The sequence below is a fragment of the Hyla sarda genome, chromosome 9, assembly GCF_029499605.1.
Source record: "Hyla sarda isolate aHylSar1 chromosome 9, aHylSar1.hap1, whole genome shotgun sequence".
NCBI classification, from domain to species: Eukaryota; Metazoa; Chordata; class Amphibia; order Anura; family Hylidae; genus Hyla; species Hyla sarda.
This window is the reverse complement of record NC_079197.1, coordinates 8,266,459-8,328,671: the sequence shown is the minus strand read 5'-3', so window position 1 is coordinate 8,328,671 and position 62,213 is coordinate 8,266,459. Positions and strand designations below refer to the sequence as shown.

The 62,213-nt window shown below is 44.2% G+C and overlaps 3 protein-coding genes across 9 annotated transcripts; 2 read left to right on the top strand and 1 right to left on the bottom strand.

The window, feature by feature from the left end:
* Positions 1 to 1,547: 1,547 nt before the first annotated feature.
* Positions 1,548 to 23,038, top strand: ALAD (aminolevulinate dehydratase). Of its 3 annotated transcripts, XM_056540462.1 has the most exons (13): positions 1,548 to 1,568; positions 3,414 to 3,508; positions 10,734 to 10,862; positions 10,943 to 10,993; positions 12,456 to 12,552; positions 12,637 to 12,772; positions 14,797 to 14,880; positions 15,016 to 15,104; positions 15,366 to 15,421; positions 16,773 to 16,860; positions 19,632 to 19,718; positions 19,969 to 20,098; positions 21,790 to 23,038. In XM_056540462.1, the coding sequence occupies exons 1-13, from the start codon at positions 1,563 to 1,565 to the stop codon at positions 21,849 to 21,851; spliced, it is 1,110 nt and encodes a 369-aa protein (XP_056396437.1). In that variant the 5' UTR covers positions 1,548 to 1,562; the 3' UTR covers positions 21,852 to 23,038. The 3 variants fall into 3 exon arrangements, with proteins under 3 accessions (XP_056396437.1, XP_056396440.1, XP_056396438.1); XM_056540465.1 differs by lacking the exons at positions 1,548 to 1,568; positions 3,414 to 3,508 and adding an exon at positions 4,791 to 4,839; XM_056540463.1 differs by lacking the exons at positions 1,548 to 1,568; positions 3,414 to 3,508 and adding an exon at positions 10,368 to 10,422.
* A 4,764-nt stretch (positions 23,039 to 27,802) lies between these two features.
* On the top strand, positions 27,803 to 34,597 carry HDHD3 (haloacid dehalogenase like hydrolase domain containing 3). 5 transcript variants are annotated; one of them, XM_056540470.1, is made up of 2 exons: positions 27,803 to 27,918; positions 33,433 to 34,597. In XM_056540470.1, the coding sequence occupies exon 2, from the start codon at positions 33,485 to 33,487 to the stop codon at positions 34,193 to 34,195; it is 711 nt and encodes a 236-aa protein (XP_056396445.1). In that variant the 5' UTR covers positions 27,803 to 27,918; positions 33,433 to 33,484; the 3' UTR covers positions 34,196 to 34,597. The 5 variants fall into 5 exon arrangements, with proteins under 5 accessions (XP_056396445.1, XP_056396444.1, XP_056396448.1 ...); XM_056540469.1 differs by lacking the exon at positions 27,803 to 27,918 and adding an exon at positions 27,941 to 27,976; XM_056540473.1 differs by lacking the exon at positions 27,803 to 27,918 and adding an exon at positions 27,963 to 28,006.
* A 4,708-nt stretch (positions 34,598 to 39,305) lies between these two features.
* On the bottom strand, positions 39,306 to 55,504 carry BSPRY (B-box and SPRY domain containing). Its single transcript, XM_056539784.1, has 6 exons — positions 54,657 to 55,504; positions 48,576 to 48,674; positions 44,105 to 44,335; positions 43,632 to 43,657; positions 42,568 to 42,692; positions 39,306 to 40,330 (listed from the first exon to the last, which is right to left on the bottom strand). The coding sequence occupies exons 1-6, from the start codon at positions 55,233 to 55,235 to the stop codon at positions 39,807 to 39,809; spliced, it is 1,584 nt and encodes a 527-aa protein (XP_056395759.1). The 5' UTR covers positions 55,236 to 55,504; the 3' UTR covers positions 39,306 to 39,806.
* Between the last annotated feature and the right edge of the window lie 6,709 nt (positions 55,505 to 62,213).

Sequence of the window (62,213 nt, the reverse complement as noted above, 5' to 3'; positions counted from 1 at the left end):
GGTATTTCATGTTCTGTACTCTTTACCTGTATTACTGAAGTGTATGCACTGACTGGTGTCTGGTAGCGCCCCCTACAGTACAGGGAGGTATTACATGTTCTATACTCTTTACCTGTATTACTGAAGTGTATGCACTGACTGGTGTCTGGTAGAGCCCCCTACAGTACAGGGAGGTATTACATGTTCTGTACTCTTTACCTGTATTACTGAAGTGTATGCACTGACTGGTGTCTGGTAGAGCCCCCTACAGTACAGGGATGTATTACATGTTCTGTACTCTTTACCTGTATTACTGAAGTGTATGCACTGACTGGTGTCTGGTAGAGCCCCCTACAGTACAGGGAGGTATTACATGTTCTATACTCTTTACCTGTATTACTGAAGTGTATGCACTGACTGGTGTCTGGTATCGCCCCCTACAGTACAGGGAGGTATTACATGTTCTGTACTCTTTACCTGTATTACTGAAGTGTATGCACTGACTGGTGTCTGGTAGCGCCTCCTACAGTACAGGGAGGTATTACATGTTCTGTACTCTTTACCTGTATTACTGAAGTGTATGCACTGACTGGTGTCTGGTAGCGCCCCCTACAGTACAGGGAGGTATTACATGTTCTATACTCTTTACCTGTATTACTGAAGTGTATGCACTGACTGGTGTCTGGTAGAGCCCCCTACAGTACAGGGAGGTATTACATGTTCTGTACTCTTTACCAGTGCCAGGATTAGCTGCTCCTTTGGACACCAGGTGAGGGCGGCTCCATGTTACTTTTTTTAGGACACTGTGTACTGTACAGGACGCTGAAGAAGCTCCTGTCCTCTACATAGACCTGTGTTTCCCAAAGAGGGTGCCTCCAGCTGTTGCAAAACTATAACTAGTTGTAGTTTTGCAACAGCCGGAGGCACCCTGGTTGGGAAACACTGACCTAGACAGTGATTTACAGCTCCCAGCAGATCTTTCTTACTTTTATATATAAGGATTTGCTTTATCTATATTAGTTTTCTACTTATTTTTTGTTAATTCTCACTTTTTCCTATTTTTGGATGACATTTTGGGGCTTCAGAACCAATTACCAGGTTTCCATAGAGTTCTGGTCTCAACATACAATGGTTTCAACATACAATGGTCATCCTGGAACCAATTAATATTGTAACTTGAGGGACCACTGTACGTACCTGGCAGACAGTAATGGACATGATTTGGAAGGATCTGCGCTTGTCTTGGGGCTAAATGGCTGTGTTGTGAGATTACCATAACACTGTGACTAGCTTTTTGTGACTTGGTATTTCCTGTTTGAGTTTTCTTCTTTTGCCTACAAATCCCATAATTCCATTTTCCTCCCTCCCACACATCAGCCACCCCACCCATTGAAACATAAATGAGCTACATCCATTCAAAAGACCTGTGGTTTTCAATCAGGGTGCCTACAGCTGTTGTATTAGTTGCAGATTGATCCCTCCACCCATTGAAGCAGACAAGCTCCTGGTCATCAGCTGACTAGTGATGTCGGGTCTCCGCCACATTGCAAGCTGGGAATAATCTGAGACAACAGTCATTTAGTATGCTGGTAAATATAAATATTGGGTTGAAAATCACAGAAGAAAACTGTGAGAAAACTGTCACACAGAGGTACAGACACTATATTATGGACTACACTAACTTTACAGCCCCTGTAGCATAGTCAAATAAAAAAATTCCTTGAATACCGCTTTAAATACAAGAGGACACTTCCCCTGTAAATAATGTTTGAGATCAAGATCCCCGACCCCTGACTACTTCCAGACCCAGACTCTGAGATCCCCGACCTCTGACTACTCCCATACTCTGAGACCCCCGACCCCTGACTACTTCCATACTCTGAGATCCCGGACCCCTGACTACTTCCATACTCTGAGATCCCCGACCCCTGACTACTTCCAGACTCTGAGATCCCTGACCCCTGACTACTTCCATACTCTGAGATCCCTGACCCCTGACTACTTCCATACTCTGAGATCCCCGACCCATGACTACTTCCAGACCCAGACTCTGAGATCCCCGACCTCTGACTACTCCCATACTCTGAGACCCCCGACCCCTGACTACTTCCATACTCTGAGATCCCGGACCCCTGACTACTTCCATACTCTGAGATCCCCGACCCCTGACTACTTCCAGACTCTGAGATCCCTGACCCCTGACTACTTCCAGACTCTGAGATCCCCGACCCCTGACTACTTCCAGACTCTGAGATCCCCGACCCCTGACTACTTCCAGACCCAGACTCTGAGATCCCCGACCTCTGACTACTTCCATACTCTGAGATCCCTGACCCCTGACTACTTCCATACTCTGAGATCCCCGACCCCTGACTACTTCTATACTCTGAGATCCCCGACCCCTGACTACTTCCATACTCTGAGATCCCTGACCCCTGACTACTTCTATACTCTGAGATCCCCGACCCCTGACTACTTCCAGACCCAGACTCTGAGATCCCCGACCTCTGACTACTCCCATACTCTGAGACCCCCGACCCGTGACTACTTCCATACTCTGAGATCCCGGACTCCTGACTACTTCCATACTCTGAGATCCCGGACCCCTGACTACTTCCAGACTCTGAGATCCCTGACCCCTGACTACTTCCAGACTCTGAGATCCCCGACCCCTGACTACTTCCATACTCTGAGATCCCGGACTCCTGACTACTTCCATACTCTGAGATCCCGGACCCCTGACTACTTCCAGACTCTGAGATCCCTGACCCCTGACTACTTCCATACTCTGAGATCCCCGACCCCTGACTACTTCCATACTCTGAGATCCCGACCCCTGACTACTTCCATACTCTGAGATCCCTGACCCCTGACTACTTCCATACTCTGATCCCGGACTCCTGACTACTTCCATACTCTGAGATCCCGGACCCCTGACTACTTCCAGACTCTGAGATCCCTGACCCCTGACTACTTCCATACTCTGAGATCCCGACCCCTGACTACTTCCATACTCTGATCCCCGACCCCTGACTACTTCCATACTCTGAGATCCCGACCCCTGACTACTTCCATACTCTGAGATCCCTGACCCCTGACTACTTCTATACTCTGAGATCCCGACCCCTGACTACTTCCATACTCTGATCCCCGACCCCTGACTACTTCCATACTCTGAGATCCCGACCCCTGACTACTTCCATACTCTGAGATCCCTGACCCCTGACTACTTCCAGACTCTGAGATCCCCGACCCCTGACTACTTCCATACTCTGAGATCCCTGACCCCTGACTACTTCCAGACTCTGAGATCCCTGACCCCTGACTACTTCCATACTCTGAGATCCCCGACCCCTGACTACTTCCATACTCTGAGATCCCCGACCCCTGACTACTTCCATACTCTGAGATCCCCGACCCCTGACTACTTCCAGACTCTGAGATCCATAGGCTTTGTGGAGATCATTGGAGAGATGTGCGGTTCTGAGTTGGAAAACACCGCACGGCTGCTGCTTCCTGATCATGCGGGGTGAGTACAGCCTCGGGTGAGTGAACCGTCACCAGACCACATGTGGCGGTATATCAGTATTATACGGATATTATTAGGTTATTTTAGAATGGTTGGATCTATTTTATGTATTTTTATTGCTGTCATGAGGTATAATTATATATATCTGTACACTGTAATAATTAGGTACAATGATTGATGATGGGATGAATTGGGATCTCTCTCTATATATATTTATATTCTCTATATATATATTTATCTTCTCTATATTTATATTTATCTTCTCTCTCTCTCTATATATATATATTCTCTATATCAGTGGTCTTCAACCTGCGGACCTCCAGCTGTTGCAAAACTACAACTCCCAGCATGTTGGACTATATAGTAGTATATAGTATAGGTCAGTGTTTCCCAACCAGGGGTGCCTCCAGCTGTTGCAAAACTACAACTCCCAGCATGTTGGACTATATAGTAGTATATAGTGTAGGTCAGTGTTTCCCAACCAGGGTGCCTCCAGCTGTTGCAAACCTACAACTCCCAGCATGTTGGACTATATAGTAGTATATAGTATAGGTCAGTGCTTTCCAACCAGGGCGTCTCCAGCTGTTGCAAAACTACAACTCCCAGCATGTTGGACTATATAGTAGTATATAGTATAGGTCAGTGCTTTCCAACCAGGGCGCCTCCAGCTGTTGCAAAACTACAACTCCCAGCATGTTGGACTATGTAGTAGTATATAGTATAGGTCAGTGTTTCCCGACCAGGGGTGCCTCCAGCTGTTGCAAAACTACAACTCCCAGCATGCACGGACAGCCGTTGGCTGTCCGGGCATGCTGGGAGTTGTAGTTTTGCAACAGCTGGAGGCACCCTGGTTGGGAAGCACTGCTCTACCATCTCAATCCTGGAGGGTAAACTGGAAATATTGAGTCTTTCTATAAACTTCACGTATTTGTCAATAAAAGTGTAGAAACTTATAAAATGCTTCTAATTGCCCTTCAGTAACCATAGAAACATCAGACGAAAAGATCTAAAAACACAGAAGTAATAAAAAACAACAATTGTGTGAGTCTTGAAACTTTTGGCCAGGACTGTAGAATGTCTTCACCTTGTGGATCTCCAGCTGTTGCACAACTACAACTCCCAGCATGCACTTGGACTTGTAGTTGAGCAATAGATGGAGGAGCAATGACTTGCAGTACCTAAATGTAGCCACTGGGTGTCATCAGCGAGGAAACAGTACAGGGCTGGGGGTGTGGTGTATGGTAATGAGGGGGCGAAGTGCCGGTAGTTTCCGGGTCACATGTGGGTGAGTGACATGTGGTGACGATTATAAGACACAGCGGGGAGAGAGGGTGAGTGTATACTACAGAGGGGAGAGAGGGTGAGTGTATACTACAGCGGGGGAGAGGGTGAGTGTATACTACAGCGGGGGAGAGAGGGTGAGTGTATACTACAGCGGGGGAGAGGGTGAGTGTATACTACAGCGGGGGAGAGGGTGAGTGTATACTACAGCGGGGGAGAGGGTGAGTGTATACTACAGAGGGGGAGAGAGGGGGAGTGTATACTACAGCGGGGGAGAGAGGGTGAGTGTATACTACAGCGGGGGAGAGAAGGTGAGTGTATACTACAGCGGGGAGAGGGTGAGTGTATACTACAGAGGGGAGAGAGGGTGAGTGTATACTACAGCGGGGAGAGAGGGTGAGTGTATACTACAGCGGGGGAGAGGGTGAGTGTATACTACAGCGGGGGAGAGAGGGTGAGTGTATACTACAGAGGGGAGAGAGGGTGAGTGTATACTACAGCGGGGAGAGAGGGTGAGTGTATACTACAGCGGGGGAGAGGGTGAGTGTATACTACAGCGGGGGAGAGAGGGTGAGTGTATACTACAGAGGGGAGAGAGGGTGAGTGTATACTACAGCGGGGAGAGAGGGTGAGTGTATACTACAGCGGGGAGAGAGGGTGAGTGTATACTACAGCGGGGAGAGAGGGTGAGTGTATACTACAGAGGGGAGAGAGGGTGAGTGTATACTACAGCGGGGAGAGAGGGTGAGTGTATACTACAGCGGGGAGAGAGGGTGAGTGTATACTACAGCGGGGGAGAGAGGGTGAGTGTATACTACAGCGGGGGAGAGAGGGTGAGTGTATACTACAGCGGGGGAGAGAGGGTGAGTGTATACTACAGCGGGGGAGAGAGGGTGAGCGTATACTACAGCGGGGAGAGAGGGTGAGTGTATACTACAGCGGGGGAGAGAGGGTGAGTGTATACTACAGCGGGGAGAGAGGGTGAGTGTATACTACAGAGGGGAGAGAGGGTGAGTGTATACTACAGAGGGGAGAGGGGGAGTGTATACTACAGAGGGGAGAGGGGGAGTGTATACTACAGAGGGAGAGAGGGGGAGTGTATACTACAGAGGGGAGAGAGGGGGAGTGTATACTACAGCGGGGAGAGGGGGAGTGTATACTACAGCGGGGGGAGAGGGTGAGTGTATACTACAGCGGGGGGAGAGGGTGAGTGTATACTACAGCGGGGGGAGAGGGTGAGTGTATACTACAGCGGGGAGAGAGGGTGAGTGTATACTACAGCGGGGGAGAGGGTGAGTGTATACTACAGCGGGGGAGAGGGTGAGTGTATACTACAGCGGGGGAGAGGGTGAGTGTATACTACAGAGGGGAGAGAGGGTGAGTGTATACTACAGCGGGGACAGAGGGTGAGTGTATACTACAGCGGGGACAGAGGGTGAGTGTATACTACAGCGGGGACAGAGGGTGAGTGTATACTACAGCGGGGACAGAGGGTGAGTGTATACTACAGCGGGGACAGAGGGTGAGTGTATACTACAGCGGGGAGAGAGGGTGAGTGTATAGTACAGGGGGGAGAGAGGGTGAGTGTATAGTACAGCGGGGAGAGAGGGTGAGTGTATACTACAGCGGGAGAGAGGGTGAGTGTATACTACAGCGGGGAGAGAGGGTGAGTGTATACTACAGCGGGGAGAGAGGGTGAGTGTATACTACAGCGGGGAGAGAGGGTGAGTGTATACTACAGAGGGGAGAGAGGGTGAGTGTATACTACAGAGGGGAGAGAGGGGGAGTGTATACTACAGAGGGGAGAGAGGGGGAGTGTATACTACAGAGGGGAGAGGGGGAGTGTATACTACAGAGGGAGAGAGGGGGAGTGTATACTACAGAGGGAGAGAGGGGGAGTGTATACTACAGAGGGGAGAGAGGGGGAGTGTATACTACAGAGGGGAGAGAGGGTGAGTGTATACTACAGCGGGGAGAGGGTGAGTGTATACTACAGCGGGGGGAGAGGGTGAGTGTATACTACAGCGGGGAGAGGGTGAGTGTATACTACAGCGGGGAGAGGGTGAGTGTATACTACAGCGGGGGGAGAGGGGGAGCGTATACTACAGCGGGGAGAGAGAGGGGGAGCGTATACTACAGCGGGGAGAGAGAGGGGGAGCGTATACTACAGCGGGGAGAGAGAGGGGGAGCGTATACTACAGCGGGGAGAGAGAGGGGGAGCGTATACTACAGCGGGGAGAGAGAGGGGGAGCGTATACTACAGCGGGGGGAGAGGGGGAGCGTATACTACAGCGGGGGGAGAGGGGGAGCGTATACTACAGCGGGGGGAGAGGGGGGGAGCGTATACTACAGCGGGGAGAGAGAGGGGGAGCATATACTACAGCGGGGAGAGAGGGGGGAGCGTATACTACAGCGGGGACAGGGGGTGTGAGCTGCTTAAGACTGTATAATGTATCAGGACTGCATAACAACCTTGGCGTTGGTGTGCGGGCTCTGGTGTCCTTAATATAAGGATACACTGGCGAATGTCTCAATTTTAACATCAGTGTTGAGGGATTAGCCAATGTATTGTTTACATCTACCACAGTAGTGCACCTACATTTCTGTGCTGCATAACAATGTGCCTGCTGCGTTACAGTGTGTCAGGGGATGCGTTATACTGTATCAGGCCTCTATCACAGTGTTATAATGTGTCAGGGCTGCGTTTCAATGTGTCAGCGGCTGCCTGTATGCAGTGTGTCAGCGGCTGCCTGTATGCAGTGTGTCAGCGGCTGCCTGTATGCAGTGTGTCAGCGGCTGCCTGTATGCAGTGTGTCAGCGGCTGCCTGTATGCAGTGTGTCAGCGGCTGCCTGTATGCAGTGTGTCAGCGGCTGCCTGTATGCAGTGTGTCAGCGGCTGCCTGTATGCAGTGTGTCAGCGGCTGCCTGTATGCAGTGTGTCAGCGGCTGCCTGTATGCAGTGTGTCAGCGGCTGCCTGTATGCAGTGTGTCAGCGGCTGCCTGTATGCAGTGTGTCAGCGGCTGCCTGTATGCAGTGTGTCAGCGGCTGCCTGTATGCAGTGTGTCAGCGGCTGCCTGTATGCAGTGTGTCAGCGGCTGCCTGTATGCAGTGTGTCAGGGGCTGCGTTGCAGGGTGTCAGGGGCTGCGTTGCAGGGTGTCAGGGGCTGCGTCAGTGTTACAATGACTTTGCAGATGACATAATCATTTGTAGACAGTAATAAATGTACTGCTGTCCTCCATAGATCTCCTGTACAATGTATTTGTGTCCTTGCAGAAGACCTGGTGCTGCCCGCGCTGATCTTTGCCCTGATCACACGGCCGTCAGATGTCAGATTTTACGGAGATTTCGGCACAGATTCTCTGCCAGGATCTATGGTGCACGCGCCTCAGGCGTCTCAAACCCTGTTCACATTTTTTATTTTGGCAAATTCTGCATTAAAAATCCAAAAACTGTCATCACTGACGCTAAGGTTTAATGCCTTATCTAGAATTAGCCAAACAGAGCTGCATTCTTTGAGAAACCCCTGTCCTCAGGTCGTGTGTGGTATTGCAGCTCGGTTCAATTGAAGTGAATTGAACCAGATTGTAATACCACATATAACCTGAGGACAGAGGTGGCGCTGTTTAATCAAGTATTACCTAAAAAAAAAAAAAAAAATCTGTATTATTAGATGGTTCAAGAATTGTCTAGACCGATGGACTAGAACCCGTCGTTGCAAAATTACAACTCCCATCATGCCCGGACAGCCTTTGGCTGTCCGGGCATGATGGGAGTTGTAGTTTTGCAACGACAAGAGAGCAGCTGTGCATTAGACTTTCTGGGTTATCATGGCGCCATATACACCGCGTTCATTCTTACAATTCTCCGCTCTCAGCGTTTCCCTTATCTGAGCCTCCCAGATTGTAAGCTCTGTTGGCAAAAATGATTGGCGAGCCACCCCGCCCGCCGCGCCTTTCATCATCGCTTGTCATCTGTCCAAATGCCACCGGTTCTTTGAAGTGGCCTCTGTCCAGAATAAATGGAAAAAGGGGGGGGACCTTTTATGCAAAATATTGCCAAATTTGTTAGTTAGATAGGGGGCATAAAGATTAACCCCCGTATGACCACATTTGCAAAAAATATCCTCCTGTCAGTATATGGAAGCGGCGGCCATGTTCCCTTAAATGCAGGTGACGAAGATAAACGGAAGGTGTCCTGATGTCCTTAGGGACAGACCCAAATATGTTAAAAAGGAGGGAAAAAAAGTATAGAGTACCCCTTAATAACGCGGTCAGTCAATTTTAGTTTCTTTGTTGTTTTGTTATTTTTTTTCCTTTTTGCCTTCTAAGAGCCGTAATTCTTAATTTTTTTTTTTTTTGTCAGTTCACCCAACGTAAAACTTACCCATAAAAATGAAGACTCAATGAGTTTTTCTGATTATGGCCGAAAATGTGCATATAAAATACAAAAAAAAGTAATAATAAAAATAATATAATATCATTAAGAAAATAATAATAATAAAAAAATAATTAAATAAATAATTACATAATAAACTATAATATAATACATTTTAACGTTGTTTAACTTTGTGCAAATTTTGGTGTTTTTTTATTTTTAATTTTTTGTTTCTATACCATTCGCCATCCAAATTTATTTATTTTTATTTTTTTTTTTCTTCCCCAGTCCTTGCCAAAAAGCAGAAATTTTGGTTGATTCCTAGTATAATCCGGCTGCAGCAGATTTCCATTAAAGGGGTATTCCAGGCCAAAACTTTTTATATATATATATATATATATATATATATATATATATATATATATATATATATATATATATATATATATAATATATTGGCTCCGGAAAGTTAAACAGATTTGTAAATTACTTCTATTAAAAAATCTTAATCCTTCCAATAGTTATTAGCTTCTGAAGTTGAGTTGTTGTTTTCTGTCTAACTGCTCTCTGATGACTCGCGTCCCGGGAGCTGTGCAGTTCCTATGGGGATATTCTCCCATCATGCACAGGGACGTGTCATCATCATTGAGCAGTTAGACAGAAAACTTCAGAAGCTAATAACTATTGGAAGGATTAAGATTTTTTTAATCAAAGTAATTTACAAATCTGTTTAACTTTCCGGAGCCAGTTGATATATTAAAAAAAAAAAAAAAAGGTTTTGCCTGGATAATCCCTTTAAGCTTTCGATGCAGATCTTGATTCCACTCGCAAAAGAAAAAACTGTTAGCTAATGGGACTTTGAATTGCAGGGGTTAATTCCCACTGCAAATTCTGCGCAGAATGAACCCCGATTTTGGGTGGCGCGGATCCGCTGATGTCATTCAGTGAGGAGATTCCGCGCTGACTTTCCATAGTGTGCATGGGCCCTAAGAAAGAGTTCACACAATGGAAACTCCAGTCGGAGATGACCACAGCATCTAGGCGGTTAAATGGCCATGATCACGTAGATCAGTGTTTCCCAAACCAGGGTTCCTCCAGCTGTTGCAAAACTAAAACTCCCAGCATGCCCGGACAGCCAAAGGCTGTCCGGGCATGCTGGGAGTTGTAGTTTTGCAAGTAGTAATCCTGACCAGGTATTGCAGTTGTCGTCTGCTGATATTGACCACATCCGCCATGTATGGACCGGCTTGGCTCTTGGTGTGCATGGGGTTAAATCCCCATATTTTTCATCATTTACATTAGATAAATGCTTCCTCCTTCGCTCTCACGTTCAGGGTCACATTCTTGTCTTTACGTGAATATTGTCCATCGCAGGACGATATAAATAAAGTTTATTGAAGAAGGGACAGGCTGTGTTTACACTGTATCGATACTAGGCCTCAGGAAGAGAGAAACAGGAATGGTTGCCCCTAGCAACCAATGTGCTTTCATTTTATGAATTGCAGGGAGAACAACTTTATTTATACAGCCGTAGTGAACAATGGGTTTTTCTCTCCTGTGGTTTACAGCTCCATAACAAACAGAATGCAAATGGACTCCATACTGCACAGCGGGTACTTCCACCCCGTCCTCCGGGCCTGGCAGACCACGGCGACCAGCCTCAACGCCTCCAATCTCATGTACCCGATCTTCATCACGTGAGTGACGCCCGCTGATCGGACTCGTGTGGTTATTATTATTTTATACTTTATTTCTTATGATATATTTTATTTTACAGGGATAGTGCTGATGCAGTAGAACCGATCAACAGCCTGCCGGGGCAAGCCAGGTGAGTGGTCGCTGACTAGTGCCTAACATAGCAATAAGTGATGTGAGTGCAGCTCTGAGGTTATAATACAGGACATGTAATGTAATGTACACAGTGACCTCACCAGCAGAATAGTGAGTACAGCTCTGGAGTATAATACCGGATATAACTCAGGATCAGTACAGGATAAGTAATGTAATGTATGTACACAGTGACCTCACCAGCAGAATAGTGAGTACAGCTCTGGAGTATAATACAGGATATAACTCAGGATCAGTACAGGATAAGTAATGTAATGTATGTACACAGTGACCTCACCAGCAGAATAGTGAGTACAGCTCTGGAGTATAATACCGGATATAACTCAGGATCAGTACAGGATAAGTAATGTAATGTATGTACACAGTGACCTTACCAGCAGAATAGTGAGTACAGCTCTGGAGTATAATACAGGATATAACTCAGGATCAGTACAGGATAAGTAATGTAATGTATGTACACAGTGACCTCACCAGCAGAATAGTGAGTACAGCTCTGGAGGATAATACCGGATATAACTCAGGATCAGTACAGGATAAGTAATGTAATGTCTGTACACAGTGACCTCACCAGCAGAATAGTGAGTACAGCTCTGGAGTATAATACAGGATATAACTCAGGATCAGTACAGGATAAGTAATGTAATGTATATACACAGTGACCTCACCAGCAGAATAGTGAGTGCAGCTCTGGAGTATAATACAGGATATAACTCAGGATCAGTACAGGATAAGTAATGTAATATATGTACACAGTGACCTCACCAGCAGAATAGTGAGTACAGCTCTGGAGTATAATACAGGATATAACTCAGGATCAGTACAGGATAAGTAATGTAATGTATGTACACAGTGACCCCACCAGCAGAATAGTGAGTACAGCTCTGGAGTATAATACAGGATATAACTCAGGATCAGTACAGGATAAGTAATGTAATGTATGTACACAGTGACTCCACTGTTAATGTAAATTTATAACTATATATAAGGTGTGGTGATATTGAAGTCAATGGTCCTTTTGTAATGCTGTTCTAGAAATTCCTTGTCATAGAAAGGTGCCTAGAGGGGTCAGTTATTTTATCAGAAGGGATGGCCCCTCTTCTTTTGGGATTGGTGGGGTTTGCCTTCTATAATTGTATTGTATTGATGTGTAAGTTTAGTGGGTCAGTAACATAGGCCTGGTCAATCCTCTTACTACATTGTCTGTTCTGTAGTGTTGATTTATGTAACACCCTGCTATCTGCCTAGTGTGCGCGCTGCCCTCCTCCCTCCATCTCCCGCTTCTAGATAAGACTTCTGGAGCCAGGAGCTGGACTGTTCTCCTCTGATATACGAGCACTGCCCAATTCCATGCAGTAATGTCCTCATTCATCTAGAGGGGGGACGTGTACTGGTATATATGTAGGTAAGCAATTTAAAAAATATATATATATATATCTTTGCAGATATGGAGTTAACAAGCTGGAGGAGATGTTGCGCCCCCTGGTGGAGAATGGACTGAAGTGTGTTCTTATCTTTGGTGTCCCGAGCAAAGTCATAAAGGTAAGAGAGATCATAGCCCACGGAGTACCAAGGCTTCCTGTGGTCAGGCCGCCACCAATCGTATTAATTCTTTCCCGTACCCAGGATGATCGCGGATCGGCGGCTGACGCAGACGACACACCAGCAATCCTGGCTATCCGGAAGATCCGCAGCCTATTTCCTCAGCTGCTCATAGCTTGTGATGTTTGCTTATGTCCCTACACCTCACATGGACACTGCGGTGAGTCTGGGCCTCTTGTCTCTTACAGGGATTGTACAGGATGACAAAAACATGGCGGCAGTCATCCAAAAAAAAGCATCATGGCTGTCCACAGGTTATGTCTGGAATCACAGATCAGTCCCATTAAAGGTGGCTATGCAGAATTAGAGATACAGATCTGATTTTGTAAAAAAAAAAAAAAAAAAAAAAAAAACGCACCACACCTGTCCTCAGGTTGTGTGTGGTATTACAGCCCAGTTCCACTGAAGTGAATAGAGCCATGTTTTTATACCACACACAACCTGAGGACTAGGGTGGTGCTGTTTTTGGAAGAAATTAGCTCCTTTTCATTTATTTATTTTTTATTATTACTGAATAACCCCTTTTAGGGTAGGGTCACAATGTGTCATATTTTGCTGCATATTTTCCTACCCATTGAAGTCAGTGGGTAGCAAAATCGGCTTCAGGCAATATGCAGAAAAATATCCTTCACTTAGGGTGTATTCACATTATATGGGTACTCCGGTGGAAAACTTAATTTATTTAATTATTTTTTTTTAAATCAACTGGTGCCAGAAAGTTTAAACATAATTATACATTACTTCTATTAAAAATCGTAATCCTTCCAGTACTTATTAGCTGTTGAATACTACAGAGGAAATTATTTTCTCTTTGGAACACGGTGCTCTCTGCTGACATCTCTGTCCATTTTAGGAACTGTCCAGAGCAGCATATGTTTGTTATAGGGATTTTATCCTATTCTGGACAGTTCTTAAAATGGACAGAGGTGTCAGCAGAGAGCACTCTGTTCCAAAAAAAAAAAAAAGAGAATTTCCTCTGTAGTATTCAGCAGCTAATAAGTACTGGAAGGATTAAGATTTTTTAATAGAAGTAATTTACAAATCTGTTTAACTTTCCGGAGCCAGTTGATATAAAAAAAAAAGGTTTTGCCTGGAATACCCCTTTTAATGACGGTGTTGAAAATGGAGATCCTGCCTCGTATGTAAGGCATTTCACATTTATGCAATGGAAGCTTCACCCAGTAGTGCACACCATATGTGAACGAGTCCTGATCAATTCTTGGATCCTTCGGTTTAACCCAATAAGCTTTAGTAGATATCCCAGATTTTTCGGTGGGAGTCTCCCACTTGTATGGGTCTTCACAATGGGAACAGAGTACAAACACTACATGTGTACAGCTGATCCTTTACCTGGAGGACTGGAGCATTTACTGATCGTATACAGCTACTTTTTGAGGTAGAAGGACCCCAAAACATGGCTTTCTAACATCAATAAGCGCTCCACTTCTCTAGGGAAGAGGACCATGAAATGTAGGTTTTCCACTTTTTACTGAGCTGTAATACCACACACAACCTGAGGATAGGTGTGGAGCTGTGTAGTCACTTTTTTATTTTAATCCTGTGCAATCCTCGTTAATTATGCACCCAAGAAATTGCCACTTAGGCTGCTTTCTCATGGCCGTTTAGACCCGTCCTGTTCTTCTCCCATCAAAAATAAAAACTGACTTTAAAAAAAAAAAAAAAAAAAAAACGAAAAAAATGACTAATTGTCCGTTTGGATCCATTATTGTTCAGTGAATAAACAAAAAAAATGTTTTGTGTTTTTTTTTTTTGTTTTTTTTTTGTTCTGAGCATGCTCAGAAGTAAAAACGGATTGAAGCAAACTGATGACTTTAAAGGCTTATCCGTTTTCCATAGACTTCAATGTTAAATTTGCTGTATCCGTCTTTTTTCTTCCCCTTTTTTATTTTTAATTTTTTTGACTGAAGAAAAAAATACTGCATGTGCCGTTTTTTCTGCCGTCAAAAAAAAAAAGGAAAGGAGTACAAACGGATTGTAAAAAAAAATCCCATTGACATGAATGGGATTTTTTTTAAAACAGTTTTTAATCCATTTGGAGCCTGCAAGAACGCAACCGAAACGTGGATAAAAAAAACGGGGACCGTGAGAACGCACCCTTAGATAGTACATGGCTGGTATGACGGTCACCGCTTCATTATTGATGTGACCTTTTTGTTCCTGTAGGAATCCTACGAGAAGACGGCACCATCCAGAACGAGACCAGCTGTCAGCGACTAGCAGAGGTGGCCCTGGCGTATGCACGTGCAGGTAGGGTATAGTTTGGGGGGGGGGGTTGTTTTTTGTAGTCATTTTTTTATTTTATTTTTTTTATTTTATTTATTTTTTTTAGTGCCCCCTTCCTTTTTGGTATTTCCAAACTTAACGCACTGTTCTGTACTGCAGGGTGTCACGTGATTGCGCCCTCCGATATGATGGACGGCAGAATCAGGGCCATTAAGAAGGCTTTACTATCCAATGACTTTGGGAATAGGGTGAGTCTTATAAAAGCTGAAATCCTAATTTTATAGCATCCATATTTACAACCTAAATGTGAATACGAAGGAAGACTCTTGTCCGCAGACTTGGGTTGACTTGCAGTACCAGCCACAGCCTGTGGAAAAGAGTGGCACTTGCGTTCTTCTCATCTTGGGCCACCTATATAAGGCTCTTATAGGGCATTTATGTAGAAAAGAACAAAGCTGTATATTAAAAAAATATATATTTAAATTATTTATTTTTTTGTTCTATCCCAGGTTTCCGTTCTAAGTTACAGCGCAAAATTTGCCTCCTGCTTCTATGGCCCATTTAGGTAAGTGTGAGGTTACTGGGATGTTTGGGTGCAGAACAGGTCCCCATACATTATGCATAATGTCCATTTTATTTCTGAAGACCACCTACATCAATTTTCACAACCAGTGTGACTCCAGCTGTTGCAAAACTACAACTCCCAGCATGCCCAGACAGCCGTTGGCTGTCTGGGCATGTTGGGAGTTGTAGTTTTGCAACAGCTAGAGGCACACTGGTGGTGAAGCAGTAGACTAGAGGGTTAATAATAGTTTGGAAGGCGTCCTAGCTGCGCCCTGGTGGACTTTATACCGGAGTACATGACCTGTAGGAGAAACTTTATTGCTAGTTTTAAAGGGGGTTGTCTCACCACAGAGATCCCGAGAAATAGCTGATTTTACCAGGGGAAGATTATTTTGGATGCACAGGGGGAATATATATATATAGTATTTAGGGGCCATTCACATGTATTACACTCCACTCCATAGAGGAAAGGTCCTGTTATGTCCATAGGGCATATGCACATGGGTGATACTGATGGGACATTGCTTTTAAAGGGGAGCTCCTTTTATTAAAGGGGTACTCTGGTGCAGAGTATTCCTGCTCCGTCCTGCAAAATAAATGAAAATAAACCATCTCTCACCTCCCTGGGTTCCCGTGGAGCGCCACTACAGCTGATCCTCCGGTCCATCTCCTTCATACTTCCGGGTGTAACAAAGCGTCACATGGCGCTCAGCCTATTATGGTCCGAGGCAGAACATCGCGGCGGCCGGCGATAGGCTGAGCGCCATGTGACGCTTCGTTATACCCGGAAGTATGAAGGAGGTGGACCGGAGGACCGATCAGCTGTAGTGGCGCTCCGCGGGAACCCAGGGAGGTGAGAGATGGTTTATTTTCATTTATTTTGCAGGACGGAGCAGGAATACTCTGCACCAGAGTACCCCTTTAATATCTCATCAGTGGTTACCCCTCTATGGAGACTAATCCCCAGGGATTGGGGTGGGGTATACTTTTTCCTAAAAGATCAGGGCTGGAAGAGTAACATTCAGGCCTTATTGTGACTGTTCTCACATACTAGGACTATTATAGCAGTCGTCATGGCGGCACATCATGCCAATGCTTTACATGACACCACTTTATATTACCCATAAAGCAAAGCAGTGCACTGCCTATAGACCAGTGGTTTCCAAACTGTGGACCAACAGCTGTTGCAAAACTACAACTCCCAGCATTCTACAGTTTGTAGACCACTGCTATAGACTCTGCTTGGGCCCTCTCCTCTGTCTGTCTGGGCAGGGACATCATGTGCTGTTTATGGGGTCAGATATTGGTAATCACAAATTATTATTATTTTTTTTTTTTTTCTTCAATTGCAGAGACGCGGCTCAGTCCAAACCTGCGTTCGGTGACCGAAAATGTTACCAGCTACCTCCTGGAGCAAGAGGTCTGGCCAGCAGGGCAGTGGTAAGGGGGCGACCATTTTCACTTATACTCAAGTGTTTTTTTTTTTTTTTTTTTTTTTTAAACCTAGTCATGTCTGAATTTATATATGATGATTATTTTTAATTATATATTATTTTAATTATTATATATTTTTAATATTATTAATTATATATTATAATTTATTTTATTTAACGTAACATGCTGGTGAATAAGTTGCAGGATTCTTTTCACCTGTTTGGTTTGTCTTAGTGCATAAACCTGGTGCCGTGTTACAACCAGGCAGACAATATGGAACCTATAGTCCACTGTGTCTCCAGCTGCTGCCCAGACATGCTGGGAGTTGTAGTTTTGCTACAGCTAGAGGCACACTGGGACACGCTAGACCAGCGCTTGAAGCCAGGTTTGCATGGTGATTAGAGCACGTCATCTTGCCGATTACAGACTAAAATGCACGTGAAATAAAATACCTCAGGGAATGTTACGTTGTGTAAACTAAATTTTTAAGGGAGTAGTGCAGTGAAAAATAACTTATCCCCCATCCAAAGAATAGGGGATAAGTTATAGATCGTGGGGAGGAGGGTCCGAACGGTGGGACCCCCATGATCTCCTGAACAGGGCCCACAGCCGTTCCGACCTCTGCAGGAAGCTGCGGGTGACACGCCACCTCCATGTGCTGCTCAGTACGGTTCGTGTGTGTGTATATGTAGATACAGGGATGTGGAATTTCTATCGCCCGACGCCCGGGACTAGCAGTTTTGGGCGCCGGGCAGGTGAATTTGTCCGGCCCTTAGCTCGGCTTCGGGCAAGCAGGGCCGGACCTGACAAGTGCGGCGGATCTGCAGTCTGTATGGAGCGGGCTCCCGACTCCTGCCCGCTCCATACAGACTGCAGCCTGTGTCCTCGGAAGCAGAGCAGGGGAGATGAGAAGCTGTGTATGTCTTCTCTCCCCTGCTCTGCAGACGTGGGGGGGGGGGGGGATGAGGGGGCGTGGCTTCTTGCTCCCCGTGCAGACCTGTGTCCTCTGCCTTCGCTCCCCGCACGTCTGCACGGGGAGATGCTTGCGTCGCTCACAGGGGAGTATGGAGCGGGCTCGGGATTCCTGCCCGCTCCATACTCTGCAGCCCCCGGCTGTTCTCAGTAGCCAGGGGCCACCGATAATAGCCAGCATGCGGCGATCGCCGCAGCTGGCTATTAACCCTTTAGATCGCCGCTGTCAAAGCTGACAGCGGCGTCTAAAGGGAGATGTGAACGCTCCCTGGTGGGCTGGTGGGGTGGATCGCCCCCCTGCAGCGTGATCGCAGGGGGGCGATCCATTATGGAGGTAGCCGGAGGACTTACCTCTGCTTCCTCCTGTCCCAGCTCTGTCATTGATAGATCCTGGCTGGACTAGGCTCTATCAATGAATCACAGAGCACACAGATTAATAGAGTTCAATAGAATCTATTCATCTGTCTGAGGAATCAAATGATTCCTCATAAGTCTAATAAAGTGTAAAAAAAAAAAAAAATATTATAATAATAAATAAAAGTTTGAAAGACACATATTAACCCAGTGGTCTTCAAACTGTGCCCCTCCAGATGTTACAAAACTACAATTCCCAGCATGCCAGGACAGCCGTTGGCTGTCCGGGCATGCTGGAAGTTGTAGTTTTGCAACATCTGGAGGGCCACAGTTTGAAGACCGCTGCATTAACCCCTTCCATGTTAAAAGTTCAAATCACCCCCTTTCCCTATATAAAAACATGCAAACATAATAAAAATAAACATATTTGTTATCGCTTCGTGCGTAATTGTACAACCTATGAAAATATAACATTATGTATTCCGTACGGTAAATGTAATAAAAATACCAAACCACAGATTTGAAATTTTTATAATATCCCAGAAAAAAAAAAAGTTAAAAAGCGATTAAAAAGTCAGATCAATACCAAAATGGTACCGATACAAAAAACAGATTATGGCGCAAAAAATGAGCCCTCATACAGCCTGGTATGCGGAAAAAAAAATAAAGCTGCAGGGGTTAAAAAATGGCAATTAAAAAAAATTAGAAAAAGTCCAGAATTAGTAAAACATGACGTAAACGATATAAATCTGGTATTACTGTAATCAGGCGCCTAAAGTATAAAACTAACATGTTACCTCAACCACAAGGTAAATGGCGCAGAAAAGAAAAACCACCAAATCTGCAAAATTATCTTTTTACTATTTCAATTTCACTTCCCTTAATATATATTTATATATTTTTTTGGTTCAGAGAATATGTTATTGAAAAATTTAAAGGTATCATTATAGTAGGTAGTTATGGCTATTATAGGGCGAGGAGGAAAAAACGAGTGCGTAAAAGCGAAAATTGGCCGGGACAAGTGGATCGTCATGAGGGACAAGTAGATTTTGCTCCATTTTAGTCCCGTGGACAAGTAGTTTTTTATAAAATTTCCACACCCCTGAGATATATATATATATATATATAGATATATTTTAATTATCATTAAAAAAAAATTTTTTCCCAGCTCTGGAAACAGGGGAGCTTGACCAGGCGACTCACTGCCTCCATTGCGCGCCGGGGCGTATTAGGAATAAAACTATTTACAAGCATAACGCAGCTCTTAGTTAACGTATTTCAGTGAGTGACTCCTCATTTTACAGCCCTTCAGCCGCACTATAACACCGTATACTGGGATTAGTGCGGGTGAACAAGCTGTCAGATTCTCTTTATTTAAAATCAAATAACCTTTTATTAAAGTGCACACACAAGATTTGTCTTACTATGTTTTTGTTTTTTAATCTGGACAGGACCGTGATGTACGTGAAGGTGCAGACATGCTGATGGTGAAGCCCGGAATGCCATATTTGGACCTTGTTAGAGAAGTGAAGGACAAGGTGAAGTTCTGTTCACATTAGAAGTTTTTCTGATAGAGATCTAGAAGTCCCCTTCATAGACATAGTTACTTGATGATATTCTAGCTGCCCGGTGCTCGGGTGCTGTTACATGTTAAATTCCATAACTCAGTACGCAGTAAGCTCCCCCTAGTGGTGGCTCCAGGCAGACAACATTTTGTCATATAGCTCCTCTATGCCTATGACGGGAATGTGTAACTTATCTGAGGTATGTCCCACCTTCATATTTCAGCACCCTGACCTACCTCTAGCTGTGTACCACGTATCGGGGGAGTATGCCATGCTGTGGCATGGAGCGCAGGCAGGAGCCTTTGACCTCAAGGTAGCGGTATTAGAAGCCATGACTGGATTCAGGAGAGCGGGTGAGTATAATGGGCGCATGATTTGTCACAGCCAATAGAAAACATTACACGTAAGGTCTAGAGTCATCATTTTTATCATCCTAACAGCACCATATGAGATTGCCCCCTATAGGAACAGGAAAGAGGTTAAAAGACCCCTCCCCCAAACAACCCCTCCGTGTTTCCTGTTCCTATAGGAAGCATTGAGGTTTCACCTCCTGGTTCTGGCAATAGGGTCAGGGAATGAGGAGCCCAGTGGTGAAGGTCGGTTCTTCAGGGATCCCCCTCGCTGAGACACCGCACCGGGTCACACGTTTCTATGGCGGGCCTCTCCAGTCCTGAAATCTGTCATCCATGTCACCTGCACTAACCTATCGTAATGTCCAGAGTGCCCGCACAGAGATTGCGGAGTCCCCTTTGGATAGGGGATAAGATGTCTATGGGCGGAGTACCCCTTTAATGTAGCATCGTCTAAAGATATGGCTTCTGGACAGAGTTCTACAAGCTGTAATTCCTCCTCAGACATCATTTATCTGATATGTCTCAGGTGGTGATGAGATGATGAAAAGTTGGGATTATTATTTACTGATCAATTTTTATGAATCACTATAACAGCATCTTTATTGTATATTTATTATGGATGCTTCTTGGGGTATGTTCACACTGAGGAATCTCTCGGCCGTCACCATTGAAGCAGAATTCCGTGCAAAGAATGAACATCCTCTTCTCTTTTTATTTATTTTTTTGCGCGAAACAATTTCAGCGGCGGAATTGTCAGACTCTGAAATTCCGCAGTACGAAAGGGTCTCGCGGAAGACCAGTTCACACGGACGGTGCTGTTCATTGTGGAATATTCCGCAGTGTGAACATACCCTTAGTATTGTAAACCCCGAGGGGTTGTTGGGGGAGGGGACTTTTAACCTCTTTGTGCTTCCTGTTTCTCTATATGATCATTGGGGGAATCTCATGGTCATTCATTAAAACTGAATTATTGATAAGTTACAATTCTAACTTTTTTTGGAAATGCTGGACGGACTCTCCTCTCTTTATGGTGTCATCACCCAGCTTTTATTGCTCAACCCATAGGCAGGCATGACCCCGTTTCTGAAAGAAAGCAGCCATGTTTTCCTATTAAAGCACTGTGGGATTTTTCTTTTTGCTCCTATCATGTACAATCGCCATCCTTAGTCCAACAGCACAATCTGTTTAATTCCCGAACAGCTGCATTTATGCATTTCATTACTGTAACTAGGTCATGTGCTCACCAACGTGATCCACAAAAAAAATCAGTGTCTGAGGAAGTGGTCAGTCCTGGGTTAGCTGACTACCTGTGAACTACAGGATGACATCCTCACCTATCAGATCCCTCCTGACAGCTCCCTGACTCTTCTCCTGCTCTGTCTGTATACTGCTGCTGCTATCTCTATGGGATCAGTATATATAGTAGTCATACATCCCTCCCTGCTCTATCTGTATACTGCTGCTATCTCTATGGGATCAGCATATATAGTAGTTATACACCGTGACTAAACCCATGTCTGGCACATCAGGTAAGCACAAGACTTACACAAGAACCTCTGTTATCCTCTAAGTCTATGCTGCACTATATAAGCAGAAAACAATTCCCAGAGCTTCTTTAATGTACAACCCCCCTCCCCCCCGATTACTTTTATTACCAAATATTTAGTGTGATTGTTAACTCTTTCTTGCAGGCGCTGACATCATCATCACCTATTACACCCCACAACTCCTCAAATGGGTGAAGGAATTGTGAGAGGAGCCTGGAAGGAGACGCAGCGGACGGGGGACCGTGTGCAGAGATAAAATAGTGGATCAGACTCAGCAACAACCTGATATTACTGCATCGTATAATGAGATTTGCACTAGAAGTAGTAATATTCTTATGCTTGATGCAAATTACATAATTATACAATATAAATATATTTGATCAGTTTCAGAACAGACAATTCAGTGATCCATACAACCTGGGAATACACGATTGAGGTCACTATCATGTTTATTTCTGCCACTTGTGGTCTGAGTGATGACCCCAGATCTGTACAGTAGTGTGGGGGATGCAGTGTTGTCACCTATTGCAAAGAAACAGTCAGGATTAGAAAAACAAAGCTGCTTTCATCCAGACACAGCGCCACCCTTGTCCTCAGGTTGTGTGTGGTATTGCGGCTCAGTTTCATCCAAGTGAATGGAGCGAAGTTGTAATATCACACACAACCTAAGGACAGGTGTGGGCGCTGTTTCTAAAACAAAGCAGTTTATTTTATTTTTATTTTTTTAACAAGATTTTTGTATGACTTAAACAATGGGAAACCACTCTAATTTAAATTTTTTTTTTTTTTAGCTTACTTTACATAATTGCATTCTGTTACAAACAGGCCTGTATAATTTTAATATTTTTTTTTTGTCATTTATATTTACAATTCTTGAGAATTTAGACTTTTAAAGTATATGAATCTGTTGCCAATGTTAGTGCTAAAGCAGTGGTCTGCCCAACTAGGGCTCTATGGCAAAACTACAACTCCCAGCATCACCTGACTACCAGCAGAGGGCACACTGGAAGTTGTAGTCCTGCCACAGGTTGAAGACTATTGCACCAAACCCTGATAGTACATGTTGCACTGCATGTGCCGCCTTATGTCTGCCAAAACATAGATTAAAATAAAGGCTAATAGGTATTTTACAGACACACAATAAATCAATGAAAAATAAATTACACGCACAAGTGTTTGCATTTTAGATGTCATTTTGCTTTACACTTTTAATGTAAGGTTTTTCTGAAATCTGCTTTTTAGTGTATTCATGGCTACATATTTTAATGTTATTGCATTGTGTTTTAGCTCAGTCCTGTCTCATGATTATGAAGGAAAAGAACGACCTACATCATATGATGGTCTTTTAACCACAAAGCATTATCCGGTTTATAAAATAAAAAATATCATCGATGTTTTGTGTCTTTTATTATTGCACCAATTATCCTTTAAAGGGGTACTCCGGTGGAAAACTTTTTTTTATTTTTATTTTTTATCAACTGGTGGCAGAAGTTACAGATTTGTAAATTACTTCTATATAAAAGTCTTAATCCTTCCATTACTTATCAGCTGCTGTATGCTCCACAGGAAGTTGTGTAGTTCTTTCCAGTCTGACCACACTGCTCTCTGCTGACACCTCTGTCCATGTCAGGAACTGTCCATCTCCCCATAGAAAACCTCTCCTGCTCTGGAAAATTCCTGACACAGACAATGGTGGCAGCAGAGAGCACTGTGGCCAGACTGGAAAGAACTACACAACTTCCTGTGGAGCATACAGCAGCTGATAAGTATTGGAAGGATTAAGATTTTTATATAGAAGTAATATACAAATCTGTTTAAACTTTCTGGCCCTAGTTGATTTTGAAGAAAAAATTTCCACCGGAGTACCCCTTTTAAATTACTTATTTATTTTTTAATTTTTTTGGTACAGAAATTTCCTGCCAGAGTGAATATTTATTACAAATTAAATACATGGATTTTTTTTTTCAAGCCCAATTCAGATGAATAGGAAGGTTGCAAACAAATCTGTCCTGTGTTAGTCACCTTTTTATTATCAGTGTGACAGCTGCTTATCTGGGTTCAGGCAGCACAATAAGCCCAGAACCCTCTAAGGCAATGGTCTTAAACTGTGGCCCTCCAGATGTTGCAAAAGTTCAACGGACAGCGGCAGGCTTCAGACTAGGAATTTGTAGCGTCTATACATTTTGGTGTATCTTTGTTTCTCAAGTGCGGTCCTCAAGTCCCCCCCCAACAGGTCATGTTTTCAGAATGTCCTTAGCCTTTCACAGGTGATATATATATAAGGCTGTTTTCACACAGGGTTTTTTTTTTTTTCCTGGCGGTTTTCGGAAAACTGCTACTTCTCCTTCCTTCTGGATCCACTTCTTGCTTTGGCTCAAAAACTGCAGTGGCAGATATCCAAAAAAAAACGCCATAGAAAAACGTGTGGAAACCGAGCCTCAGCCTCAGCATCAGTTCCTGTGTCAGGTTTTTGATTTAAAAAAAAAAAAAAAAAAGCGGATTCCTCAAAACCGGACTAAACTGTATGAAAACGTGTACAAATTTTAATCCATATACGGTTTGAAAAAATGATGTCCGTTTGCATCTGTTTTTTTTTAAAAAGAAATAAACATATATGTTAACTTTTCATTCCATTATGAATAAAGTTTCATTTGTTTGATTGAAAAAATGGTGCAAAGTCAAAAAACGGATGGAACCGTACGCATACGGTTCTGTACGGGTCCCATTGACTCCCATGTTAAAAATTTTTTTTTTTTTTTAAAAAGGTATATGTTTTCAATACGGTTTTTCACCCGAAACAAAAACCGTGGTAGGCTAAGGGTTTGGGTACGGGGGGAAAAAAAAATGGTAAAACTGTACAAGACGCAAAACGGACACAACCTGATGCATCTTTTGACATACGGTTTTCAATGGAGAGTCAATGCATACGGTTTTATACGGTTCTGTACGGTTTTCAAATTGAAAGTGTATACGGGAACTTTATTGCAAAAACGTGGTGTGAACCCGGCCTTACGGTGGTGATGCCTGATGCCACCGGACATCATTTTTCAAACCATATACGGATTAAAACTTGTCCACACGTTTTGAGGAATCGTTTTTTTAATCAAAAACCTGATACGGGAAGTGTATTGCAAAGATGTGGTGTGAACTCTGCCTTAGACTACACACTACAGAATTTACCTTCAAACTTCTGCTTAGTAATTTCAGTTGGCAATTCCGGGGCAGCAAAACTCCATTGCCGGCACTGGGAATCTGCTGCACAGCGCACACTACAGAATTTTAGCAGTGGGTATTCTGCCGCCAAAACAATTGTCTCGACAACTCTTTAGGTCAGTGTTTTCCAACCAGGGTGCCTCCAGCTGTTGCAAAACTACAACTCCCAGCATGCCCGGACAGCCAACGGCTGTCCGGGCATGCTGGGAGTTGTAGTTTTGCAACAGCTGGAGGCACCCTGGTTGGAAAACACTGCTTTAGGTGGAATCTGCACCGCAGACATTGTGGTCTATGGGACGGAAATGTCCCGCACGGTTCTAGCCACAACTGATTCAGCTTCTATAGTGAACCTAGCCTAAAGGTTAGAATAAGGCCCCTTTCACACTACAGGTATCATCATCCTGTAAAAAAAATCTCCATTATTACTCCCGGCAAAAAGGCCCTGAAAATGGCCGTCAAAAAAAATCCCATTCATGTCAATGGGATTTTTTGACCATCCTTTTGCATCAGGTTTGTCAGTTTTCACTAATGTCTGTTATTTTTGCCGGTGCAAAAAAAATTGTGAAAAACCGGACATTAAAATTTACCATTGAAGTCAAAAACATCTGTTATCAGTTATTGTCAGGTTTTTTAACAATTTATTTTTTCAGATTTTTAACATCCGTTTTTTTTACTGAGCGTGCTCAGGGTGCTTTACAAAAAAAAAGGGTTAAAAACCTGATTAAAAAAACGGATGTAACTGGTAATAACGGATGAACAACATCAGGTTTTTTTAAAATAAAAAACCCATTAAAAATAACGGATGATGGTCATCAGTTATCATCCGTTATTACCAGCTATTGCATCAGTTTATTTTTTTTCATCGGTTATTGTAAATTAACGGCAGTAAAAAAGCAGAATACCTGTAGTGTGAAAGGGGCCTATACCGTCACTTTCTCATCTGTGAGCTAAATGCAGGGTGCGACCTCTGATATGTTAGAGCATTTACCCAAGGGGTTAATCAAAAATGTTTTATATTCAGTATTGAGACGTCTCAAGGTTAAGAACATTCTGGAGGGGGGTGAGAGAGCGCCGACTGCTGCTACATCCTTGAGTCCTGTGAGAATATATCTAGTCTGTTACTGTTGTGTAGCAGCTAAAATTTACGCTAATGTAACCATACGAAACAACATCATTTTTTTTTAATGCTTTATATTTGTTTAACCAAGATTAGTACATTCACATAATGGATCTGTATTTAAATAACTACTTTATGAAATGCTCATGCACACTATAAGGCCATGTTCACATGTTGGAATTTTGCAGCAGAATTCTGCATGGACATTCCGCTGCAGCAGAGTCCTGCTGTATTCAAAGTGATTCCGCTGCGCTGTGCACACGGTGGAATTTCCTCATCCACAGAAAGAATTAACCTGTCTGTTCTTGCTGCGGCACGGAATGTATAGACATCTATGAGACAGCGCATTCCCGTGTGTTCTTAGCGCCGGCGCCCGCAGTCTGCGGTGTGTCCGCACAGAGATTTTCCATGCGAACATTCCAATGTGTGAACATGGCCTAAATGAAAAGAGTATCTTGCTGACATCAGACGTGTAGGTACTCTATGCACGCAGATGTGACTTCATCCCTGAGGGTACGTTCAGACGAGCGGATCCACAGCGTATTTTATGCTGCGGATCCTCTGCCAAAGGACCGCTACAGGGTGTCTCAGATGGGCCTGCAATACGCCGCTACAAGCAGACACACTGCTGCTATGTGCATGCTGCCGCGCATGCGCGGTGTACTCGCACACATCGTGGCCCCTCCCCCTGCTCCTTGAGCTGGTATACTGCGCACGTGCGTGGCAACTGGCACATCGCAGTGTTTCTGCTCATAGCGGCACATCTGAGGCACCCTGTAGCGGTCCTTCGTAAAATACGCTGTGAATCCGCTCATCTGAATGTACCTTTAGGCTTCCTCTGGTGAATGGCGCTGTTATTTATCACCACAATACATAACGCTAAGCGGTACACCCTCTTCCCTGAACAGCACTTCTTCCACAGAAGACTATGGCACTTGAGCAGATCGGCTCCACCTCCTTGACACATTGCTGAGAAATAAAAAGGTGATATTATAAGTTTGGCAACCACCGTCATCTCCAGGAAAGTTTGCTTTTATACTCGAATAGCTACCCAATGGTGTCTGCAGCTCTTACAGCCCATGTAGATGACAGCTTCCCTATAAAGGGGGTTGTCCAAAACGCTAATCTGTTTTGCCGTTCTTCGCTCCCCAGCCCTTCACTTCCCGGTCTGTGCCAACACAACGCAGCACGATTTTACACTCACATGCGGCAGCACATACGTCAGCAACACGGCGCTCATCGATAAAGAGTCTGGAAGGAAACAGAACCATGTTGGCATGGACACGAAAAGGGCACATCTGGGCATGCTGGGAGTTGTAGTTATGCTGCAGGTTGGAGATCACTGCTCTAGGGCTACGGGACAACTATGGCTGCTTTGCTTTACCTGCCTTATGGCTAATAATCGTGAGTGTGATCACCTTGCAGCCTAACAGTCCCCAGCTGTAACAAAACTACAACTCCCAGCATGCCCTTGCTATAATCTGACTTTATAAACTAGCATATTACATTTGGACATGTATATATGGGATTATATATGGATTTGTGACAGAACAAGGTCAATCATGTCAATAAGAGGAGTAATGCTAGATAATAGTAGCTTAGTGTTTCCCAACATGTGTGCCTCTAACTTTAGCAAAACTTTCTGGGAATTGTAGCTTTGAAACAGCTGGAGGCACACTGGTTGGGAATTGTAGTTTTGCAACAGCTGGAGGCACACTGGTTGGGAATTGTAGTTTTGCAACAGCTGGAGGCACACTGGTCGGGAATTGTAGTTTTGCAACAGCTGGAGGCACACAGGTTGGGAAATACTGTAAGTAACTAGATCACATCCCTCCCTCCATTCCTAGAACAGGCGGAACCATAGTTGACTGCTCTTGTTTGTCAGGGACAGATTATATTACCGGACCGCAGTCTTCTCAGCACGGCTCCTGGAGCTGCTTCCGGTAAGTAAAGAGCAGAGGTCATGTGACAGGGCTCGGGCTGATACACGGGGCTCCTGGGGTGAGGAGTTGTTGCCTAGCAACTAATCAGGTTGTAGCTTCTATAGTGTCTAATAGTGTCCGGGTAATAGGAGATGTGACCTGTTGGTTGCTATGGGCAACAATAATGCTTCCTCTTTTTCCCCATTTTATTATTGAACGATCCCCAGACAGAGCAGTGAATACAGGAGAGTATATATATATATATATATGAGTGTAAACATTGCACCCTCTGGACATTCAGTAGTGAGACTGGCCAATATGGCAGCGAGTGTGTCGGCCTGTCTAAACTAAAGACTCCAGACCACACCTCTAAAATAATACAGACCCCCAGACCAGACCCCTAAACTAATGCAGACCCCTAAACTAATACAACCCCAGACCAGACCCCTAAACTAACACAGACCCCAGACCAGACCCCTAAACTAATACAGATCCCAGACCAGACCCCTAAACTAACACAGACCCCAGACCAGACCCCTAAACTGATACAGACCCCAGACCAGATCCCTAAACTAATACAGATCCCAGACCAGACCCCTAAACTAATACAGATCCCATGCCAGACCCCTAAACTAATACAGATCCCATGCCAGACCCCTAAACTAATACAGACCCCAGGCCAGACCCCTAAACTAATACAGACCCAAGACCAGACCCCTTAACTAATACAGACTCCAGACCAGACCCCTAAACTAATACAGACCCCAGACCAGACCCCTAAACTAATACAGACCCCAGACCAGACCCCTAAACTAATACAGACCCCAGACCAGACCCCTAAACTAATACAGACTCCAGACCAGACCCCTAAACTAATACAGACCCCAGACCAGACACCCTAAACTAACACAGACCCCAGACCAGACCCCTAAACTAATACAGACCCCAGAGCAGACATTAGATACTAACTACAACTCCCAGAATGCCCTGGTACAGCCTGTGTCTTAGCACCTTCCCCAAACGGAAACTACAACTCCCAGCATGTTGGGCTATATAATAGTATAGATCAGTGTTTCCCAACCAGGTGTGCCTCCAGCTGTTGCAAAACTACAACTCCCAGCATGCCCGGACAGCCATTTGCTGTCCGGGCATGCTGGGAGTTGTAGTTTTGCAACAGCTGGAGGTGCTCTGGTTGGGAAACACTGGTATAGCATATGGTGCAACATTCCAGAAGTTGGAGGACTAGTTGGATAAATGCCGGCCATTGCATTGCCGGTGTTTTGTAATATAAAAATACTGGCAGGGGGACCAAAATACCGCTCTAGACGAACCACTCGGTACCGCAGGGAGATCACGGGGGTCCCCAGCGGCGGGACCCTTGCCATCAGACATCTTATCCCCTATCTTTTGGATAAGGGATAAGATGTCCAGGGGTGGAGTCCCCCTTTAATGTTTTATCTTCAGGCTTTTCCTGTCTGTTCTATGTCATCTCAGCAGGTGTCATGTCCGTCCTATGTACCACATGGTTAGGGGGGCGCACAACGCTGCACATAAGGTATTTATAGTAGAGTGGCCACTAGGTGGCAGCATAAAGCTCATTCTTGTCTTGTTATTCTTGTCTTGTCATTCATGTCTTGTCATTCTTGTTTGCTGGGACTTGTAGTCCACAAATCCCAATATTTAGCTATGCCCTTTACATCCTCCGCAGAACACTGTATACTGATGTCTGTCTTTTGTCAGGTGACCCTTTGGCCGTTCATATCCTGTCTGGCAGGGAAGGTGTTGGGGCTTGCACCTGAGCCGAAAATGTTCTCGAACATTTAATCCTCTGTACACGCCTGACAGCGCGCCATAGTGGAGGCGGCGGGCACAGCTAGAATTTCTTGGCATCATCTACACCAGTGTTTCAAAAGCAGGGTGCCTCCCACTATTGCAAAACTACAACTCCCAGCATGCCCGGGGGGAATCTGGATTACAATTTATCTGGCCGCCATTACAGGGGTTGTCACCTAGCTTTCCCAGACTCGTGAAAGGCAAATACGTCTAGTAATACAGTATTACAGGGATGTATCCATGTGCTATTCTGGAGTCTGGGAAAGCTGGGTGACAACCAAATTGTGGTCATGGTGGTCACATAGCTGCCTGTTTGCTCTTGTAATGCTGTATTACTGGGTGTAGTTGCTCTTCAGGAGTCTGGGAAAGCTAGATGCCGACCCCTGTAATGGCGGCTAGATAATGTAGTCACCCTGATCTACTACTTGGCCACCATAACGGGGGCTGTTACTCATCTGAATGTCAGATATGCCTAGTTATATAGTATTAAAGAAGCAGGGGGACGTATTTTTGGCACTCTAGAGCAGTATTTCCCTGTTGCAAAACTGTGCGGGCATGCTGTGAGTTGTAGTTTTGCAACAGCTGGAGACACAATGGTTGGGAAACACTGATCAACACATTAGGTACATATTATATCCATCATGATGTAGGGAGGGGGATGAGACTGGGCAGGGGAGCATAATATGTCTGAACAGAGTCTAACTAAAATATCTATCTATCTCCTATCTATCTATCTATCTCATATCTATCTATCTCATATCTATCTATCTCATATCTATCTATCTCATATCTATCTATCTATCTCATATCTATCTATCTCATATCTATCTATCTCATATCTATCTATCTATCTATCTATCTATCTATCTCATATCTATCTATCTCTTATCTATCTATCTCATATCTATCTCATATCTATCTATATATCTCATATCTATCTATCTCATATCTATCTATCTCATATCTATCTATCTATCTATCTCATATCTATCTATCTCATATCTATCTCATATCTATCTATCTATCTCATATCTATCTATCTATCTCATATCTATCTATCTCATATCTATCTATCTATCTATCTATCGATCTCATATCTATCTGTCTATCTCATATCTATCTATCTGTCTATCTCATATCTATCTATCTATATATCTATCGATCTCATATCTATCTGTCTATCTATCTATCTATATATCTATCTATCTATCTATCTCATATCTATCTCATATCTATCTATATGTCTATCGATCTCATATCTATCTATCTATCTATCTATCTCATATCTATCTATCTCATATCTATCTCATATCTATCTATCTCATATCTATCTATCTCATATTTTATCTATCTATCTATCTCATATCTATCTATCTATCTATCTCATATCTATCTATCTATCTCATATCTATCTATCTATCTCATATCTATCTATCTATCTCATATCTATCTATCTCATATCTATCTATCGTTTTCTATCTAGCATTTGACTCCGGTCGGCTCACTGAAATGAATGGGGTTCCGGCTGGATCCGGCTGGGGTACGGGAGCGGCCATTTTTTGCTCCTCCCAACCGGTTTTGGCACCAATACATTACAAACATAGTGTGAACCGGCCCTAAAATGGAATTTAAGGTGGAGAATTTACACAATCATTTCTGACTATACCTGTAATTTAGGAGAGGTGACGGCTCCACCTTCTCTCATCGCCGAGAGACAGAGACGTCCCCGACCTGGGTGGTTTGAGATGATTTACAGTCCGTACGGTGTTAGTGACACCAAAACCTGTAATCCACCTACGTGTGTGGGAATGTTATACCTAGCGGTTTCTGCTTTATCATATCTGTTTTGCACCCGTTGTTTTGAAAACCTCTTTTTTTCCACCAGAGTACCCCTTTAAAGGAAATCTGACGGCTGCAATTTGCATTACAAATTGTTGTTAGGAGGGGGGGGGGGGGGGGGGGGGGACACACATAGAACCTTTCGTATATCTGTCTGTGTTTCCATAACATAGCAAAATGCTTTTATTTTCCATTTCCAAGCCCCTGAAATGCTATTGGCTGGAATGAGACTTCTCATTTCCGCCTCCCATCCCTGTTCCTTCTTGATTGACAGTCAGCTGGACACCCAGCCCTGTTTCCAAACAGGGCTCGGTTTCCTGTTGTCAGTCAAGCTGGAAAGAAAGGGGGAACAAGAAGTTGTTCCAGCTAACAGTACTTCAGGGGTTTGGGAACGTCTGTCTGACACTTTTTTATGTTATGGAAGCAGATGTTGTCTATTGTTAAGCAGGTCAGGTTAGGGAGAGGTCGGCTGTAGAGTCTTCCAATTAGATAAAAGGGGGATTCCAGGATTTGTTTTTATTTGACTATGCTACAGGGGCTGTAAAGTTAGTTAGGTTCGTAATCTAGTGTCTGTACCTGTGTTTGATGGCTGGTCTTACAATTCTTATGTGTTCTTTCCCCAGGATGTTTATTTTTAGCAGCATAAAAAATGAATGTTGTCTCAGGCCTTTCCCAGGTTGCAGGTCGGCCCGAGACAATGCATCACCAGTCAGGTGATGACAAGGAGCCTGTCTGCTTTAATGGGTGGAGCTGCTTGGGAGGGAGATCATTCCACAGGGCTGCAGGGAATTGTAGTTTCAAGCACAGCATGGAAGGGAGCTCAGGTGTGCTTCAATGGGTGGGGTGACTGATGTGCGGGAGGGAGATAAGTCATTTCCTACCTAGAAACAAGGGATCCTGGGGATTGTTGTTGGAGGGAGGGCACAGAAACAGGAAATAGCCAGTTCAGAAGCCAGCAGCGTGATGGGGGACACAGGACACGACCATTTACCATCAACACAAGCACAGATCCTTGGTACGCATGTCCATTACTGGATGACAGGTAATTAGTGAAGTCACGTTAGGTTAGAGAACCCCTTTAAAATCCAGTCCAGGACAGAACAGTCTACCAACATGTGTATGAGAGATAGAAATTGTGATATAAATGGCTTATATTATATTGTTGATTTTAGGGTTAGTGGCTCTTTAAAGGGGTACTCCGGTGGAAAACATTTTTTTTTTTTTTTTTTTTTTAAATCAACTGGTGCCAGAAAGTTATACAGATTTGTAAATGACTTCTCTTAAAAAAATCTTTACCCTTCCAGTACTTTTTAGCAGCTGTATGCTACAGAGGAAATTCTTTTCTTTTTGAGTTTCTTTTCTGTCTTGTCCACAGTGCTCTCTCTGCTGACACCTCTGTCCGTGTCAGGAACTGTCCAGAGCAGTATAGGTTTTGCTATGGGGATTTTCTCCTGCTCTGAACAGTTCCTGACACGGACAGAGGTGTCAGCAGAGAGCACTGTGGACAAGACAAAAAAAGAAATTCAAAAATAAAAGAATTTCCTCTGTAGCATACAGCTGCTTATAAGTACTGAAAGGGTAAAGATTTTTTAATAGAAGTCATTTACAAATCTGTTTAACCTTCTGGCACCAGTTGATTTAAAAAAAATAAATAAAATGTTTTCCACTGGAGTACCCCTTTAAATAATCTTCTATACCAGTGATTTCCAACCAAGGTGCTTCCAGCTGTTGCGAAACTACAACTCCCAGCATGCCCGGACAGCCTTCGGCTGTCCGGGCATGCTGGGAGTTGTAGTTTCGCAACAGCTGGAGGCACCCTGGTTGGAAGACGCAATGTTCTATACTATAACTAATGTCTCTTAGATCTGCTGTCTCTGGACCCAAGTTTCATATGTGACTGACAGGAAGCCCCAAGATGAAACTCCGTCTTCTAACCTGGGACGTGAAGGACACTCTTCTCCGTCTGCGTCTTCCCGTCGGCCAACAATACCAGGCGGAGGCCAAGAGCAGAGGTCTTCAGGTGGACTCGGCCAGTCTGGAGTCTTCCTTTCGGCAGGTTTACCGTAACCAGTGTCGTATGTTCCCCAACTATGGCCTCGGCCAAGGCATGACGTCCCACCGGTGGTGGCTGGATGTGGTGTCTCAGACGTTCCGCCTCTCCGGCGTCCAGAACGAGAAGATCCTCCAACCCTTGGCTGAGAAACTCTACCAAGACTTCCGCACCGACGTTTACTGGGAGGTTCTGCCCGGCGCCAGAGAGGCCCTGAAAGGATGCGGTGAACTGGGACTCAAGATGGCCGTGATCTCTAACTTTGACCGTAGATTGGAGGACATCCTCAGGAACGTTGGCTTAGACGGCCATTTTGATTTTGTGCTGACCTCCGAGAGCAGCGGTGTAGCGAAACCAGATTTAGCCATTTTTCACAAGGCCCTCAAACTAGGGGGCGTGATACCGCAGCACGCCGCTCACATCGGGGATGACTACATCAACGATTATAAGGCGGCGAGACAAGTCGGGATGTTCAGCTTCCTCCTCCAGAGACATCTCCGAGAGGACGTCCCCTCAGATCACGTGATCCAGTCACTAGATCAGCTGATCCCCAAACTACGAGGGCTCATGAAGTAACGGGGAAATCGTTATTCACGTCATCTTGAAGGGGTTCTCCACCTGTAGACAGTTCAATGGTTGCTAGGGACGCGCTGCTTGACAACCCCTTTAAAGGGGTACTCCTGTGGAAACCTTTATTTTTTTTATTTTTATTTTTTTTAAATCATCTGGAGCCAGAAAGTTAAACAGATTTGTAAATTACTTCTATTAAAAAAAATCTTAATCCTTCCAGTACTTTTTAGGGGCTGTATACTACAGAAGAAATGCTTTTCTTTTTGGATTTCTCTTCTGTCACGACCTCAGTGCTCTCTGCTGACACCTCTGTCCATTTTAGGAACTGTCCAGAACAGGAGAAAATCCCCATAGCAAACCTATGCTGCTCTAGACAGTTCCTAAAATGGACAGCAGAGGTCAGCAGAGAGCACTGTGGTTGTGACAGAAGAGAATTCTAAAAAGGAAAGCATTTCCTCTGTAGTGTACAGCCCCTAAAAAGTACTGGAAGGATAAAAAAAAATTTTTATAGAAGTAATTTACAAATCTGCTTAACTTTCTGGCACCAATAGATAAAAAAAAAAAAAATTCCAATGGAGTACCCCTTTAAAATGGCTGGTTACTAGGCAGCGTATTCATAGTAACCAAACTGTCGGACAATGGTAGACTGTTTCCGGGCCGGGTTTACAGCAGAGGGGAGAAGGGCTGCAGTGTAAAGTTCTGTATATTTCTGATTGTAATGAAATTTAATTTAGGGGGGAAATCAAATAAATAAATGTATCAATTTAAATGTGTGAAAATGTATTTATTTAGTGTTTAAATAAAATACATTTTGGATATAACCTATCTGGCCGCCATTATAGGGGTTGTCACTTAGCTTTCCCAGACTCATGGATGGCAAATACGTCTAGTAATACAGTATTATGGGGATGGATCCTTGTGCCATTCTGGACTCTGGGAAAGCTGGGTGACAACCACACTATCATGGTAGTCACATAGATGCCCTGACCGCTTGCTCCTGTAATGTTGTATTACTAGGAATAGTTCTTATTCAGGAATCTAGGAAAGCTTGATGCTGACCCTTGTAATTGTCAGCTAGATAGGAAGTCACCATGATCTCCTACCTGGTCACCTTTACAGGGGACATTACTCAGCTTTCCCATACTCCTGAATGTCAGTTATTTTGTAGCAATGTTTCCCAAGAGGTGTATCTATAGCTGTTGCAAAACTACAACTCCCAGCATGCCCGGACAGCCGTTGGTTGTCCGGGCATGCTGGGAGTTGTAGTTTTGCAACAGCTGGAGGCGCACTGGTTGGGGAAACACTGACCTAGACTGTTCAGGCATGCTGGGAGTTGTAGTTTGGCAACAGATGGGGGCTGTCTGGGCATGCTGGGAGTTGTAGTTTGGCAACAGATGGGGGCTGTCTGGGCATGCTGGGAGTTGTAGTTTGGCAACAGCTGGAGGCACACTGGTTGGAGAAACACATGACCTAGACTGTTCAGGCATGCTGGGAGTTGTAGTTTGGCAACAGATGGAGGCTGTCTGGGCATGCTGGGAGCTGTAGTTTTGCAACAGCTGGAGGCGCACTGGTTGGGGAAACACTGACCAAGACTGTTCAGGCATGCTGGGAGTTGTAGTTTGGCAACAGATGGGGGCTGTCTGGGCATGCTGGGAGTTGTAGTTTGGCAACAGATGGGGGCTGTCTGGGAGTTGTAGTTTTGCAACAGCTGGAGGCACACTGGTTGGAGAAACACATGACCTAGACTGTTCAGGCATGCTGGGAGTTGTAGTTTGGCAACAGATGGAGGCTGTCTGGTCATGCTGGGAGTTGTAGTTTTGCAGCAGCTGGAGGCACACTGCTTGGGAAACCACTGAATTCTGCCAAAAGAATTAAATTTGGCAAAATTCGGATTGGCAAATTTCTGTAGGGTGAACAGGCCCCTACTCTGGATGGTAAAGTTTGGTCATGGGATTCCAGTCGACAGCCCGATCCCCCCCCCCCCCCCCCCATGACTTAGCCTATTTGACCTATAATGGGACGTTCCATATCGCGTAGACAAGCACAACTTTGGCGCCATCTTCATATAGATAGGACCCAATATTTCACACAATAATTTTTTCTCCTGCCATATGGCACTCCCCACCCCCCCAATGTGCCATATATTGGTGCTGTGTCCCCCCAAATATAGTATCTATGGTATAGATACATTATATAGTAACATTACAGATGGCCAAAAATATTATAACAATATAATGTTTAATAGTGAAATCACTATGTGCATAATATATTATAATTTACACTGGATTATTACACGGCTTTTATACATCTTGTGCAAATATACTTATATATTTCTAGATTTGAATCTTCACACGATCCTATCTCGCAGAACATCAGAATATCTTACAGAATTCACAGTTTTAAGTTTTCTAGGGGTATTCCAGGAAAAAACTTATATATATATATCAACTGGCTCCAGAAAGTTAAACAGATTTGTAAATTACTTCTATTAAAAAATCTTAATCCTTTCTGTACTTATGAGCTTCTGAAGTTAAGGTTGTTCTTTTCTGTCTAGGTGCTCTCTGATGACACGTGTCTCGGGAACCGCCCAGTTTAGAAGCAAATCCCCATAGCAAACCTCTTCCAAACTGGGCGGTTCCCGAGACACGTGTCATCAGAGAGCACTTAGACAGAAAAGAACAACCTTGACTTCAGAAGCTCATAAGTACTGAAAGGATTAAGATTTTTTTATAGAAGTAATTTACAAATCTGTTTAACTTTCTGGAACCAGTTGATATATATATATATATAAGTTTTTTTCCTGGATAACCCCTTTAAATAAAATGGTCACATGGGGGAGATTTATCAGAAGTTGTCCAGTTGCCCATAGCAACCAATCAGATCACTTCTTTCATTTTTAACAAGGCCTCTGCAAAATGAAAGCAGCGATCTGATTGGTTGCTATGGGCAACTGGGCAACTTTTCCTTTGCACTGGTTTTGATAAATCTCCCCCATGTACCTATGAAAAAAGGATTTGTCACTGACCAACATGCAAATTAACCTGCACAGTTTTCTAATTAGGAGATGTAGGCTCCTCCCACCTCTTTGGCTCCACCTCCTTGACGTAAGAAGCAGAAAAGCTGGACGGGCACAACCATCTACTGACCCCCATATCCATAAAATCCTATCAACAATTGTACAATATATATTTTTTCCAACGTTAGGGTACGTTCACGCGAGCGGATTTACAGCGTATTTTACGCTACAGATCCGTCGCAGAAGGACTTCTGTTTGGTGCCCTTAAATGTGACTGTTCGGAGGGGCAATACGCTGCTCCTAGCAGACACACTGCGATGTGCGAGTCGCCGCGCGCATGCGCGGCGACTCGCACATCGCAGTGTGTCTGCTCGGAGTGGCGTATTGCCGCTCCGAGCAGGCACATATAAAGGCACCATACAGAAAGTACTCTTACTGTTAAAACTCTACTGATCATGGTTGGCTCGGTGCCCTATTAGGAGTATATACAGGAAACGAAAAAAGGACCAACAAGCGGCGCCTCGTGTATTACCCCAGGATATCCGTGGGAGGTGTAACAAATGGGGGAGCTTCCCACGGGGCTTCTAGATGGCCGCTCACCTCAATATGGAGATAACAGGCATGTAACCCCTATGTAGAGGGGTATCAACAATGGTGCGTCGCTGCTAAGCCAGTGGGTTGCAGGAATCGACCCAAGTCATCCTGTAGATAAGATGCAGAGGAGTAGAACAAAACACTTGGGTACCGGCGCTGCGACTTACAGGCATGAAGACAATAACGTCCAGGTAGGGGTAAAAGATCCTAAGCAGGACCGTTTATTAAACAAGAATGGTAAAAACAATAAAACAACAGTGGATTACGCGTTTCGGGAGGAGCCCTCCCTTCCTCAGATCAGGGTGGTCTGAGGAAGGGAGGGCTCCTCCCGAAACGCGTAATCCACTGTTTGTATTTACCATTCTTGTTTAATAAACGGTCCTGCTTAGGATCTTTTACCCAAGGGTTTTGTTCTACTCCTCTGCATATTAGGAGTATATGGATGTCATGGAGGTGGAGGGACATCCAGGTTTAGGACTCCCCCTATATACCAGAAACGCCACTCCAAGGACCTCAATTGTTCATATATGACCTTTATAGCCATTAGTCTGAACAGTCCCCATGTAAAACTCTATTTTTGGCCACAAAAAGGCTTCCTCCAAGGCAAAATCCACATCCCAGACTAGTGATGAGATGGTTAACAATGGGATTTTAGTTTAAAGGGGAACTGTCAGTCTGTTCACCCACACTATATCTTATACACTGGGTTATGGTGCGGGTGAACAGGAGTCCAACGAGGGGTCACTTACTTAAATATGTCCAGTAGGTTCTGAGATATGTCCCCCAGAAGATCCTCTGCTGAATTCAGTGAATGGTGCAGTGGGGGCGGGGCTTAGTGACTCCACTAGGATGTGGAATCACAGACAATGAATATGTAAATTAAGCCAATGAAGCCCTGCCCCCCTGCAATTCACTGAATTCAGCAGTGGATCTTCTGGGGGACATATCTCAGGACCTACTGGACATATTTAAAGGGGTACTCCGCTGCTCAGCGTTTGGAACAAACTGTTTCGAACGCTGGAGTCGGCGCTGGGAGCTTGTGACATCATAGCCCCGCCCCCTCATGACCTCGTGCCCCACCCCCTTAATGTAAGTCTATGGGAAGGGGTGTGACGGCAGTGGAGTACCCCTTTAAGTAAGTGACCCCTTGTTGGACTCCTGTTCACCCACACTATAAGCCAGTGTATAAGGTTTAGTGTGGGTGAACAGGCTGAAAGTTTTCCTTTTAAAGGGGTACTCCACTGAAAAACATCTTATCCCCTATCCAAAGGATAGGGGATAAGATGTCTGATCATGGGGACCCCCTAGATGTCTGCTGGGGACTCCCACGATCTCCGAAACAGCACCCCAGTCATCCGTGCACGGAGCGAACTGCGCTCCGTGCCCGATGACCGGCGGGTACATTCATGTCTATGTGAGGAGACGTTACGAACGCCGCTGCCGGCCCGGAGATTGTGGGGGTCCCAGCGGCAGGACCCTTGTGATCAGACATCTTATCCCCTATCCTTTTGGAAAGTACTGCTTTAATTTTGGGAACAGCGCCACTCTTGTCTATGGGTTGTGTCAAGTATTGCAGCTCAGCTCCATTCGCTTGATTTGGGGATGAGTCAGATAGCACCTGAAAAAAACATTGGTGTGGTGGCCATGTTCTTGCATTTCCCTAGAAGCCAATGTCACGTAAACATGGTATGACCCACCAAGTCACCCAAGATTTTCATTGGTTCCTCTGACTGGTTGAGTGATAAGGTGATGCCTGGAGTCCATCCCGGTCTACATGAGTGTGTCCAAAGTCACATTGAAGACACAACAAGAACGGGCACCAGCGCGCCAAGACAGGCCAACCATATCCAACCATTGGATAGGACACCAAACCGCTTCTGGAGAACCAACCCCAAACAGAATACTCGGAATACTCCGCTTTGGGTAGAGTTTTCCTTTACATATGTAACAAATATACAGACGTTCTATAACAAAGAATCTGTACAAGTAAGGACGTTCCTTCTGGGGTCACTTCTCGAGACTGATGGAGTCGTCGGCCACGGCGAACACCGGACTAACCGGAGCGGTAAACTTCGCCTGGTGACTGTACAAGATGACGCAAGAAACGGGGTCAAAGAAGACCAGCTCTCCGGCATCCATGTCCACCAGGACGCCAACTTGTTTTGGACTCTTTAGAAGTTCCACAAGTTCGTGCTTAGAGTCATGGGAGAAACGGAAGTCTTTATCGTAGCGGGAGAAGATCCAGGACACCGGATTGTACCCCAGCCTGGCGTCGTTGCCCGAGCCCTTACGTGCGATAGATCTGTAGGTGATGCCAAGCTTGTAGGCGCAACACGTCTCCACGTTCACCTTCCACATGTGGATGCCCTTCTGGAAGGACTCTACCGCCAAGCAGTTGGGCCAGTGGTCGAATCTTTCGGGCCCGTCTGGATAGTCCTTTGCTTTTTTGGGCAGGAACTTAAGGCTGTTGTTGTCTGATAGGGCAAGCAAGGGGCTCAGGGTCTTCTCATCAAATGTGAGGCCTTTACAAGCTGAAAAATAGGAGAACCCATTATGACCTATCATTATAGTAGAACAGTGGTCTCAAACTGTGGCCCTCCAGATGTTGCAAAACTTCAACTCTCAGCATGCCCGGACAGCCTTCGGCTGTCCGGGCATGCTGATAGTTGAAGTTTTGCAACATCTGGAGGGCCACAGTTTGAGACCACTGTAGTAGAAGATACTCCTCATTGGGGTAGAAGAAACTAGAAGCGGGTGTAGAGTCATATACTGACAGGAGTTGTTAAAGTGGACCTGTCGTCAACAAAAACTTTTTATATAATGTAGATAATAGAATTATATGTATATTTGTAATATACATTGGTTAAAAAATGTGTATTCATGGGGGAAAAGGTGCAGTCCCTGCAGATATTGCCTGTGAGGAGTCCAAATACAGGAAGGGAGGGCGGGACAAGCAGGGCTCTGTGCAGGCTCCTGGCTTGTCAATCATCCACATGTGTGAGCCAATAGGATGTCACAGAGCGTCACTGTACAGAGCCCTGGCATGGGAAGAAGATAGGTGAAGGTGTAGAAGACAGAGGAAGGACATAAATGAAGCTGTAGTGTCTGTTATTGACCAGAGGTGTAGGAGAGGACAGGGGTAGAGGATATTGTAAGGTGAAGGGTCTTATACTGACCGGAGGTGTAAGAGAGGACAGGGGTAGAGGATATAGTAAGGTGTGGGGTCTTATACTGACCGGAGGTGTAAGAGAGGACAGGGGTAGAGGATATTGTAAGGTGAAGGGTCTTATACTGACCGGAGGTGTAAGAGAGGACAGGGGTAGAGGATATAGTAAGGTGTGGGGTCTTATACTGACCGGAGGTGTAAGAGAGGACAGGGGTAGAGGATATAGTAAGGTGTGGAGTCTTATACTGACCGGAGGTGTAAGAGAAGACAGGGGTAGAGGATATAGTAAGGTGAAGGGTCTTATACTGACCGGAGGTGTAAGAGAGGACAGGGGTAGAGGATATAGTAAGGTGTGGGGTCTTATACTGACCGGAGGTGTAAGAGAGGACAGGGGTAGAGGATATTGTAAGGTGAAGGGTCTTATACTGACCGGAGGTGTAAGAGAGGACAGGGGTAGAGGATATAGTAAGGTGTGGGGTCTTATACTGACCGGAGGTGTAAGAGAGGACAGGGGTAGAGGATATAGTAAGGTGTGGAGTCTTATACTGACCGGAGGTGTAAGAGAAGACAGGGGTAGAGGATATAGTAAGGTGAAGGGTCTTATACTGACCGGAGGTGTAAGAGAGGACAGGGGTAGAGGATATAGTAAGGTGTGGGGTCTTATACTGACCGGAGGTGTAAGAGAGGACAGGGGTAGAGGATATTGTAAGGTGAAGGGTCTTATACTGACCGGAGGTGTAAGAGAGGACAGGGGTAGAGGATATAGTAAGGTGTGGGGTCTTATACTGACCGGAGGTGTAAGAGAGGACAGGGGTAGAGGATATAGTAAGGTGTGGGGTCTTATACTGACCGTAGGTGTAAGAGAGGACAGGGGTAGAGGATATAGTAAGGTGAAGGGTCTTATACTGACCGGAGGTGTAAGAGAGGACAGGGGTAGAGGATATAGTAAGGTGTGGGGTCTTATACTGACCGGAGGTGTAAGAGAGGACAGGGGTAGAGGATATAGTAAGGTGTGGGGTCTTATACTGACCGGAGGTGTAAGAGAGGACAGGGGTAGAGGATATAGTAATGTCTTATACTGACCGGAGGTGTAAGAGAGGACAGGGGTAGAGGATATAGTAAGGTGTGGGGTCTTATACTGACCGGAGGTGTAAGAGAGGACAGGGGTAGAGGCTATAGTAAGGTGTGGGGTCTTATACTGACCGGAGGTGTAAGAGAGGACAGGGGTAGAGGATATAGTAAGGTGTGGGGTCTTATACTGACCGGAGGTGTAAGAGAGGACAGGGGTAGAGGATATAGTAAGGTGTGGGGTCTTATACTGACCGGAGGTGTAAGAGAGGACAGGGGTAGAGGATATAGTAATGTCTTATACTGACCGGAGGTGTAAGAGAGGACAGGGGTAGAGGATATAGTAAGGTGTGGGGTCTTATACTGACCGGAGGTGTAAGAGAGGACAGGGGTAGAGGATATAGTAATGTCTTATACTGACCGGAGGTGTAAGAGAGGACAGGGGTAGAGGCTATAGTAAGGTGTGGGCTCTTATACTGACCGGAGGTGTAAGAGAGGACAGGGGTAGAGGATATAGTAATGTCTTATACTGACCGGAGGTGCAGCAGAGTACAGACAGGGCCCACAGTCTGTTCAGTAATGGACTCTGACAACAATTCGAGTTAAAGTTTAACTTTTCTGACTCTTTAGGTTCCAGAATTCCTTCAGCTTCTTCTGTCCTACAATTGGAAGACAAATCTCATTAAGGACACTGGGGAGACTATTGCCATATATAGATCTTAAAGGAAATGTCTATCTTGGTATCTAGTATCAAAAGTAACAAAACATTGCCCTAATATAGTCCTGCTAAAACAAAATAATCACCAGTCATTATCAGTATACAGCAGCAGTATACAGATCTGGGAGGGGTCTGAGAGCTGCTAGAAGAGATCTGATAAGTGATGATGTCATCCTGTAGTCAGCTGACCCAGGACAGATCACTTTCTCTGACACATTAAAGGGGAACTCTCGTGGAAAACATTTTTTTTTTTTAAATCAACTGGTGCCAGAAAGTTAAACAGATTTGTAAATTACTTCTATTAAAAAATCTTAATCCTTCCAGTACTTATTAGCTGCTGAATACTACAGAGGAAATGGTTTTCTTTTTGGAACACAGAGCTCTCTGCTGACATCTCTGTCCATTTTAAGAACTGTCCAGAGTAGGAGAATATCCCCATAGCAAACATATGCTGCTCTGGGCAGTTCCTAAAATGGACAGAGATGTCAACAGAGAGCACTGTGCTCGTGATGTCAGCAGAGAGCTCTGTGTTCCAACAAGAAAACCCATTTCCTCTGTAGAATTCAGCAGCTAATAAGTACTGGAAGGATTAAGATTTTTTAATAGAAGTCATTTACTAATCTGTTTAACTTTCTGGCACCAGTTGATTTAAAAAAAAAAAAAAAAAAGTTTTCCACCAGAGTACCCCTTTAAGCACTGTGATTTTCTGTGGGTCACATGGTTGATGATCACATGACTCAGTTACAGTAATGAAATGTATGAATGCAGCTGTGCTGGAATAAAACATATGGCGCTGTAGGACTAGTGATGGTGAGCCTGCATGATACGTGCAAAAAAAACAAACGCTAGAGTGCTACTTTAGTTAGTTGTCAGCACTAACCTGTCTTCCATTTTATTTTCAGAAACCTGGAAAAGCAAACAAGGGGGAAAAGTGAGATTTAGATATCCAAAAGCTTTATTTCATTTATTTTGTTTTACATAATATAAATTGGGACTACGCACTCCAGGTAGGTCTCTAATCTATTAGACAGTGTTTCCCAACCCGTGTGCCTACAGCTGTTGCAAAACTACATCTCCCAGCATGCCCGGACAGCCAACGGCTGTCCGGGCATGCTGGGAGTTGTAGTTTTGCCACAGCTGGGGGCACCCTGTTTGGGAAACACTGCTTTAAGAGCGGTGCAGTTGCCCGTAGCAACCAATCAGCTTGGTTCTTTCATTTTTATAAAATGAAAGTGAAAGAAGCGATCTGATTGGTTGCTATGGGCAACTGTGCCAGCACTTTCTTCTTCATAGGTTTTGATAAATCTCCCCCCCATTATGTATAATGTGGCCCTCAAGCAGATTATTACGTACAATGAGGTTGAGGTCGTCCATCTTGGTCAGCATGTCCACCAGGTAGTTCCTGATACCCGACAGCTTCTTGATGGACTCCGTCCAGTGGGCCCTCTGGGTGAGGATCCCTTGCTGGGCCCGTTCCTCCTCCGTGTGGATCTCCTCCAGAAGTCGCTGCTCTTCATTGTCGCACACGTTGCGGATAAAGTTCAGTCGCTGGATGATCAGCTCACGAGCGGTTCTGGCCGAGCTCTGGAACACAGGATATAACTCAGGATCAGTATAGGATAAGTAATGTAATGTATGTACACAGTGACCTCACCAGCAGAATAGTGAGTACAGCTCTGGGGTATAATACAGGATATAACTCAGGATCAGTACAGGATAAGTAATGTAATGTATGTACACAGTGACCTCACCAGCAGAATAGTGAGTGCAGCTCTGGAGTATAATACAGGATATAACTCAGGATCAGTACAGGATAAGTAATGTAATGTATGTACACAGTGATCTCACCAGCAGAATAGTGAGTGCAGCTCTGGAGTATAATACAGGATATAACTCAGGATCAGTACAGGATAAGTAATGTAATGTATGTACACAGTGACCTCACCAGCAGAATAGTGAGTACAGCTCTGGAGTATAATACAGGATATAACTCAGGATCAGTACAGGATAAGTAATGTAATGTATGTACACAGTGACCTCACCAGCAGAATAGTGAGTACAGCTCTGGGGTATAATACAGGATATAACTCAGGATCAGTATAGGATAAGTAATGTAATGTATGTACACAGTGACCCCACCAGCAGAATAGTGAGCACAGCTCTGGTGTATAATACAGGATATAACTCAGGATAAGTAATGTATATACACAGTGACCTCACCAGCAGAATAGTGAGTACAGCTCTGGTGTATAATACAGGATATAACTCAGGATAAGTAATGTATATACACAGTGACCTCACCAGCAGAATAGTGAGTACAGCTCTGGTGTATAATACAGGATATAACTCAGGATCAGTATAGGATAAGTAATGTAATGTATGTACACAGTGACCTCACCAGCAGAATAGTGAGTACAGCTCTGGAATATAATACAGGATATAACTCAGGATAAGTAATGTATATACACAGTGACCTCACCAGCAGAATAGTGAGTGCAGCTCTGGGGTATAATACAGGATATAACTCAGGATCAGTACAGGATAAGTAATGTAATGTATGTACACAGTGACCTCACCAGCAGAATAGTGAGTACAGCTCTGGAGTATAATACAGGATATAACTCAGGATCAGTACAGGATAAGTAATGTAATGTATGTACACAGTGACCTCACCAGCAGAATAGTGAGTACAGCTCTGGGGTATAATACAGGATATAACTCAGGATCAGTATAGGATAAGTAATGTAATGTATGTACACAGTGACCCCACCAGCAGAATAGTGAGCACAGCTCTGGTGTATAATACAGGATATAACTCAGGATAAGTAATGTATATACACAGTGACCTCACCAGCAGAATAGTGAGTACAGCTCTGGTGTATAATACAGGATATAACTCAGGATCAGTATAGGATAAGTAATGTAATGTATGTACACAGTGACCTCACCAGCAGAATAGTGAGTACAGCTCTGGAATATAATACAGGATATAACTCAGGATAAGTAATGTATATACACAGTGACCTCACCAGCAGAATAGTGAGTACAGCTCTGGAGTATAATACAGGATATAACTCAGGATCACTACAGGATAAGTAATGTAATGTATGTACACAGTGACCTCACCAGCAGAATAGTGAGTGCAGCTCTGGGGTATAATACAGGATATAACTCAGGATAAGTACAGGATAAGTAATGTAATGTATGTACACAGTGACCTCACCAGCAGAATAGTGAGTACAGCTCTGGAGTATAATACAGGATATAACTCAGGATCAGTACAGGATAAGTAATGTAATGTATGTACACAGTGACCTCACCAGCAGAATAGTGAGTACAGCTCTGGAGTATAATACAGGATATAACTCAGGATCAGTACAGGATAAGTAATGTAATGTATGTACACAGTGACCTCACCAGCAGAATAGTGAGTACAGCTCTGGTGTATAATACAGGATATAACTCAGGATCAGTATAGGATAAGTAATGTAATGTATGTACACAGTGACCTCACCAGCAGAATAGCGAGTGCAGCTCTGGAGTATAATACAGGATATAACTCAGGATCAGTACAGGATAAGTAATGTAATGTATGAACACAGTGACCCCACCAGCAGAATAGTGAGTACAGCTCTGGTGTATAATACAGGATATAACTCAGGATCAGTACATGATAAGTAATGTAATGTATGTACAGAGTTACCTCACCAGCAGAATAGTGAGTGCAGCTCTGGAGTATAGTACAGGATATAACTCAGGATCAGTACAGGATAAGTAATGAATGTACACAGTGACCTCACCAGCAGAATAGTGAGTACAGCTCTGGGGTATAATACAGGATATAACTCAGGATCAGTATAGGATAAGTAATGTAATGTATGTACACAGTGACCCCACCAGCAGAATAGTGAGCACAGCTCTGGTGTATAATACAGGATATAACTCAGGATAAGTAATGTATATACACAGTGACCTCACCAGCAGAATAGTGAGTACAGCTCTGGTGTATAATACAGGATATAACTCAGGATAAGTAATGTATATACACAGTGACCTCACCAGCAGAATAGTGAGTACAGCTCTGGTGTATAATACAGGATATAACTCAGGATCAGTATAGGATAAGTAATGTAATGTATGTACACAGTGACCTCACCAGCAGAATAGTGAGTACAGCTCTGGAATATAATACAGGATATAACTCAGGATAAGTAATGTATATACACAGTGACCTCACCAGCAGAATAGTGAGTGCAGCTCTGGGGTATAATACAGGATATAACTCAGGATCAGTACAGGATAAGTAATGTAATGTATGTACACAGTGACCTCACCAGCAGAATAGTGAGTACAGCTCTGGAGTATAATACAGGATATAACTCAGGATCAGTACAGGATAAGTAATGTAATGTATGTACACAGTGACCTCACCAGCAGAATAGTGAGTACAGCTCTGGGGTATAATACAGGATATAACTCAGGATCAGTATAGGATAAGTAATGTAATGTATGTACACAGTGACCCCACCAGCAGAATAGTGAGCACAGCTCTGGTGTATAATACAGGATATAACTCAGGATAAGTAATGTATATACACAGTGACCTCACCAGCAGAATAGTGAGTACAGCTCTGGTGTATAATACAGGATATAACTCAGGATCAGTATAGGATAAGTAATGTAATGTATGTACACAGTGACCTCACCAGCAGAATAGTGAGTACAGCTCTGGAATATAATACAGGATATAACTCAGGATAAGTAATGTATATACACAGTGACCTCACCAGCAGAATAGTGAGTACAGCTCTGGAGTATAATACAGGATATAACTCAGGATCACTACAGGATAAGTAATGTAATGTATGTACACAGTGACCTCACCAGCAGAATAGTGAGTGCAGCTCTGGGGTATAATACAGGATATAACTCAGGATAAGTACAGGATAAGTAATGTAATGTATGTACACAGTGACCTCACCAGCAGAATAGTGAGTACAGCTCTGGAGTATAATACAGGATATAACTCAGGATCAGTACAGGATAAGTAATGTAATGTATGTACACAGTGACCTCACCAGCAGAATAGTGAGTACAGCTCTGGAGTATAATACAGGATATAACTCAGGATCAGTACAGGATAAGTAATGTAATGTATGTACACAGTGACCTCACCAGCAGAATAGTGAGTACAGCTCTGGTGTATAATACAGGATATAACTCAGGATCAGTATAGGATAAGTAATGTAATGTATGTACACAGTGACCTCACCAGCAGAATAGCGAGTGCAGCTCTGGAGTATAATACAGGATATAACTCAGGATCAGTACAGGATAAGTAATGTAATGTATGAACACAGTGACCCCACCAGCAGAATAGTGAGTACAGCTCTGGTGTATAATACAGGATATAACTCAGGATCAGTACATGATAAGTAATGTAATGTATGTACAGAGTTACCTCACCAGCAGAATAGTGAGTGCAGCTCTGGAGTATAGTACAGGATATAACTCAGGATCAGTACAGGATAAGTAATGAATGTACACAGTGACCTCACCAGCAGAATAGTGAGTACAGCTCTGGAGTATAATACAGGATATAACTCAGGATCAGTACAGGATAAGTAATGTAATGTATGTACACAGTGACCTCACCAGCAGAATAGTGAGTACAGCTCTGGAGTATAATACAGGATATAACTCAGGATCAGTACAGGATAAGTAATGTATGTACACAGTGACCTCACCAGCAGAATAGTGAGTGCAGCTCTGGAGTATAATACAGGATGTAACCTCAGTATATAACGCATAGGATTATAATTACCGCCACTCGTGGGATCTTATCTGGAAGCGCCTCGGCAAGATACTTCTCGATCCCCGCTGTTTGTAGCTGCAGCTTTTCGCATTGATCCACAATCTTGTTCTGAGGAGGAAGCATTTTATTAGTAACGTAGCACGTAAATGGTGGGATCAATACATAACATCCCCCCGCTGGGGTTAACCCTTCCATTGCAAGCAAAACCAACGGCTGTCCGGGTGTGCTGGGATTTGTAGTTTTGCAATAGCTGGAGGCACCCTGGTTGGGATCATTGCTGTAATCTGTCTGTGCCCTGGATTACTCAATGGCCACCACATGAAATTGATCCCAATGAATTGTCACCACATGTCGGGTTAGTAACCCAACTCCCAAGGTGTTCCTGGCTATGGAGCCAAGGAGCCAAGAATCCGGGCCGGGCATAAAGAGTCCATTGTGTGTGTCCCAGAGACGGAGAATGTTGTATTGTTGTTATAGCCCGCCGCAATTATGTCCCGGCCGCGGATCTGTCTCCAGCTGGATATTCATCTGTGATCCAGCTCCACTTTCATCCATTTCCAGCAGACATTCCGCAAACAGAATATTCCGGGGCTAGGACCGGTTGAAAGTGGGCCGTCTCCATTTCTGAGCGGATTTTGCTCAGAAATTTCTACCGTGTGAACGAGGCCTTAAAGGGGTACTCCGCCCCCTAGACATCTTATCCCCTATCCAAAGGATAAGATGTCTGATCGCAGTGATCCTGCCGCTGGGGACCCCCTGCGATCTCGGCTGCGGCACCCCAGACATCCGGTGCACAGAGCAAACTTTGCTCCGTGCCGGATGACTGGCGATGCGGTGGTGGAGGTGGTCACGGCCGCTTGTGACGTCACGGCCACGCCCACTCAATGCAAGTTTACAGGAGGGGGCGTGACGGCCGTCACGCCCCCTCCTATAAACTTGCATTGAGTGGGCGTGGCCGTGACATCACGAGCCTCCTACGCTGCACCCAATGCTCTAAACGAACTTTGGGTGCAGTAGGGAAATCGGGACCCCCGCGATCAGACATCTTATCCCCTATCTTTTGGATAGGGGATAAGATGTCTAGGGGTGAAGTACCCCTTTAAGGGCATACTCCAGCGTTTATATATGGGGGGGGGGTAGACTAGGGTGTTCCGTCCGCCCCCCTCCATGCATTCTTTATAGGAGCAGCTGTTCTCTTGTATCTCCGGTGGTCCCATAGAAAATGTATGGAGGAGACGTGATGACGTCGGACCCACCCGCGATCAGACACTTTTCACCTATTCTTTGGTCGATGAAGTACCCCCTTTAAATGGTATCCCTTTTTTTTTTAACATTGCTGTCTATATAAACTGTCTTGTAGTTTTGCAACAACCAGAGCGCCTCCAGCTGTTGCAAAACTACAACTCCCAGCATGCTGGGAGTTGTAGTTTTGCAACAGCTGGAGGCACCCCTGGTTGGGAAACACTGACCTATACTATATACTACTATATAGTCCAGCATGCTGGGAGTTGTAGTTTTGCAACAGCTGGAGGCACCCCTGGTTGGGAAACACTGACCTATACTATATACTACTATATAGTCCAACATGCTGGGAGTCGTAGTTTTCGTTTGGGGCAGCTGCTGAGCCACAGGCTGTATCAGGGCATGCTGGGAGTTGTTGTTAGTAACTAACTGCAACTCTCAAATTTAATAAAAAAACAGGTGATCAAAAACTCACATCAAAACAAAAATGGTTCTGTTAAAAACTACAGATCAGGGAGCAAAAAATGACCCTCATACAGGCCCGTATAAGGGGAAATAAAAAAGTCAGAATAGGACAAAATTTCCCCCGCATATGTGTATCCTGTGATCACGCATATATAATTAATTATGTAAATTACCATGGCCGGTATTTTTTTTGCAAGAAAGGTGGCGACCCTAGGCGCAGGGCCACACTGTCTTACCACTGAAGTATTCTAGGAGCGGAGATTTCGTTCACATTACTCAATGAGAACATACCCTAAGGATTCCGCTGAATGAATGGAACATTGGTGTAAAATTTTGCAGCAAAAATTAGGGATTCCAGACTGCATTGCCATCAGTGTTGATGTCCACGAGGCCCCAGCGCTGATGGATTTTGGCGGCCGCCGTTACAGATGGAATCTCTGCCCGGAAAATCTTTGGTGTGATTATAACCTTGGGGTATGTTCACACTGAGGAAAAGGAGAGGAACATTTCCTCACCGAAATCCTAGAGCAGAACCCCTCTTTCTTCTACAAGCTTAAAGGGATAAGATGTCTTGGGGCCGGAGTACCCCTTTAAATGAGACAAAAATCAATAAGTCTGATTCATGGCGGAGTCCATGCAGGATTCCTCACCGATCCCACCTGAATTTCCTCAGTGTGAACTGGCCCCATAGCGTCTTGTACGCAGAAGCAGCAGGACTGGTCGTTACCGTAGCGACAGGGACTGACATTGTGTTATGGGATGACTTTTCCCCATGGTGGACATGAGGGGACGACTGCTCATAGGGATCTGATTGCAGTTTTCACTTTTTTCCAATAACAATAATGAGAGTAAACCCGCAGTGCTATGGGGGACTTCTTTATGTTACATGACTGACACTGCTGAGGGAACAGTTGTGCATGCTATGGGTGCACTGGGGCTATTACTGTTATGGGGCACTGGGGCTATCACTGTTATGGGGGCACTTGGGCTATCACTGTTATGGGGGCACTGGGGCTATTACTGTTATGGGGCACTGGGGCTATCACTGTTATGGGGCACTGGGGCTATCACTGTTATGGGGCACTGGTGCTATTACTGTTATGGGGGCACTGGGGCTATTACTGTTATGGGGCACTGGGGCTATCACTGTTATGGGGCACTGGTGCTATTACTGTTATGGGGCACTGGGGCTATTACTGTTATGGGGGCACTGGGGCTATTACTGTTATGGGGGCACTGGGGCTATTACTGTTATGGGGGCACTGGGGCTATTACTGTTATGGGACACTTGGGCTATCACTGTTATTGGACACTGGGGCTATCAATGTTATGGGGGCACTGGGGCTATTACTGTTATGGGACACTGGGGCTATTACTGTTATGGGGCACTAGGGCTATCAATGTTATGGGCGCACTGGGGTCTCACTGTTATGGGGCACTGGGGCTATCACTGTTATGGGGGCACAGGGGCTATTACTATTATGGGAAACTGGGGCTATTAATGTTATGGGAAACTGGGGCTATCACTGTTATGGGGCACTGAGGCTATCACTGTTATGGGGGCACTGGGGCTATGACTGTTATGGGGGCACTGGGGCTATTACTGTTATGGGAAACTGGGGCTATTAATGTTATGGGGCACTGGGGCTATTACTGTTATGGGACACTGGGGCTATCACGGCTATGAGGCACTGAGGCTATCACTGTTATGGGGGCACTGGGGCTATCACTGTTATGGGGGCACTGGGGCTATCACTGTTATGGGAAACTGGGGCTATTAATGTTATGGGGCACTGGAGCTATCCCTGTTCTGGGGGCACTTGGCTGGTACTATTGTGAATAAGCTGTTGGTTTCACTGGGGCTGGAACTGTTATGTGGGGGGCACTGGGGCTATCACTGTTATGGGGGCACTGGGGCTATCAATGTTATGGGGGCACTAGGGCTATTACTGTTATGGGGGCACTGGGGCTATTGCTGTTATGTGGGGCACAAGGGTTATCACTTTTATATTGATAATTATTACTATTTGGAGACTTATGTGGACAGTTATTGGTTGGGAAGTTGTCATTATGGAACTGTTATCTTATAGGAAACCGTAGCTGTGACTGTTATGGGGTCCCTGTGGTATAATTTCGGGGTTAAGCCTTCCATAGACAATAGACATGTGTCAGCCGAACCTGTAGACCATCTAATGTGTATGGTGGCCTCTGAATCTCCACAGACATCTGACTATCCAATGTATACGGCAAATGTATGGGGGGGGGGGGTATAGCTAGCTTTAGGCTATATTCACACTTGAGTTGTGGTTTCTGTAACCATGACGCACAACCATATCTATCACTCTAGAACTCCAATGACTTACTTTAGGTCAGTGTTTCCCATCCAGGGTGCCTCCAGCTGTTGCAAAACTACAACTCCCAGCATGCCCGGACAGCCAACGGCTGTCCGGGCATGCTGGGAGTTGTAGTTTTGCAACAGCTGGAGGCACCCTGGTTGGGAAACACTGCATTAGGGTTAGGACTAAATTGTTTCGTGTTATGACACAATAGGGGAGATTTATCAAAACCTGTCCAGAGGAAAAGTTGCTGAGTTGCCCATAGCAACCAATCAGATCGCTTCTTTCATTTCTGAAAAGGCCTCTGCAAAATGAAAGTAGCGATCTGATTGGTTGCTATGGGCAACTAGGCAACTATTCCTCTGGATAGGTTTTGAGAAATCTTCCCCAATGTGCAACAGCCGCTGTGACACGTGTGAACAGCGTCTTACGTCCCCAGTTCCCATCGCACTTATATACGACAGGGAAGTATTTGTAAAACGTATCGGGAACCTGAGCGCGCGCAGCTCGTGTCACCGGGGCGTGCACCCAGGAAGCGGCGTGTTTGCAGAACTATGATTCAGGAGGGAAATATCAGTCACGTTCCTCTCCTTGTTTTCCTCGTCACCGCTGAAGAGACTGTCACCCAACTTTACAACAGTCCTGAACGGCACATCTGCCCCATGTTTAACAGACGAAACCCCCACATCCCCTGCCAGGCAGAAATCCGTAAAAGCTGGCAACAACTTTTTTTGGCAGCCATATTGGATGTTCATCAGCTTTCTAAGGGACGAATTGAACTAGGACAACCTGTTATAGATCATACAACCTGTAATTGCCCAGATCACACCTGGTATCACACGTCCATGGGCACCGCCAGGCTGGTAGGATCTGGTTGCTTGGCACAGATATGAGGTGATGAATAAGAAGAAGAAGAAATCTTCTCTATATAAGCTGTAATTGCCCAGAACGCACCCGGTATCACACGTCCAGTGTGTGCCCACGCCCTCCAGATGGCATGGGCACCGCCGGGCTGGTAGGAATTGATTGCTTGGCACAGATAGAAGCTGATGAATAATAATAATAAGAAGAAATCTCCCCTATACAACCTGTAATTGCCCAGAACGCTCCCGGTATCACACGTCCAGTGTGTGCCCACCCCTTCCAGCTGGCATGGGCACCACGGGGCTGATAGGATCTGGTTGCTTGGCACAGAGGCACAGATAGAAGATGATGAATAAGAAGAAGAAGAAGAAATCTCCCCTATACACCTTGTAACTGCCCAGAACGCACCCGGTATCACACGTCCAGTGTGTGCCCACTCCCTCTAGCTGGCATGGGCACCGCCGAGCTGGTAGGAATTGATTGCTTGGCACAGATACAAGGTGATAAATAATAATAAGAAGAAATCTCCCCTATACAACCTGTAACTGCCCAGAACACACCCGATATCACACGTCCAGTGTGTGCCCACCCCCTCCAGCTGGTATGGGCACCACCGGGCTGTTAGGTTCTGGTTGCTTGGCACAGATAGAAGCTGATGAATAAGAAGAAGAAGATATCTCCCCTATACAACCTGTCATTGCCCAGAACGCACCCGATATCACACGTCCAGTGTGTGCCCACCCCCTCTAGCTGGCATGGGCACCGCCGAGCTGGTAGGAATTGATTGCTTGGCACAGATACAAGGTGATAAATAATAATAATAATAAGAAAAAATCTCCCCTATACAACCTGTAACTGCCCAGAACGCACCCGGTATCACACGTCCAGTGTGTGCCCACCCCCTCTAGCTGGCATGGGCACCGCCGAGCTGGTAGGAATTGATTGCTTGGCACAGATACAAGGTGATGAATAATAATAATAAGAAATCTCCTCTGTACAATCGCGTCTTCTGCTGCAATGAGTCAGGTCTCTGCTGCAACTCGCTCCCCCCCCCCCTGTCTCCGCACAAGGGTGCTCCAGCTTTAACCCTTGACTAGCCAACATCTCGCCTGCACTGCAGGGTGGCATTGAGCCATAGAGGGGCAGAGCAATGCAATGCAGCGGGGACAGGACCACTACTCACCCGGATCTGAGATGCCCTTTCTTCCACAGGTTTGGTGCGGTGGGTCTCACAGGTGCCCACAGACTTGCACTGGGCACAGATGAGCTTGTGTTCCTCATAGCAGAAGAGGCTGAGCTCCTGCCCATGGACCCTGCAGGTGTCTGGCACTGAGATGTCTATGGCTCCCTGTTGCACGTCAATCTTTCCAGGCGTCTCATCCAGAGATGGGTGGTCTTCCAGATCAATGTTCTCCTCATTGGAGGTCTCCAGGGATAAGGTGGCCAGATGACCCTCAGGGATCCATTCCTCAGCAAAGGGAGACTTCATGTCCCTGTCCCCAGCCTGAAGGGCGTCCAGCTTCCCAGATCCTCTGCACGAATGAGATCCAGTGATCATCCATAGTGGGGGCTGGGGGTCCCCAGGGACAGAGCCTGGATAGGACATCCTGGAGGAGAGCAGGACCCTGGAGGGAGGAGAGGTGTCTGTTTGGAGCCTGTGCTCCTTGCACCTGTCCCCAGGTAGAGTCAGACAACCCCTGGGAGGAGCCGGGAGACTGTGACAAAGCTGAAAGGATTCCACAAAGTTACCAAGGAGAATCATCTGCTCCAGTGGAGACCCCCAGCCCCTCCCTGAGAACCAATGAATGCGGATCACTACACGGCTGCACAGACAGGCTGAGGGCAATGATGGGACTTGTAGTTCTACAACAGCTGGAGATGCTCAGGATACAGTGTTGGCACAATATGATAAAATATTATACAATATGATAAAATATACAATATGATACAATATGATTCAATATGATACAATATGAAACAATATGATACAATATGATGCAATATGATTCAATATGATACAATATGATAAAATATGATACAATATGATAAAATATGATTCAATATGATAAAATATGATACAATATGATACAATATGATACAATATGATACAATATGATAAAATATGATACAATATGATATGTACACGGGGGTCTCACTTATCAAACGGCAGGAAAAAGCTGCAGCTTAAATGTGTCTGAAATACATATAGTGACGCATGGCGAACAAGGTGTCTGAGCAACCATGGCAGGTCCATCATACAGTGGACATCATCTATATATTTATCTATCTCATATGTTTCTATCTATTGATCTATTTATCTTGTATTTACCTATTTATTAGTCTCTTATCTCTATCTATCTCCTATCTGTGTATCTCATATCTATCTATCTATCTATTTATCTACTGTATCTATCTATCTGTCTCTCTATTTATCTACTGTATCTATCTGTCTATCTCATATCTATCTATCTCATCTCTATCTATCTATCTCATATCTATCTATCTATCTATCTATTTATCTACTTTATCTATCTATCTCTCTATCTATCTCATATCCATCTATCTATCTATCTATCTATCTATCTATCTATCTCATCTCTATCTATCTATCTCATATCTATCTATCTAGCTATCTATCTATCTATCTATCTCATATCTATCTATCCCATATCTATCTATCTATCTCATATCTATTTCATATTTATCTCACTATATGTGCTCCATTGTTTTCAGTAGGAATACATGCATGAACTCCCATGTATAACACATGTGATTAAGTGAGATATAAAGGATACGTTCACACTATGGAGTCTTAGCGCGGAATTCCGTTCAGAGATTCCACTGTGCGAATTTAACATTGGCGTGAATGGTTCTTACGCAAAAGGAAGATGTAGGGGGTCGGCACTACCTGTTCCAATCCGGACTGGAATAACAACAGAAGATACGCCTGGTGCACACAGCTGCTAGGGTGATCCACCTTCAGCGGTGCTCGATCCACAGAAGTAGCTGCATCACACCATGATTCCCATAGAAAGAAGAGGATGGCACTTCATAGAGTAGATACAATGTGATTTTATTCACTCGTGAACATCGGCAGGTAGAGGTACAGAGAGGGAGCAGACAAATGGAACAACGCCGTTTTGTGGTAACGTACCACTTCTGAAGCGGTACATTGCCACGAAACGGCGTTGTTCCATTTGTCTGCTCCCTCTCTGTACCTCTACCTGCCGATGTTCACGAGTGAATAAAATCACATTGTATCTACTCTGCGAAGTGCCATCCTCTTCTTTCTATGGGAATCAATGAATGGTTCTTACGTCTGCCGCGGAAAGGCAAAGGAATGAACATGTTGAACTGTCCAGAACAGGAGAAAATCCCCATAGCAAACATATGCTGCTCTGGACAGTTCCTAAAATGGACAGCAGAGGTCAGCAGAGAGCACTGTGGTTATGACAGAAGAGAAATCCAAAAAGAAAAGAATTTCCTCTGTAGTATACAGCCCCTAAAAATTGCTGGAAGGATTTAGATTTTTTAATAGAAGTGATTTACAAATGTAGAATTAATTTGGAGAGTACCAGTCCTCAAGAACACTAGGGAATAAAGTATAGAAAGATAAAAGGAGAATAATACTTTATTCCCTATACTTTATTCTATACTTTATTCCCTATACTTTATTCTATACTTTATTCTATACTTTATTCCCTATACTTTATTCTATACTTTATTCCCTATACTTTATTCTATACTTTATTCCCTATACTTTATTCTATACTTTATTCCCTATACTTTATTCTATACTTTATTCCCTATACTTTATTCTATACTTTATTCCCTATACTTTATTCTATACTTTATTCTATACTTTATTCCCTATACTTTATTCTATACTTTATTCTATACTTTATTCCCTATACTTTATTCCCTATACTTTATTCTATACTTTATTCCCTATACTTTATTCTATACTTTATTCTATACTTTATTCCCTATACTTTATTCTATACTTTATTCCCTATACTTTATTCTATACTTTATTCCCTATACTTTATTCTATACTTTATTCCCTATACTTTATTCTATACTTTATTCCCTATACTTTATTCTATACTTTATTCCCTATACTTTATTCTATACTTTATTCTATACTTTATTCCCTATACTTTATTCTATACTTTATTCCCTATACTTTATTCTATACTTTATACCCTATACTTTATTCTATACTTTATTCCCTATACTTTATTCTATACTTTATTCCATACTTTATTCCCTATACTTTATTCTATACTTTATTCCCTATACTTTATTCTATACTTTATTCCATACTTTATTCCCTATACTTTATTCTATACTTTATTCCCTATACTTTATTCTATACTTTATTCCCTATACTTTATTCTATACTTTATTCCCTATACTTTATTCTATACTTTATTCCCTATACTTTATTCTATACTTTATTCCCTATACTTTATTCTATACTTTATTCCCTATACTTTATTCTATACTTTATTCTATACTTTATTCCCTAGTGTTCTTGAGGACTGGTACTCTCCAAATTAATTCTACATTACTCTAGGCCTTATTGGGTGAAGGCATCACGTTTAACCTCGAACACTTATCTCCCCATATCCTAAGTGAGCTACACATCCTTTTCTGCATAATTTACAAATCTGCTTAACTTTCTGGCACCAGTTGATTAAAAAAAATAAATAAATAAAAAAAAGTTTTCCTCGGGAGTACCCCTTTAAAGCTTTATTTATTTGACGGTCGGTGTTATACACAGTGGAGGTAGCAGTCGCACTGGGGCCCTGGTGCCTAAGGGAGCCCCAAAGCACGTCTGCCCTATAAGAGAGCAGTACAAAGATTGGCATAGTGCCATGGTGGCCCCAGAGATACAAGCTCCGCCCCTGCTGTTACCTGTACAGTTCTATAATATTACACATATATAAGCAGTGTATGATCTCGCTGTCTCCTTCACCTGACTATGACTTGTGACGTCACCCTGAGGAATGTGTTAAAGCGGAGATAACCGTCCATACTAGGTGACCTATTTATCATCAGTCACATGGGCGACCGAACCCCCCCCCCCCCCCATATGGCATTATACCAACATAGTGCATAGGAAATGTGCCGCTCACATCTGGGTCTGTAAAGGGGTACTCCGGAGGAATAAAATCTTTTCAAATTAACTGGTGCCAGAACGTTATACAGATTTGTAAATTACTTCTATATAAAAATCTTAACCCTTCCAGTACTTATCAGCTGCTGTATGCTCCACAAGAAATTGTGCAGTTTTTTCTAGTCTGACCACAGTGCTCTCTGCTGCCACCTCTGTCCATGTCAGGAACTGTCCGGAGCAGGAGAGGTTTGCTATGGGGATTTGCTTCTAAACGGGGCGTTTTTTCTTCCTGGAATACCCCTTTAATGTCATAACTTATTAAAGAGGGAAAACTAAGCAGATCTCTTCCAGGACCACACCTGTCCTCGGGTTGTATGTGATATTACAACTCAGTTCCATTAAAGGGGTACTTCACTGGAAATCATTTATGTATTTATTTTTTAAAATCAACTGGTGCCAGAAAGTTAAACAGATTATCACCAGACATTGCCAGTTTAATGTGTCACTCTGTCATTGTTTTATATATTTATATTTTATAATCTGAATGAAAAATAATTTTTGACCAACGCTGCCATAATTCATTATTACCCACATCATTATGCACCATTGGTGAGGTCCTAGAGGCATAAGCTATATATTCTATTTGATATTTATTAGTGCTGCCGGTGGGGTCCGGCTTTAGCTTTGATTGCCTCGGTCCTTCTGTTGTGAGCTGCACCTAATTTTAAGATTTGTAAATTACTTCTATTTAAAAATCTTAACCCTTCCAGTACTTATCAGCTGCTGTATGCTCCACAGGAAGTTCTTTTCAAATTTCCTTTCTGTCTGACCACAGTGCTCTTTGCTGACACCTCTGTCCATTTTAGGAACTGTCCAGAGCAGGATAAGTTTGCTATGGGGATTTGCTCCTCTGCTCTGGACAGTTCCTAAAATGGACAGAGGTGTCAGCAGAGAGCACTGTGGTCAGACAGAAAAGAACTTCCTGTGGAGCATACAGCAGCTGATAAGTACTGGAAGGATTAAGATTTTTTTTAATAAAAGTCATTTACAAATCTGTTTAACTTTGAACAAACAAAAAAAAACATGTTTTCCAGTGGAGTACCCCTTTAAGGTGAATGGACCAAAGTTGTAATACCACACACAAACTGAGGAAAGGGTTTGTGCTGTTTTTTTTTTTTTTTAAAGAAATCAGATCTGTTTTTCTATTAACCCCTTTAATGTTGGTTTAAAACTAAAAATGTTTTTTCTATTCTTGGATGAGACCAGAAAGGGCTCTGGCATCTGTCATTGTTTCCTCAGCGACAACGCGTTCGACCAGTTCTCCCAGTAAAGTGAAATGGCCACTGGTATCTTGATTTCACAACCTGGGCGGGCAGGTTGGGGTGTACCGCTTGTGATGTGAGTTGTCTTATGTTTCCGTCTCTACGGATAATGACTGTGTGAGGAAAGCCCTGGTCATCCATCTTTCCCAGGCCCCTGCACCTATATGTATATTGCTCCATCCCAGTATTACTGTATACCTAGTCAAATCTGTCTTGTGGATGTCTAGCGTACGTGGATGATAACCTGGTGTGATAGCCTGGGGGAGTAAGGTATATGGGAGTGTAGCTGTGCGGTTACTAAGGGTGCCTACTTAACCCTTTCTATTCGTGATGCCAGGGTGCGGGCTTTTCTCTGTGTATGCTTGTCCTACCGCCACCCTTCCCAAGAGCGATAGGGAGATAGGAAATAATTGATTGTCCACAACCGGAGATTTGCAGAAACTTGTCGGAGCTTTTACTGAAGATTTTATGCAATAATGAACAGGAACAGTCCATATAACAAAGTCTATTAGAGCTTGACAAGTGGTTGGGACCTCGTGAGTCTATTGAGCTTAGGAAGATAATTGTTGCGATGATCCACTGGATTTAGGGGTTTAAATTCGGTCCAGTAATCACGCTAGCTTTAGCGGGGATTGAGATTTTAACTCACGGTTTAGGTTATGCTGAGGCCGGTAGGTTTTCTGGCCTAGAGTGTCTTTGAAAGTTGCGCAGATCCGTCCTGCTAGTCCAGCATCCACGAGAGAAGCAACCTAAGAGAGCGATCATTGGCTACAGCTCCCTTATATGAACTAGTGCTAATTGGTCCAATACTTCTGTCAATCACCTTTACATAGACCTCCAAAGGTCCTCTAACATACCGTAGAGAAACTAACATGGTCACATGACCGAAGGTCCTGCGACGCCAACAAGGTAAGTACTATACATTATATATAGACATTATTAAATATGTACATACAAACATCATAACATTTAGAAAAGAAGAGAGGCGACTAGGGGCTGTCCCGCCTGGGAGACCCCACCTGAACGTAGTAACTCTGACTTTGGGGACCACCACACAAGGTACGGTATGCAATACGGTACCGGGACACCACACTGGTATGAGAAGTAAGATCAACCATATTGGTCATCACACAGCTTTCCTAGAACTGTGAATGGCTAAGAAACATCTGAATTAGAGATGAGCGAACTGACAGTAAATTCGATTCGTCACAAACTTTTCGGCTCGGCAGTTGATGACTTTTCCTGCATAAATTAGTTCAGCTTTCAGGTGCTCCATTGGGCTGGAAAAGGTGGATACATTCCTAGGAAAGAGTCTCCTAGGACTGTATCCACCTTTTCCAGCCCACCGGAGCACCTGAAAGCTGAACTAATTTACGCAGGATAAGTCATTAACTGCCGAGCCGAGAAGTTCGTGACGAATCGAATTTACTGTAAGTTCGCTCAGCTCTAATCTGAATGATAGACACTAAATTCTGTTGGCTGTATCTATAGTGCAGTGTTTTCCAATCAGAGTCCTCCAGCTGTTGCAAAACTACAACTCCCAGCATGCCCGGACAGCCAACGGCTGTCCGGGCATGCTGGGAGTTGTAGTTTTGCAAAAGCTGGAGGACCACAGTTTTTGAGACCTACATCTCCCAGCATGCCTGGACATGCTGGGAGTTGTAGTATTGCAACAGCTGGAGGTCCACAGTTTTTGAGACCTAGTTTCTAAGTCTGTGGCGCTCCAGCTGTTGTAGTTTTGCAACAGCTGGAGGCACCCTGGTTGGAAACCACTGCTATAGCGGTTTTCCTTTTATCCTATATATGATTTGTATGTATAACCAGGGACAACCTTTGTACAGATGCTATATGAGGACATACGGACGTCACAGAGTAAAGTCCTCTCTATGGTGGACCCGGCCTCTCTGTGTATTACAACAAACACACAGACTTGACCGCCACAGTGACAACTGGACACATGACTCAGTCACAGCAAGATTCCATTTTACACTCATTTTACAGGGCTATAGACACTGATAAATAAACGTAAATAGAAAAACCAGATCCACCGACCGGCGATCTTCGCATAACGAGCGTACATTCAGGATTATCTATAAAGATTAACTACATAAAATGGCCGCATCCTTTATCCCTTCAGTCAATGTGGCGTAAAAGTCATCCAGACAGTCATATATAATGTTTACTATCCTTCACGGGTAGATCAGGTTAAACACGTTACACGAGTTATACAGACAATGCCGGTCCGTGTCGGAAACGACTACAGTGAGACATGGATGATCCGCTGACGTCAGTTGTC

Excerpts from the sequence above, each read along its gene's own strand:
- ALAD (XM_056540462.1), top strand. Across the intron at positions 10,994-12,455 it reads AGCCTGCCGGGGCAAGCCAG|ATATGGAGTTAACAAGCTGG; the intron begins GTGAGTGGTCGC and ends ATATCTTTGCAG. Across the intron at positions 20,099-21,789 it reads GACTGGATTCAGGAGAGCGG|GCGCTGACATCATCATCACC; the intron begins GTGAGTATAATG and ends TCTTTCTTGCAG.
- HDHD3 (XM_056540470.1), top strand. The coding sequence starts at position 33,485 with ATGAAACTCCGTCTTCTAACCTGGGACGTGAAGGACACTCTTCTCCGT.
- BSPRY (XM_056539784.1), bottom strand. The coding sequence starts at position 55,235 with ATGATTCTCCTTGGTAACTTTGTGGAATCCTTTCAGCTTTGTCACAGT. Across the intron at positions 44,336-48,575 it reads ATAAGATCCCACGAGTGGCG|AGCTCGGCCAGAACCGCTCG; the intron begins GTAATTATAATC and ends CCTGTGTTCCAG. Across the intron at positions 43,658-44,104 it reads TGGACGACCTCAACCTCATT|GTTTCTGAAAATAAAATGGA; the intron begins GTACGTAATAAT and ends TTGCTTTTCCAG.